Source organism: Pholcus phalangioides, unplaced genomic scaffold (genome assembly GCF_987345545.1).
Source record: "Pholcus phalangioides strain wild (caught in Gottingen) unplaced genomic scaffold, Ppha-v1.0 ptg000001l_1, whole genome shotgun sequence".
Taxonomy (NCBI): Eukaryota; Metazoa; Arthropoda; class Arachnida; order Araneae; family Pholcidae; genus Pholcus; species Pholcus phalangioides.
This window is the reverse complement of record NW_028301594.1, coordinates 24,859,780-24,920,727: the sequence shown is the minus strand read 5'-3', so window position 1 is coordinate 24,920,727 and position 60,948 is coordinate 24,859,780. Positions and strand designations below refer to the sequence as shown.

Sequence of the window (60,948 nt, the reverse complement as noted above, 5' to 3'; positions counted from 1 at the left end):
TCATTTTATGCCTTTGTGAATTCGAGGGCTAATCAGACCGAACGATAATTTAGAGTCGATATAATTTCTGATCAAACAATTCTGAAAAACCACTGGGGAATAAAAGTGTTCGATCAATGATTTCAGATTTAAACTCAACCTTCTCGGATCTGGTCTCGATAGATTGCCCTTTAAGTATATGGCTTTGAATTTTCAACGTTTTTCCGCAATAGATCGATTGCCGAGTCTCATTTTCGTCATTGCAGGTGATGATGGGGGAGGGGATATTGAAACATATTTGAGTAACCAGAATAATCATATATAAAAATTAAGTGGGATTTGGTAATGAATTTGAAAATCGAATAAAAATATGTTGTCGTGTGAATGACACAAAAAAATTGTTTTTCAAGCGTCATCTGCTGATGACTTGTAACATTAATTTCTGAATTGATACATGTTTGAACAATATGTGTGTGTGTTCATCTCTTTTTTCTGGAAAAATTCACATTGCAAATTATTATTTTCATAAAATTTATTACAACTGAGCTTAATTAAAGTGAATTTTGATACAGTCAAATATCGGTTAAAATAATTTTTATTTATTTTGTTTTCGTGGATCTGAAACATCCGTCTTAAGTTTCGGTTTCGATAGTTTACGCGTTCCAATCAAAATTAGTTTCGGTTTCACTAGAGGCATCTATTGTCATGTATATATGATGATTACTGATTTTACTGTGTGCGTGAACAATTTTTTTTCTTTTTACTTTCTTCTGAAAAACGATTTGTTTTTTTTAAATATGTGCTCCAGTTTATTATAGTAACAATATTTAAGGAAGTTGAGCCCACTTACAACAAAATCGGATATACTAAAATATCGGTTAATACGATTTTCTCTTCAAACTTCGTGCACTTTAATTTTAGTTTTATTTTCCGTGCCTTTGACTTTAAATGACGCTTTCTGATTTTACACGTAAGAATATTGATACGTAATATCTTTTTACTTTCTGTCGTTTCTTTTATCTGAAAAATTAGTTCCTCAAAAATTTACAAAGTACTTGATTATATTGATGAGTCACACCCACTTGTAAAATATCAGTTAATACGATATCTCTTCTGTCTTTATGTGCCTGAACCATTGAAATAACGATTAAAAACTTGATGTCCGTTGCAATGTATTTCGAACAGCTTATTTATGTTTTGGATGTAGAAACCGGAGCTGTCCGAATTTACTATTGTCCGACATGCTTGGGGCATGCAAAAATTTTGAACCGGACATAATTTTTTTGGTAAACCTCGCTCGCTTCGTTGGATACATAAATTTTACATATACATAAATTTCCTAAAATTTAACGCTGTTATTTTTGGGATGACGAGAAGAAATAATTTACTAACTTTTATTTGTAGGATTTTTCAAAAGACTCTTTCACTTCCCTTTTAGCGACATTTATCATTATTTGTCACCCGAGACTCATTTATGAGTCATAGTTAAGCGTAAATTCCAAATTAGAAATTTTTGTATCATATTCATCGGCACGGACTCTATATCTATTTTTACACATACAATTAATGCATTCGTTCATATTGCGATATTTACAAATTTATAGTTAACCACTTTACTTACAAGGTTTTTTTCGAGAAAGTTAAATTATCTTTACTCAACGAGTCGACGATAAATATGGTAAGCTTGTACTAACCTAACAGCACGTTAGGAAAAGAAAAAAGGGGGAAGAAAATAAAATACAAAAAGAGAAAGTATAACAGATAAAATAGACAAGAAAGTTTTTTCAGAGTCCTCCTTTCACCCTCATCCTACGTGTTCTCTTTCGCTCTTATATGCAGAAAGATACATTATAAAGAAAGGAGGGAATGAAAAGGCAACGTCCGTCCGTAGATAATAGGGTTGCTATAAAGCTTCGCGATGGTGAAGAGAGAGGAGAGAAAACACAGGGAACTTGTTTGAATTTTATCCACTGGTGTTTGGACGTAAAATTACTCCCGTGATCGGGAAGAGATTAAAATAAAGAATGAATAATTTTCCCCCATTCTTACTGGAAACGAACACACACATTTCCAGGAATGGAAATTAATAAAAAGGAAATAATTTCTGAGAAATAAGTAAAACATACCTCGGATGGAATCATTTTGCACCTTTACCAACTATAGCATGTTACGATAGGAAGAAGAGGGATGAACGCTTGCTTTCCGAATAAGGATAATTTGGATAATAATAATTTATATAAAAATTTCACCTGTCGTGTTACGAAATTGGGTTGAGGGCAATTTACTCATCTTTTCCCTCCCAAACGATTCATCGTGAGGGCAATCGACCTACACCCGTGAAATCAGAGGTTGGTCAGCAACCACCCGGCCACCTGGTGGCTATAACATCTCGAAGAATTCAGAGAAATCTTGTGAATAAATGCAAATATTTATGTGTTATCTTGCTATAATAATAATAATAATAATAATAATAATAATAATAATAATAATAATAATAATAATAATAATAATAATAATAATAATTAATAATAATAATAATAATAATAATAATAATAATAATAATAATTAATAATTAATAATAATAATAATAATAGATAAATCATTACAGTTTCAGTTCCAGAGTTTCTCGAGTCAGAAAAAAAATCGCTTGAAATCAAATCACACAAAATTCAAAACTAAAATCTTCACACATCTGAGAAACAACTTATAATTCGTTGTCTAGAGCCGATCACCAACAATAAAATTCATTGAACATCATCATCCAAAGCTCACGAAAAATCACGATGGAAATTCGAAATTTAGAAAACTCATACATACAAAATATGCCAACATCAATCTCCTGTAAGATAAAAAAAAACCAACAACAACTTAAATATGCCACAAATCATTTCAAAAAGGAAGCACATATATTGGATTCCATCCGATACATCATCATCTTCTTCAGCCATGTTTTGACATATTTTTATGAAAAGGGGGAAAAAAAACTTTTCAGGAGAGAAAAATACTAAAACTTATTTTATTGGAGAAAAAAAAGACATATTTTCGCATCTTTTATATATATTTCTTTATTTATTCTTCACTTAAGTTTTTTAGGGTTCTGTGAAAATTTTCGTTTACTTTCGGAAACTTTTTTTCTTGGAAACTTGGTTTGCGTGTCTCGAAATGAGTTCAGAACGTATTTATTTTTGCTGTTAAAGTTAGGGGAAAAACACGCAGACCGAGTGAAGGATCAGTTTTCACCATCGAGATCATCCCTACTATACACGTTGGGAGCTTCATGAAAATTCATTACTTCATGAATAAATTAAAATTCACAATGATAGCATACTCTCATCGTACTTCAGTTAGGATACTTATTTTGATAATTTTAGCTATATACAATACCCACCGCTAATAAAATCAACGGTTAATAAAATCAGCCATTTCATAAAATCAAGTTACAGAAACGAAATCAAATCAATATCAATCACGTGATAAAATTTCCGTTTTATTAAATCAACACCACCGCTTTTAAAAATCAAAAAACATTTTTTGAAATGAATTTCATATGCAAAGAAACGGTGAAACTCAAAAAAAAAAAAATTTAACTTATTAAATAACTAACCGAAAATTATACCTATTATTATTACAGTATTTGGTCTTATTTTAATAATCTGGAATTCTAGTTTTTACGTAATTAATTACATCTGTGTAATTTCTTTTTTCAAATTGAAGTTTGAAAAAAACTTTTCAAGCGAAGTCGTAAAATAACGATATAAATAAAATAAAATGAAGAATTTTTGAAATTTTTACGATAGAAATGTCGTGAAAATTTATTATCTGACAAATCCACGGACAATTCCAAAAAATTATTGTGATAACACAATGTGAATCATAGTCTACTTAAGCGGTGTCAGTTATGTTGTGGCGAGTTAAAGAGGTTTCTTTCCAATGAATTTAGTGTAATAAAACAACCATAAATGTCGAGCTATATCCCCATGCCGAGTCATCGAAGTTCTACTGTAAATTAATTTAAAATTACCTGTATGATATTCGAGACCAGTGTTATAAATAACAAAGTATAATATAAAAAAGTATAATTTAAACGGCAGAGTTTAAAATTAATATTAAATTTTAAATTTCACTCCTGTCCAAAATTCTATGGGGTATTTTTTTATAAAAAGAGAGGTACTTTTTTTTATCAGTGAGAAATAACTCCATTTAAAAATATACCTAAAATTTGAAGGACTATTTTCACTCTTCGACGAAATTTGGAGGAGTACAATTGAATTTTGATGAATGAATCCCACATCTAGATGTGTACTGACAAATACAGTTCGAGACTGATATTTTGAAATTGCCATGAATAATAAAACCAGATTTAAATTCCGAGTAAAACGTATCCCCTTGTGAATTCTCTGACGTTATGCTTTCGGATTCCTTTGCTGCGTATTTCTAGGAAACTGAATTGATGAATGTTCGCTATAAAATATTGTGTGACACTCATAAGTTAAGAACTAGCCGGAAAATGAAAAGAACGCCTAAACATTAATCACGATATCTTCACCATATATCATCTCCATATAAAACTATTACTGAAAAAAATAATCTCTTTGAAAAACACATGATAAATCAATAGTTGGATGAAAAAATAAAGAAAAAAAAAAAACTTGCAAAAACTTCAGTCATGATACGAAAAGCTTTAAGCAAACATTTCCCCCTCTTGAGGAATTTTTTTTAAATGTCTACATTATAAAAAATATTAAGTCAAAAGTAGTGAGAGAGAAATGTGTGGAAGCATATAATTAAAGAGAAAAATTAAGGATATACCAATGGAAGAGAGAGAGAGAGAGTATCGAATACGAATTAAAGTTGAGAGCGAAAAAGCAGTAAAAAATCCTCCACAAATCACTTTTTCTTTTCTGTTCAAAAGAAAAAATAACATCTCGAAAACTGAACTAAAAAAAAAAGTATATCGAAAGGAAAACATTAATAATTCGTTTTTGCTCTCCTTAATGATGGTGAGATAATTACATTTCGTATCCAGATGCTGTTGAAACAAACGCAATAACTTACGCTATCTTTGATTAATATTCCGATGATCCCATTGTTGCAGCCAAATGTAAGTTATCTGTTTTTTTTTTTCTCCTTATTTCGTTTTCTTCGCTTTAACTATCATCTAAAAACGTGCAATTTCTTCCAGATGCAAGTTCCCGAGCAGCCCGAAAAAAAAAAGTTTAATAATATAGTGCTTTAATAATTTTCAGTTTTTCCCTAACCTTATGCGTAATCGATAAGAATTACATTTTGCACCGAGAGTTTCTATAGGATAATCTTTTGAAGCAAACGAAACTCGATAATGAATTTCTTGTTGAGTGTATACATGCAATTCAATGGCTGTTTATTAGAGGAGCAGTTCCAAATATGGTCTACATATTACATTTTGAGGTCTAGCCAGCCATATATGTCTCTATTTCAATACTTTTGATACTTTGAATACTGTCAACAAGAAAATTTAGGAATTTACTTCAAAAAAAGGAAGTATTTTTCGCTAAAGTTAACGGTTTGCAGAGATCCGCTATATAAAGAATTAGGGACATCCTGTATATGACAAGGGTGCTCAACCTTTAGGAGGGTGCTGAAAGCCACTTCATTGATTTCAGAACATGTCGTGGGCCACTTAATTAAGTGATCTGGATCAGCGACGCAGATTACTTAAGTGATTTATAAATGAGTCGCGGGCCAATTGAGTAATCTGGAACCCTGGCGGGTGTCACTTAATTGACCTGTAAATATCCCGCGAGTCATTTAAGCAATCGCAAATGTGTCGCAGTTCACTTTAGTTATCTGTAAATATGCTGTGGTCCATTTAAGTGATCTGCAAATATGTCGCGGGTCACTTAAGTGATGTGGAATTGCACCACGGATCATTAGATTGATATTTAAATGTGCCGTTGGGTACTTCAGGGATCTAGAAATGTGCCGCACGTCAATCAAGTAATATTTAAATGTGCCACGAGTCACGTAAGTGACCCGCGGGGGATTTTATACGCCAAAAAGCATCTCAACTGATGTGGCACATCGGGCCACTTAAGTGATATGTTTATGGGCCACCTGATTGATTTTTACAAAATTAGTTTGGGGTCACGGCTCACATCAGATGACTCCGAGGGCCACACTTGGACTTCGGGCTGTAAGTTGAGCATGTATAATGTATAACAACTAAAAAACACACCAAAAAAGAAATTCTTTCTTTCAAGTGGAGAATATAAATGAAAAAGGCAACGCGAAATTCGTTCCATAATTACATAGAAATCTTTCTCCTCATCACGCAAACGACGGAATTCAACGAGTTTCTTCAAAAAAAAAAAAAGACACCCCATTTTTTTTCTTCTAAGAAGAATAATACTGAAAAATAGGAGAGAAAAGAAGGCAAACGAATAACACTATCATTTGGCCAACACAGAATAAGGGTTATTCTATTATATTATTGTTTTTTTCATTTTTTTTCCATACATTCTTTCAGGTGGCTTTTGGTGTTTTCATTAACGCTGAAATACCTTATAAGCTACACGAAAGTTGCATTGGAAGCTTCCTTGAATAATTCATACCTTTCTCTCATCGCATTTACCGTACGTGCTGGAATAATACGCGTATATTTTTACACGGAGAAGAAAGCCTTAAAGAGAGAGAAAAGAAAACCTTTCTATAGGGATTATGCAAATAAACAACCCAAAGAGCCAATTGGTGTGAAAAATAAAGCTAAGGTTTTAATAAAATATGCGTGCGGTAAAAATTCGAGGTTTATTTTTTGTCTCTTACCTTCGAAGATTGCCTTCGTATATAAAAAACAACGACGTCTCATTAGTATTCGTAGAACAGTAATGCTCTTTTTTTTCATTCTTTTCTTACAGTCTTTTTAATGGTGGAAGATAGTATTACTGTTCGTAAATCATTAATGCTTCAGGGGAAAAAAAAATCGCAGCAAGAAATGACAGAAATAAATTTTTTGAATAAAGTGACTGTAAAGTGACTTAACAAACGTCTAAAATTTACGTCTAACTTACCAATATCTTTCTAGTTTTTCACGCAGCGATAACAGCGTAAAAATTACTGAGAAATTTGTTGTAAAATACAGGGTGCCCAGGCTAAAGGAATCCAAAAGAAACACTTATGGTGAGAGAACCACACATAAATACTTATATAAGGTATACGGAAAACTACTATTACTGAACCACACATGCACCTCGTCTATATTCCTTTGCGTATTGCATTTGCTATCATATTGACGAAGTTCGCAGCAAATGTTTTACAGAACTAAGAATTTGGCTTGGGGGACGTTGTGACCAGATTGTGTTGTAAGCGGAGCTTTTTTGAGGGCTGTCAACACTGTGTGAGTCAACATTGGGATCATAGATGATGTCGGACATGGCAACTGGCATATTACAGTGGGAAAAATTATATTGGCTTACGAACAATTCGGCTTACGAACGGACTTCACCAGGCGTCTTTAACCCGTTGCTCGCGAGCACTCTGGGTGTTCCCTGAGGTACTCAGAGAGCTCGATGCTCTTGTCCGAATTCGAGCTCGCGAGTACTTGATCAACTTTCCAGTTGAATACCCTTTACAAATTGCATTCAAGGATTGAAATCATTCTGATTTCATGCATTCGTATGCCAAACTTGTCATAAGGGTGCTCTTGTTTTGAAGTTGGGTACAGTGCTCGCAACATGAAAAAGGTTGAAAACCTCTGAACTTCAGGAATGAATTAGGTAAACTGAGTGTATATGTAGAGATGCTGATTTTCTTGCTTTAGAAAGAAAAATTCATCTCTGCCCCCACGGCTACGTATATCTCGTATTAATAAGTAGAGAGAGGAGACCTTTCATATGACACCATCTGGTGTGCGAGCAATTAGCTGATTGTTGTCACTGTCCATCGCGTCGTTCTTTCAGCATATATACGCTCTAAGGAAGAAATACTCCGTTTTCTTAGTGGTGCAGCACTCGTTCGGCATACGAGAGTCCGAGAGAAATTTTTCTTTCCGAAAGCAACAACAACAAATATATATAGTGTATCGCTATATACGTAGCCGGTTTTCCGTATATCCTGTATTAGCAAGTGAAAGAACTCTCCTCTGCATAATTACTTGTAAATTGAAGTTCTATTGAAGATAGCAAAAAATATATTTTTTCTGGACAGCTTTTTAAAACAACTTTTTAAATTAGCCTAACATTCGAGTACAGTTCTGTTTGGTATAAGAATATTTACGAAATTCTCATTAATTAAGAGAACAAACACAGACATGTACAGAAAATCAATTTTATAGACATGGTGAATAGAAAAGTCCCTTCGTCCTGGGCTAACTCGTGAACGTTGATCCCCCAATGGGAGGAAAGTACCCAAATAACATGTAAGACCTCAGATAAGGTCATTCATATTGCATAGTTATAGAAAGAAACCTTTTTATAGGGACACCATGTGCCCAAAAACCTAATTAGAAAGTTATTGCCCTATCTCTCCGGAGTCGAACAAAAAATTTCAAGTGCAGTATTCGACGAGATATTTAAATTCTAAAAGCACTGAAAATAAAGGAAAGCATAGAACATGGAGCACAGAATGAGTTTTTCTAGAATCAACAGTTCGCGAGTTATTCCAGTATAAAGGGACTTTCTTATGCATCTTATATATAGACAATCATTGACCCTTTTTTCGATTTCATATTGATATACGGCATGAGTTGATTTTAGGGTAATTTATTTCATCACATGGAACAGAATTTTTTTTCTAAATCTTCGAATGAAAATATGAAACTGCAATAAAAATCATTCAGCTAATTTTTTTTTTTTGGTCCTTATTTCTTTTATCGGCTGTATTCAGAGGAATTATGGATATAGAGCCGTCGAATGGCTGATATCTCCTGCAAGAATTTTCGGTAATTCCTCAACTGAAGTATCCTAAACCGGCGAGGTTGATGTCGGGATTCTCGAAGTCTGATTCGCTGTCGCTGTCGGATTCCCCAACGACCTTCTTCTTCGTCTTTTTCTTTGATTTTTTCACCTCTGTATAAAATACAAAGGAATTAATCAATCAATTATCACATACGCTAGTTACTGAACAGGAAAGAAAACATAGAATAAGAAGGCATATAAAGTGCACTCTGCTTAGTGTGATCACATATGAACTCGACGTTTCTGATAGCAATAACCAATTGATAATTATATGCTAAAAATATCCCGGGTCTTAGTACGATGACCGTATGTCCCATTTGGTGGAACAAGACAACTCCGTTTTTCTTACCCACATTCATTTATCCAAACTGAGCACAACTCTGGTCTATCGCCATGTGCAATTTACTGCTGATTGAGTTGTGCCGGAATTATGTGTGTGTGTATAGGTACCCAACAATCTGAGTGTGTTTGCTGTGTCGTCTTCGAATTTTCACTGCTGCCATCTATAAGTGGAATGTAATGATTGGATATTTGAACCGTTATAGGCCTGTTGCTCTGTATAACGAGATCTTTTTAAATGAGAGATTGACTCGCACACACATTCGTGCCTTGAAGTTGGGAACCACATGAAACAAACTTCAGCCGACACCACTGTGGCTCAGGTGGGGTCCGAACTCGGGACCGCTCGATGCTACTCCGTCGCTATCTAAGCCACTTGACCACGACTGCGGCATTTCCCACATAACAGGCTTCGAAATCTTAAATCGTACATTAACGGGATTTTTTTTCATTTTTAAGCTGAAATCTTTTTTTTTTAGTTCAGAAATTCTGAGGAGCTCCTGATCGGAACTTTCTAATGAGTGTATCACAAATTACGACACTTCTTTTAATGTACGTTACGTTCCATGGATCCTGTGTGAAAGTCTTCCGGCCAAGGAACTGTGGATGTGGTCAATTGAAAGATACCGATCGTGAACTGATGAAAGGGACTGTTATCATGCCTTACGCTTGCCTTCAATACAGCAAGAAAATTGCAAAAAAAAGAGCTACACGTACAGGGTCATAGCGGTTATTACGGGCGATTAGGGCATTGTGAACCTAATCATCACAATGTGACGTTAGGTTCACAATGGGAACCTAAGATCACATTGGAACCTAAGTGTGGGAATTTTTGTTAATGATAGAACTTCTCACGTCCTACATCAAGGGGTTCTTAACCCTTTTCAGATACGACAAAAAAATCATCAACTAGATCAGCTTTGCGGCCCATGGGTCTGTTTGTTTCTCGAAATTAGAGAAACCAGTGACGCATTAAGCGCATTAATTCATTCATTTCCCCGACTCATCACGGAAGCTTCTGCGAATCAAGTTTGGGTCGTGACGTATAACCCAAAAGTCCATGACTTTAAATGGATTTGTACCACTAGGATGTATTTTGTTCTATCTAAACAAACTTCTGCAATGGCTCATTTTTTTAGAGTCGCGATTATGACTATTCCTTCTATTACCTCACATAAGAGCTATATGGAATGATTATTATTATCAACCTCATGATAATGTGTGTGAGCAGTTCTCTCATGTCTTTCTTTCCAAATATTATAACAATACTTGTTTTGTGGGTAGTTAAAATAACTAAATGGCAACAAAGTTATAATTTGAGACATATACGCTCACCCCATGGTCCATGGGCTATACGTGGCCCTTGGATTAATCTGATGTGGTCCGCGGCCTCAAACAATGTTTTGTAAAAGTGAACTAAGCGGCAAATTTCCGGATCACTAACAGCGGCTTATTCACAGATAGCTTGAGTGATCCCGGTGCACAGATCCAGATAACTTAAAGAACCCACTGCATATATTTACAGATCTCTTGAGTGATCCGCGACATAGTTACAGAGCACTTAAGAGTCCTGCGGTGCGCCGTCCACATCTATAAAGTTATCCAGTTATCCAGTTTAAAGTTATCCGGTACAGTTCTAGATCACTCAAGTAGCTGGTGATACATTTACATATCACATAAGTGACCCATGACACATTTATATGCCATTAAAATTACCTGCGGCACATTTACAGATCATTTAAGTGATCTGTGGCAGTTTCAGAAAATTTTGGTGGTTCTCGGTACCGTTCCACATTACTTTTGTTACCCGCTGCACATTTACAGATTACGTAAGAGACCTGCGGTGTTGTCCCAGATCAATCAAGTGACCCAAGACATGTTTTCAAATCAGTGAAGCGGGTTAAACTCCCCTAAAGGTTGTTCACCCTTGACTTAAAGCTTCAAGACCAAAGCAAAATGAAAACCAGCTGAATACGCTAACACAGTGTTTCCTAATCTCTTTTCGCGTTCTTGCTGAGCGAATTGATTTTTTGGGCAAATTGGTATCGAATAATTTCATGAAAGTCGACCCTTGATTCAGTGAGGGTTTTCGTGGGGGTTCTATGCAGTGCCGTCTCAACCCCATGGAACCCTGGGGCAAAGAAGAAGTTCTAAAGCAGGAAGGGGGGGGTCCTCAAACTTTCTCGAGTCGCGAGCACTGAATATACCCATCATCAAACGAAGAGCGACCCTTACGGCAACTTTGACATGAAAATCTACATACAGTTAATTGTAATCCTTGAATGGAATTTTTATAGGGTGTTTAATTTAAGCGTTCATCAAGTGTTCCCGAGCACGAAATCATACACCAGCATTGAGTACTTTCGGTGCTTCGAGGAGCACCATGGTGTTCATGAGCAACAGGTTGAAGATGACTGTTCTAAAGACTTTAGCTGGAAACAACAGCTTATACCTGTGTACTAACTCTCGTAAATCACGGTACCAGATCTTAGATCTCATCATATAGGAGATCCCATGTTGACGCCAGAGTCCTGCCTAGACGAGCCCATGCTTTAAGGTGGGCCCTGGTTCTATTCATGGCCTTCAGGCCTCCTTACATTGCTGGGAGTATCTGCATACAAATTTATATACCTACTCTAGAGAAAAATATCAGTAGTATCAAATCTCAGTATCGTGGGGCCCTTCTACGTACTCAAAGCCCCGGGCTGCGTAGGCGCATATGTTATGACAGCACTAACTCTATGGCCAGTGGCTTCATTCTGAAAGTAGCCTCAATTTCTCCCACCATATTTCACTTGAAGCCTCATTTCTTTATATCTGAATTTTTTTTTTCACAGCGCTTTGTGCCCCTCTCCCCGAGAAGCCTATTCATGGTTCCCTTCCAACTTGATTTTCATGATTTTGCCTTCCTTGGAATATCTAAAGATCACAAATGTGGGGGGAAGGGGATCATATGGCCACAGGTTGAGAATCATTGAACTAAGTATTATGACCACAAATAATTTTAAAACTTGAAAAAAGCGGGTCGCCCCTTTCCGACTTACTTTTCAAGGAAGATTTCATGGTCTGGAACTTCACGTCCTCGGCGTTTTTCTTCACCGCCAGAGGAGCGGGATTGCCGGCGCTTGCCACCACACGCTTGCGCTTAACTCCATCAAACTGATCTCCTCCTCCACCCTCGGGAACTTTCCTCTTGCCCCGCGAACTCGACGGTTCGGGAACGATCGGGTACAGCGGATGGTCATCGTCGTAGCTGTCAAGTACGGCCTCGGCGAACCGGCAGGCCTTCTCTGCCATACCGGGCCCGAACGTCACGAAGATGGCACTGTTCGCCTCATCCAGGCCGACGTCACCCATGCCGGCGTGGAACTGCGCCGTCTTCTGGACGAGCCGCACGTACACCCTCTTGACGAGTTCAGCCAACTGAGCTCTGACGGCTTTCGTGTGCACGGCGTCGTCGAGGTCATCGAGTATGGAGCCCACCACATCGAGGAACGGATTAAACGGAGTCACTACAATGCCCGGGGCCATCTTCAATCTGCAAGGAAGACGTGGAAGGGAATAGAGAAATATTCAGGAGGAGTGGGGGGGGGCGGCACAGTCTACACAGCAATCAACAACTTCATTCACAGTCAATTTCGATGGAGTCCGGATGATTTATGGCTCGACTATTGAATTCAGAACATGACTATTGTCATCGAAATGATTCTATCGATCGAGAAAAAACGGGAAACAAAACATTTTAAGAACTGCATGAGCTGCAGATACGATGTGAATACAGACTTTGCAATGAGTAGCTTGAATGTCTGTAAAAATTATACAGGCTGTTTCACCATAATTGACCGAATCGGTTACATATATTGTGCTTCATTCTAAAATTTAACAAAAATATGAAAAATTGTCAGCAAAGAGAACGGAATTTATCTGTGATAGTTGAACCCTCCCCAAAAATCATTATTAAGGGGGAATACAAAAATTAAAGTTTGTATACGCCCCCCCCCCAATCTAAAAATTGTCAATTAGTAAAATTTGCGCCTTTCTCTATGAAACTCAAAAAATTCTCTTACCCCTTAAACTTTAGAACAAAAGTCTCGTCGAGGTATCCAGTCAAAACCCATGATTTTCGGCACTTTTCAAGGAAAAAATTTCCCCAAATTAACCTTAGAGGAGTCAAATGGGGAACATCAAATTTAAATTTGTTGAAACTGCTGGAGTAGCATTCCATATAAAAAATTTAAAAAGTGAGTGATTTCCGTTTTTTCAGCCATAATGCAAGATGGAGTTTAAGATTAAAGGAATATTGTGAATATTTAAATATTATTCATTCATCTAAAAATCAGTTTCTCAAACCTTTTGTTCTATCACCCACTCACCAGAAATTTTTTTTTTCTCACCGCCCCGTAATTCAAGGGTGAACCCATAAAAAATACTATGTTAAATCCGTAGTTGAACCGTTGGACCGTTCCATCACTTACCAGGGGGCGATATTGCCCACTTTGAGAAACACTGATCTACATGAAAAGCGCAGAATAATTAAATCCAAATAATGCCGAATTTCGAATGACGAAAGACGTTTAAACTCGGTATTACACGCGTTATTATGACGTGTTGAAAATTTGCATTTTTAAATCATTGAAAATGTTGAATGTGAATAGTTTTACTTCTTGATTCGAATTTTCTTACATTTAATCTAGAATAATTCATGAGAAATGTGTGGTGTGCGTTTCTTTTCATACATGCGGAAACTAATTCTTCGTAAATACCTATCTTATAATTCTGTGCTTAGATGGCAAAATGTTATATAAATCACTTTTCAAAATTTCACGATCGCAAATTTGTAAACACTGTTTTGCCAAAATGTCATACCGTAGCTTTTTGACTTATCACAATTTGCCTCTTCTCTGTTGTTTCCCCATGAACTGCAAGAGAAAGACTAAATTATGCCACCGACAAAATTTTTTGGCCGGTAAAGAAATAATCACTTAAATAAATGCTCAGGATTTATCCTGTTCATTCGGAACAATTCTGTTTTTTTCCTTCAGTAGCTTAATGTTATACTTTATTGTTTCTTTTTGCTTCCCTTTTCCATGTACTGGTTAGTCCCACAAATACTGTTAAATGAGAAAAAACTGCAACATCTCTACGAATTTTGATCAAAATTTTACAGGGTGAATTTCCTTGAGTTTCATGTTTCATGGAGAAAAACACAAAATTTACTTGTTGACATTTTTTAGATTGGGTCACAAAGAAATTTTAATTTTTGCATTTCGCCCAATAATGACTTTTTTGGGATGGGGGGGGGGGGGGTTCAACTATTTTTAATATTTTTGCTGAATTTCAAAATGAAGCGCAGAATTTATATTCCTTTTGGCCAATTATTGTTATGAAATAGCCCGCATATATATTCAATAGCTAATTATTTATAGAGAGCAACTAATTCCTAGGGATTCCGTATAATTAATTTTTCATAAATTCCGTATTTATGAAAATCGATGCGATGAATGCGAAATTTCGGAATTTTTACGAATGAATGTGAAAATTTGATATCACCACTGATTTTCCAGCGAAATAATTTTCAGTTTTACAAGCGAGAATCGGCCAAAATATTGTTAAGTACTTGTGCCTTGCGTCAAAGGCGCCGACCGGAAGAAAATATTGAGGGGGGAAGGGGCTGCAAAATTCCTAATCGTCCCGTATAAGCATGACTTAGGCCCGTACACAGGAGGCGGAATGGTGCATTGCATCCTATATTCAGAAATATTTGTGGGCGGGGTGGCTCGGCCACACTCGCAACATTTGTTCGACGAAGCTCAAATAGTCACAGCCCCCAGGTTCCGGTTTTTATGTCTTGCGTCCTATTATCTACTTAAAAAAAGCCGATATCCTCTTGCATGAACTAGATCACTTTATTGCATGCGATTGTGTATGTGTTACGGAAAATATATGCCTAATTTTCCTTCAGTTTCTTAAAATGAAGTTCTACCTAATAAAATACGAGTTCCGTTGACTTTCGTTTGTGGGTTCTATAAGAAATTTCTGGAACTTATCGACAATTTGCAACGATAGAACTATCCATTCGTGCAAGTTTTGAGGGGTGGGTTGATGGTCTTTTGAAATCGGTAGACCTCCAAAGTCAAGGACATTAAAAAAAAAGACAAACATTTTATCGAATGACAATGGCGAGTTGAATAACAAAATGCTATGCTGAAGATAGCAACAATAAATTGACTCTACACACAATATCTCAACGAATGAAGGCTGCTGTCTGCTGAGAGACTTTTCAAATGGAAGACTGGCTCGCATTCACGACTCAAAATTTGAAAACCACAGAAAACCCACTTCGCCGACCACCACTGTGCCGTCAATGGAGTTCCAACCTGGATCCTCAGGAACAGAGTCGGGCACGATGTTCGCATGACAGCATAGGGGCGATTAGTTTAATTACTGGAAGCATTTTTCTGAAATTATTTTTATTAAGATGTGACATAGGATCAGGGCCACAACCAGGGATGGGGGTAAAGGGGACAACTGCCCCGTCCGTCAAACTTTAGGGGCGGAAAATTTTAGGAGAGAATGAAAATACCGTAATAAAATCAAATTTTACGGTTGGGGGAGGAGCGGCAAAATCATCAGCCTTGTTACGGCCTTGCACGGGATCGAAGGAAACGATCATGTTAAACAGACAGCTACGCCTAATGGCTAACTTACAGACTTTTGGTTATGCCATGCAGGCTTCAAATGTCCCCCTCAGTTAAAACGTCTCGGCACAGGGTGCAACAGGCCTACAACGATACAATTACTCAATCATCACACTTCACTCATAGTTAAAAAAACTGATGGCAGATGGCGACAAAACACATTACAACCATTATACAAAAACAAACTTCACGTCAGGTTCACAACACCTACCAATTCGTTAGAAGTTCCGCAGAGGAATGCGGACGAGGTGCATGTGTGGTTTAGTTGTGAATTTCAAATGTCACCAGTATAACCCGTAACATGAATAGATTTGGCTACATTAAACTAAGAATAATCAGTTTTAGTCCAAGATCGCATCTAATCTATCGGTCAGGGAGTTCCTGCCTTTATTTATGTCATTTTTAATGAGTTATAAAGAGTTTTTTCATGTGAGTGAAATTCAATTCTGAACAATTTTTACTATTTCTTATGAAATATATATATATATAAAAAACTCTACGTCATCATAAATAGTTTGGTGCACACTGCACGGTTTTTCTGCTAATTGGTTGTTTTTTTGAAATGAATTTCTAAAATGCGTCAATGATTTCTTTCCCCCCCCCCCGTAAATTATTTTAACTTTTAACAAGGAAGGGTACGTTTCTAACCCATAGATTTGAAAAGAATCATTAGAGATATTCTCGAGATTCTCTCCAGGAACAAATTTCCACCATTAAAACCCCTTCGGAACAAAATTAATGTCCTCGAAATTTTCCATTTGGCAGTTAATTCGAAGTTAAAGGGGGGGGGGGGGTGAGGAGAACAGGGAACAATCGGAGAGCGACGTTAAGGTGCCGAAAACGGTGAAATTCGAGGACGTTGTGATCGGAACGCATTTCGAGCCGTTGTAAATGTTGGTCGCGCCGTAAAACGACCGCCGTTGTTATCGACGACCATCGGCATTAGATGTTCGAAGCGGTCCTTCCGTCAAAGAGAGAATTAACGAGAATGTTTTGGATGTTTGATTCGCCGCTGGGAAGATGTTTTGGTGTTCTCGCATTAACGCATCTGATTAACACACAACGAACTGAATAAATAAATAAACACTCCCCCTCCTCCATATTCGTTATGTGAAATATTACACATACACGTGGTGTCCTGAAACATGTATATTGACGATTTTCAGAGCAGGAAAATGCTTAGTGTTGGAACAGAATGAAATTCTGAGAGTAGATTTGAGGAACAAAAACTTATTTATAGGGAACTTTCCTATCACAAGATACAAAGAAAAACTGGCTAATTTTGTAGAGATATTGATTTTTTTGGAAAAATTTCAACTCTACCGGGACTCGAACGCGAGTGCTCTACTAACTAAGCTATAGTGACAGCTATAGCAGTTGAACATTCTATCTGTCTATCGGCTCGAGTCCCGGTAAGGCAGATGAAATTTTTCCAAAAAATCAGTATCTCTACAAAATTGGTCAGTTTTTCTTTGTATCTTGTATTAACAAGTGGAGAGTACATCTTTGTCTAAATAGCTTTCGTAACGTTCGTAAAAATCATCTGGTGTGGCAGCGTCAGCAGTTGTGAGCTTGGCCCGAGTCTTGTCCGGCCGTCCATGTACGGTCCCGTTCAGTGCACACGAGCTCCAAGGAAAGATTGAGAGATTCGTTGCTTTTGTGGTCTCGGGCGTTCACCCGGAAAGTGAAAGGACGTCTGTTCGATTCCCCTACAAAAATGCAGTTGAATTTTCTCTCTTTCCAAAAAATTCATCTTCAACAGCCAGTTATTAAAAAAACCTTCGTGAAAATCTTGACGACAGATGGCACTACTATTAAACCAAACATATACACACATGCCTAAGATATTGCGCAAGGCCTTAGGTCAGTGAAGAACAAATCTTCGAGGTTATTATTATTCTTACAAATCTAAAGAAAACTCAAATCATAAATATGTCAAGAATTTATTTATATTATAAGTAATTTTAAGTAATACAGTAATATGTAAAGTTATGCGATTGGTGGGACTGATGTTGACTTCGATGCAAAATTTTGCAAAGAAATAAATACTAGTTAATTGGAACCAAAAATTTAGAAAAAACACCTAGCTTTTGGTAAAAATTGCAATCAAGGATGAAGTTATTCCTGTCTAACATACTGAATAGAAAACAAAACGAGTAATATAATTACAAAACTAAATAGCAAATTAACAAAAATAATGATATAAAATAATATAATATAATGATATTATAACTCTTTCAGATCCTAGTGCCACGAATGCGTGGGTTTTTTTTTCTCATTGTAGAATTCTTTCTTTTGACGTCAAGGAGTTAAGCTATGACTTGAAGGATTTTGTAAGTTGTGAACCAGAAATATGGTGAACATGAAATTCGGAGCTTTCATCAGAGGGCACCACTTAAAGTTGAACTTTCACAGGTTTTTTAAGATGGCTTCCGGAAGAAAGTGCCTCCGAGAAAAGTGTGATTTATCACATAAAATTTAGCAATAAAATTCTGCAAAAGTTCTGTATGTGAAGATGAATGTACTCTGTATTATCTTGGTTGAAAATTTTTTAATGAAATGAATTATTTCTTCACAAAAAAAATAATAAAAGTAAAAATAAGTAATTGAAAATGTAAAAATAAAGATTTGTTGACATTTATGTTTGTAATGCATTTTTCGAGTATCGAAAATGCAAAAACATTTTGAAAACTGCAAAAAATGAATGCTCGACTCCGAAAGAGGTATATATATATATATATATGTGTGTATATATATAATGATGGCTTTTAATGAAATCTAAGTTGACTCGTGGCTGCAATCAGATCCTTAAAAAAAAGAAGTCCACATTCCCGGAAATCTGTGCAAATGAACGTCACGTGTAGTACGTTTGAAATGTTTTCACATAAAACCTTGGTTTCTGAGGCAAGTGCACAACTTCACTTGTGGGTTGAAATTAGTTAAGATTTGCAAGCCAGGTGAAATATCATTGATGAGTATTGCATTAAAAATATTTTTTTTAATGCTGGCAATAAAGTTAAACCTTCGGTATGATATTGCGATCATGACAGATGCCACACCAAGCCTTGAAATAAATTTTCTAAAGAATCAAGGCAAAGTTTTCATCTTTAACAACTTTCCAAGCTTAGTATACCAAGTGTACGTTCCAAGCTCATTACTGTATCCTCTCAAAAATCATCAGCGTAGTTCAGTACCTACATTGTTATGATGGAAACAAGCAATGATAACTTGAATATATCTTAATAATCTCTATCGATTCAGAAATTATCCTGTGAATATGCCCGAATTTGAGAAATATGCATTTTTACAGAAAATCGCTAACTCGTGACAGCTTAAGTTTGAGTATTACTGCGCCTTAGAAAAAACAGAAATAAACTAATTATCACATGTACAGTTGTACAATGAAATTGAGTTTTGACGTATATTTATTAGTATGTGGTACAATATATTTTATTCATAGAACCGGATATGAAAAATATTCGTAACTTTTACCAAAGTCATATGTAAAAAAAAATACTTTTTTTAGCATTTATTCAGAGATACAGGGAAATTCTATTTATATGTGCGTTTTGAAGGGAAAAAATGCTGTTTTGTGTACTGAGCTGTATACATAAAAGAAAAAAAAAATCTGTAATACACATATATTTCTCTTGGTGAAATCACAGCTAAGAAAAGAAAGATCTTTCTATGCCTCTTTCTTTTCTAGAAAATAAAAAAGCAGAGAGAACTGTGCTTTCACAGAATTTCTTCCCAAAATCACAGGCACACACACATCCGATTTATTTATTTATTTATTTTTTTGCTCCGAAGTGAAATTGGATTCCTATATTTTCCAGGGATATGGTTACCACGGGGGCAATCTATGGGACATACAAGAAGGTAAATCCTGACAAATCCAGACAGGAAAGCGAGTTCATGCATTAACCCCACCCCTCCATTCCTATTTCTACCACGGGATATCCAAAAAAATTCTAAACGGCCAAAATATTCTTCGTATAAATGTAACGCTATAAGCTGAAATATAAAGGCTTTCCTTACGCATGCGATAAGAAATGCAAAAATATTGCTTTTTTCCTCTCCCCCCCCCTTATTATGTTTTTTTTGCTTTATAGGCAAAAATCAGTCGAGAAAATTGCATGCGTCTTCCCGTCTCAAGATTTAGATTCAATAATCATTTCTACAAAGATGCGATTAGACATGATGTTAGTGTAAAAAATGATCACAATCTCTCTAACATAGGCCTACAAGAAGAACTATGAATCCATCGATATTTAAATGATATAGCAATAGCCTTTGTTGACCCTCTACGTGATTTTAATTCAATTCCGTGATTCCCACTCGTTTACGTTTCAGAGAAATACGCTTACACCTAAATATGCGTGGGAATCCTGCTTACACCCGGACATGAGCGGAAGCAAGGCTGGACGAATCTCTGAAAATTTACGTGAATGAAAAAATATTTTACTTGCCCGAAAAGCATTATCACTGACATTACTTTCTTGAAAAATTTTAAAAACAAATTAATTTATTTGCATAAAAAATATCTAAAGTGATATAATTTTTTTTAAATCGAAATTTTGAAAAAAATACGGAGATTCAAAAGGATGTGGTCACAAATTAAAAATCTAAAATTAGTCGAAACGTTAACTATAATTTTCCGAGCTGTTGGTTGGCATCGGAAAAGAAGACATTAAGTTAGAATTCACCTCGCCTATGGAATCAACCGATTCACGGTACCAGACAGGACGGCAGACGCGGGCTTTGGATAAGGTAACCAGATAATGCAATAGAGAGACCGGGACACAACGTAAATCTACTGATAAAAACCGGGACAAAATTTCAGGAGACATTATAAAGTCGAATTGTAAGGAAAGGGGTAAAATTACCTATTGGCAAATAAAAGACTGGGTCGTGTACGGTTTGATTCAGTGTTATTCAAATTTTTTCTCATTGTACATGCTGAAATTAAGTTGAGATTTTCGCGAACCGGCATAAACGTGAGATATTATTTACGAACCGGTGAAAGAAGAAATCTTTTAGAGGAAAATTTGAAAACCTGGCCGACAAAATTTGATGTTTGGTGAATATGAAATTTGGGGTCTTTCATCAGAGGGCAGCACTTGAAGTTGAACTTTCAGGGGTTTTTTACGATGGCTTCCAGAAGAAAGTGCCTCCGAGAAAAGTGTGATTTATTACATAAAATTTAGCAATAAAATTCTGGAAAAAATTGTATGTGAAGAAAAATATAGCCTGCCTCACGTTGGCAGAAAAATTTTTAACCAAGTGAATTATAATTCACAAAAAAGAATAATTATTCCCAAAAAAAAATGAAAATTTGAAAATATGGAAAAAGATAAAGATTTTCTGGCATTTTTATGTTTTTGATGCATTTTTGAGTATAAAAAAAAAGAATTTTTTTTGAAAATTCCAAAAAATGAATTCTCGTGTCTGAAAGGGATAGACAAAAAGTACACTTTCCTCAAGAAAAATATCACTACAGGGAAATACATTCCTGGAAAAATAAAAATATGCAGTACGTTACAGTTTAGAATCGGATGAGTTTTCAGGCTATAATATTGCGAATAATATGTTGTAAAAAAGCATTTATTCTTGAAATATTTGAAAGAGAACGCGGGGCGTGTCTCAGAAAAGAACTATGCTGTCACTTCAGGCTCAGGTGCATGAAATATTTGACATAAAAGTGTCGAAATTGAGAGTTTTCGAAAATACGTCGAATCTAGTTACAGTGACTTGACCATTGGATAGAAATAAGAAACCCTAACAAACAAATATCACTTCCATATGGTGAACGAAGAACCAATCTCGAAAGGGTGTCGACGGTAATTTCGTACGTTACGTTAAGGAATATGATGTGTCGTGACAAAGGCAGCCACATCAGCTGAGAATCTTCCTTATCGTGATCGAGGACAAGACTCGAGAATTTCGAGCGAATTTGCCCTTCGTAAAAGCTGAAGAGCAAACGATTGTGTCGGAGAACACAGTAGTTATTATCCGATTTCTACTTACTGCAGGTAGGATCCACCCGAATCCTGTTATCCGAGAAATCGATTTCCGACTTCAGTTGTTGTTATCTTCCTCAGCTCATACTTGTTTTAGGGGATAGTCCATTAGAGAGACATTATAGAAACCAGCTTCTCCGGTATGGAAAACTTGCCCTTCACCTCCTCGCACGGGGTATAGCAGACAGTCTCGTTAGCTTTCACTTTTCCGCCTAATGGTGTTTTGACCCACCCACTAGCACTGATTGATGGCTGCTAAGTTACACGGAACAGCAAACTGACTTTTAATGCTTCCGATTCAGACAAGTTGCATATAACACGGCTAACAACTTATGTGCTACTAGAGGCACGAATATATACTTGAATTCAAAGATCTGAATTGGACATAACGTACACGGCTGAGTCTCTATCACCTATCGGATTTTTTTGTCATTCTCTCGTCAGGGAATTCGGCAGTGTCGGAGGCAGTTTAATTGAAATCACCTAGTTTTACAATATAATTTTAGATGTGTAGACATAAGGTAACCAGATCATGCAACAGAGAAACACAACGTAAATCTACTGTTCTGCTCGACCTGTGTTGCCAGGTCTATGAACATTTGAAAAACTACGAAATTATAGCTCGGCTCTTGAGACGAAGCGATGCTGCATGTCGGCACATTGTAAATACATTTAATCACATATTATCACTATTATCTAACCGCATATTATATCTTATTATATAATGGTGAAAGTTTCACCATGGCCCTGATAAGACTCCTTTTTGAGAAAAAGAAAATCCTTCTTTTTGACTTGACCCTCTTTTCGGCTTTGTAGATGATGATGGATCCTGGTTTTCTTGTTGACGCTGCTAAGTTGTAAATACATTTATACTCATACTCACTACTCGCATTTATTGTTTTGTATATCTCTTTCACTGAAGAATGCTTGAACCTATCAGCACTGTCACCAGTGCAATATTAATTGAAAAAAAAAAACCCTTGGGTCTCAGGTGAACCTACGTCTTCATCCACCTTATTAGAATCTAATTATCATTGCAACGCGCACTACTGAACAGGAATTGGCTGAGTCATGATGAAGGGGGGTTTGATGGATTGTAAGAATCCATTGGAACCCCGTTTCACCAATTACGGTTTTCTTGCTCCTCGTGATTGCAACCGAAAAATGTTTTAGCAATCTATCACGTTTTATGATTGTAATCATACGAAATCCACCATGATTATATTTGCGTGTATTATGAGTATTACTTTACTGTACACAAACATCAACTGTTAAAGTTTAGGAGCAAACCCAACAATTTAATTAACATTATTGCATATAAAATATTTATTAATATCATAATGAACTGATTTTTATCATATAACACATTAATTGGAAACCAATCACCAGTTCGAATCATAGCAATTCCATTTTTTATTTGATAGGTGGCAGAAGAAGTTCCAGTTCAATGATGTTTCCCTATATAATACATCTCCTGTACTATGTAATTATTTTCTAAAAGGCATATTTTGTGGTTGATGAAATTTTATTTTTACCCGTCTGTTGGTTATAAAAAAAAGGAAAGACATTAACTAATGCTTAATTAAGAACGACACCATTTTTTTTCATAGTTGATAAGTTTACAAAAAATGTACTTTTATAGTCTGAGAATTACTGAGAATATTTCTCCCTGTTCATAGAGTTTTTGCTGCGCAAGACAAAATATCATGTTGAGATTCTGCACAGATATCGAAATTCTAGGTAGGACTCTTCACGGGCTCCTTCTCTAGTATGACCTTATAGTGTGGAAATAAAAAAATGATAAGAATAACCTCGGGTCCCGGGCTGGAGCTCCGCTAGTCCCACACCCCCTTGTAGGGGACATGCGGGAACCTAAGTTGAATAGTGGTTCCACGATAAGATCTGACACAATTTTTTTGTGACAACAAATGTGTATATTGATAGCAGAAACCAATATGTATGGAGAATGGGGAACCGTGTCTCCCCCACCACAAGCCAATATTTCGGTTAAAAAATTCAAATATCGAAAGAAAATACCTTCTATGTGCTATTTCTGTTGATTTATATGCTTCTTGAAGGGCGATAGCTAAAAAGTTTTCGGGAAGACTATTTTTGTATCCCACACACCCTCAGGATTGTTGTGCCCCCTAAAAAGGGCGTTCCTGCGTGCTCCCCCCGTTTAAGAGATTGTGCCTAAGGGAATTTTGCCCAGGGGAAATGATGCTGTTGAGACGGCGGTAGGGACAAACTTTTTTTTTTGATAAATAATCAAAACTTTGTTCCGTAGAACAGCCTGTATATCAAGGGTTCCGCTGAACAGCCGTATAACCATCAAGTGTTCCGCGAGCAACTCTACGTTGGAAAACATTTGGATTACGGCATTATACATAATCACAGATAAAGGCGATAAATTTCAAATATCTATCAAATTTACCAACGACACTTAGTTACTATGTATAATCGCCGGTAAAAGTGATAATTCTTTCAGTATTGATCAAATTTTCCAACGACACTTGTGTGTTATGCATATTCCTCGGTAAAAGTGATAAATTTATCAATTTTACCAGGATGATTGGTAAGTAAGCATAATAATCAGCTATTATGTATAATAACCGATTTATCGCATTTACCGTACAGGGGTAAATCATATTACCCGCATTTAATACTCTTTTTTCCACTACTTCCCTCCGTTTTTGGAATTCGAATATCTTAGTGTATATTGTACTTAGAAACATGGGATTTTTTTTGTTGACATCAAGAAATGACAGGGCAATAACTTTGTAACTGGGTTCTTGACCACAGGGTGTCTCCGTAAAAATTAACATTTTTATTTTAATAACTGTACAACCCCTTGAAACCTATCTGATTACTACACGGGATTTGGATACATTTTCTAACTAGAAGTAAGCCTCTAGCCTACCTTTCGAACTCTGAGTGTAATTGTTTGAAGGTTTTACAGTTGTAGGCCTGTTACTCTTTGCGGCGAGACTTTTTAATGGGGAGATCGGCTTGCGTTGGCAACCATGGAAAATCAACTTCAGCCGACCACCACTGTGGGGTTCAAACCCGGGACGTCGCGATGCGAGTCCGTCACCACGACCACTCGGCCATCACAGCGTCACGCCCTATTACCTATGCACCCTGTATATACTGCGCGACCACACTTAAATTCCATATAAGGAAGAGGACAGACCGCGAATGAAACAAGTGGAATGGACCATAAAGGAACTTGCAAGATATGCTTACCTAATCAATAATAAGATATTTTGTTTTGTTTTCTGCACATGAGTTCACACTCTTTTCGATGAAAAAACTTTTCCGGGAAGAAAAACCATTTCTAGTCTTCAGAGAGAGGCAAAGGAAAACAAAAATGAGAAGTCAAAACTGGAGACACGAGTATTGAATACAAAACAAACTGGATTGGAGAAAAAAGAAAAAAAAATACATATATAAATGAAAAAAACATAGAAAAGAATGTTGATACTGCCAGAAAATTTCTGAAGTTTTGTCCTGTCAGCAAAAAATCAATCAATGACTTTTCAACTTATTTTTTTTCTCTTCTTTATATCAGATGTTTTGCTCCTTTTTATGGCGTTAGACGTGACAAAATACTTTTCTTCTGGTTTCAAATTTAAGCTGCTTTATATTTCACTCATCGCTTTTGTTACAACTGGCGAGGAGATTCAAATTATATGCCGTAATTTTCTACGTATAATGTGTATATTTCATTGCTTTTTGAAGAGAAGTCATCCTGTTATTTATGCTATTTCCATTTCCCAATAATGAAATCTCGAAGAATGGAAGGGATCGTTGTTCACGTAATTTCCCCATTGAAATGTCGATTATTTCACTCCCATTCACACTCTCTATCTGATATCTTTGAAAAAAAAATTTAATTTTTCCCCCCAAATAATTTGGAAAATATTTATTTCTACTCCAACCTACGACTCTATGTTTCTATAAAAGTCTGTGTTCTTTCTTGGAGTTAAGATATTTTCTCGAAATTCTAGAAAAATACTGAATGAATCGTTCTTTGCAATTTCGGTTATATACACCTGATAATAGTACTCACCATTTCCAGTGAAAATTCAGTCACGAGTACATTTAGAGGACCAACAAAAAATTAAATAAAAAAAAATGCTTTTGATCAACCCTGTATCAGAAAAAGCTGCAAATGATTTAAAAAAAAATATTGTACTAACAATAGTGTGCAATTCTTTTGTGAATTTTCGTGAAAATACACGTATATTCATGAAGATATAAATGTCAATAAACATTCCAACTTCCATTGCACGTTTTTCGCTTATAACATGCGGAGTTTCCACCTAATTTTTATGACATTTTCGGAAAAATTGGCCGAGCGCATGAGACACCCAATGTAGGAATCGAGAATGCTACAATTTGTTATTCAATGACTATTTACTATCAACGGCCACACTACTTTTCTGTAGGATAAAATACGTGACATGACCACAGAAAAAGATCGCTACCACAGGGAATCCCACACCGAGGGGTTAGCGCGCCAATCTCTCAGTGGGTATAAAAAAAGGGCTGCCATTCGGAATAGGCCATAAATTGTAGGTCCAGGTCTAATTAGCCTTCGTGTGCAGAAAATGACAATGGTGAGACAAAAATGATCCAATGATCAAAGTAGGATGTAATACTTTGCCAATGAAAAAAAACATTTATTTGTATTCATCGATCATGTATCACTTATTCAAAGGACGTTCCAGAAAATGGGGGGGGGGGCGGCGGGGGAAACAAGCGATAGCTAATGCATAACATTAATAGATTTACGAGTCCCCTAAAACCTAAAGAAAAAAAATTGTGCTTACCTCTGCGTCTATCGAGGGATCTTCTAGAAGTCCCGTACACAGCTATCGTCAGAAAGAGATGAATATTTGTGAGCAATGTTAAAACAGAAAACAAAACGGCCATCAAGGACTACTGACGCCCCGTTGAAAAAGCAAAAGAATGATGAATGATATTACCGAAACAGACAAAATGCGCGTCTGGTGTACTTCTTGGTACGATGTTGAGTATGATAAATGGGCCCTTTCTAATGACCGTAAGTGATGTCGCTCTGTAAGGGAGACAGAAATTGTGAAATATATCGTCCTTTATCCGTCATTTGTTTTAGCACCATCAATATACAGTCGGACCCCGATTTAACGCCATCATCCGTCCCAAAGAATTTTGGTGCTATAAAGAGTTTGGTGGTACATCGGATCATGATCGGAATAGCGTTTCAGAGAAGCAACATTACATAAATTCACACGTTTATTACAAACTACTCCCAATGTCTTATAAGTGTTACTCCATGAATACTTAGGCTCCTATACCATAGTATATAAGCAATACACACATTGTATAATTTATGATGGGGAATCAAGGACACCCCCTGTGTGTGAGAGATATTTTTGAAAGTAAAGAATTAGTATCCTCACAAACCCTATTATAAAAGCGACACACTCTCTTGTCGTAAACAACTGGAAGAATAATTACAAATGTTTTAGTATACACACTTACGTAGTATAATAGTTATTTTGTAACCATGTATGAGCTCTCACAATGATATTTGTTCCTAATATGTATTGCCTTCATAACAATGTTTATGTTCCTTCCCAATTACATAAAAAAGGAAATTTTTATATAATGTAAGTAATGTATGGTGAGTAATTCAAATGTGAATGCCCAGCACTGTGAACGGAGGCTCTATTTGATTATTGCCGTCGCAGTGGAGACAGTGTGTTGTTCATAACTATGTATATTGCATATTCCGAAAAAATAAAAGGAAGCAAAACAGCTAAGCACTATGGACGGATGCTTTGTTTCCTTGTTTCCCGTCACAATGGAGGCGCTGTATATATTTTGTATATATTGTGTATTTATACGATTCTCGAATCTCTCCCACCTCAACATGCCAACTTCTTTTTACTTGCCCCACGAGTCTTTTCTTCACTTCTTTTGAAATCCCAGGCAGCGGTCTCCGGCCCTTATGTGCCACTCGGTGCTCGTGCAATTTTTCTCCCTGGGCATTGGATTCCCGACATCATTATTCTTTGAGGCATTTGCTCTAAACTGTTATTAGGTTGACTATAATTACAGTGGAATTGAAGGGATAAATCTCCAACTCTCTTTTCGAAAAAAAAAACAAGGAAAAAAAGCAAAGTGATGGGAGATGAAATATTATGGAAATTCTCGGAAAATGACACATAGACTTTATACATACCCAAACAATAGTTGGCGTTATAACGAATTGGCGCTAAAACGGGGTTTTCACATTACAATTACTATATGAAGGATTTTTTCACTGAAAATATGCGGCACTAAGCGGGGTTGGCACTATAGCGGGGGGGGGGGGGTGCGATACAACGGGATCCAACTGTACATACATGATTGGTATACCGGTCTCATAAATTTACAACAAGCTCTGATGCGTTATCGAAAACTCATTAAGTATAAGCTTCAAGGTGCTGGAATTTTTTTCCTCAATGGTAAAAACTTGTTTGATCATCAAAAGGGATAGTAATAAATGGAATCTCTCTCTCTCTCTCGGATCAGAATGGTTGTTTGGAGGCAAAAAAAGGCCAATATAGTGAATTTGAAAATGTTTTTTGTAAAGTTTCAAATTATATGCTCTTTTAAAGCTATTTTCACCACTTTATGTGATTGAATTAATTACAGTCGAGTTCTGTCATAACATCCCGCCCCCAGGTGACAGATGATGTGAAAAGTGTATGTTATAAGCGAGGTCTTGAAATTACCTTACGTACCAGTAGCATATATGCATAAAATACTTTGTGGGATTGTCACGGACAAAATAAGCTCATGCAGCGCATAAATGAAATGTATAATGGCATGAATATAGTTTTCGATTGATAACTGAAAAGTTTTGAAAACTTATCAGTAAACAAGATACAACAACATGCAGACATTTTTGGAAATGTCAAATTGGATGACTGATGAGTTTTTTGAGTTTGTTTTTTGGAGTTTTTGCTTACGAATGTCTTTTGAAGTTGACAGTATGACAGTATTGTACAACTTATCCCGAACCCCCCCCCCCCCCCCCGATGTTTATAAATTTTATATACACGTCACCAATCAATAATACACTTGAATTAGCTGAAGAAATTTTGGTCTTTTTGTGAGCAAACGTCAAGATATCCCTGCATGCAATGAATGATGTACAAAAAGTGTTTTTGACTACATTTTTCTAGGTTTTTTTGTGGTATGTTATATCTGAATTATTCTCTTTGGTATATTATATCCACAGTGTATGTTTTAAGCATAGTATGTCAAATGTCAGGGTATAAATATATATAGACGTGAATGGGTCAAATTTCAAGGTTTACTCAATCGTATGTTATATCTGGGGTATGTCATGAGTGTACTCGACTATATTTTGAAACTTAATTATTTCACTGACTAATTTCGCTAACCCTGAGGTTCTTAACCAGCAGTGCAGTGGAGAGGTTTCTGAGGATCCAGGTTCGAACCCCGTTGACGGCACAGTGATGGTCGGCTGAAGTTGGTTTTCTGCGGTTTTATAGCTTCGAGGCGCGAATGCGAGCGGGTCTCCCATTTAAAAAGTCTCTCCGCAGAGCGCAGGCAGACCTACAACACGATACTGACATAACATGAAAATTCAAGCATTTCCATCTTTACTTCAGAAAATGAAAAACAGATGGCAGCGTGAACACGAAACAAGCGCAACTCTGCAACAAAAATACGTTATATAGGGAGCCACACATTCACTCAGAACACACATTCCGGCATGTGCTGATTCGTTAGAAATTCCGAGGAAGAATGTGTATGAGGTGATGTACGGTTAAGTACTAGTAGTAGTACTGGAAAGGTTTCAGAGAGTCAGGGAACTTGGGTAACAATTAACTTATTCCATTTATATTATTATGTGCTGAACATACTTGTGTCAAGGAGTACATTTTGCTTTTATCTCTTTGTAACAAAGGGGAAATGCGGGGCAGAAACTCTGCTCTAAAAATGAGTAAAAAGTCTTATCCTTATAAACCCTTTATCTTTTGAGTCATATATTGCGGATTAATGTATCTGTGTCTCTCAAGGGAACCGTATTTCTTCCAGACGAAAACGGACCATTACGTAACATTGCCAACTGCCAGAAGATAATGACCAAACATTTCTAGTTGAGTCAAAATGCCGTCCAGAAATTGCCACACTCGTTTCCAAATAATCACTAATCACCGCAAAATAGAAGTCGTTTCACAATTTACCGTGATTTCCTGTGTATAAATCCACGGTCCTCGTTAGGAAAACATTTGAATTTCTTAGTGTGGATTATGGGTATATATTACGAATACTTATCAATATTCTCGGTAAGTATAATAAATTTATCACTTTCACCGACAATATGCATAATACCCAAAACTTCGTTGGTAAATTTGATAAATACTAAAATATTTATCACTTTTACCGGAGGATATGCATGATAACCAAGTGTCGAAAAACGGAGCAAAGTTGGGCGAAAAAAAAAAACCATCGAAGGATACGGGTAAACCGTTTCACCCGCATTTAATGCTGATTTTTAATGCTGCATTTTTGCTGCTGAATATTGCTCAGTGAATATTGCATTTTGAAGCGTGGAATTATTTTTGTTAGCATCAGGCCAGACAGGGCAACAACTTTCCAACTGGGTTTTAGGGCACATGAGGATTGTATAAAAATTAGTTTTTTTTGCATTGATAATTGTACAACCCATTGCAGTATAAATGACATATCTACACGATATTTGGATACCTTTTCTAATTGAAAGTATGCCTTTAGGAACAATGGTTCGCCAGCAAAATGCCATAGGTCCTGTTACCTATGCTTCCTGTATGTGCATGCAGATTCTGAGAAGGATATGTAAATTCTTGTTCAAAAAAATATTTTTGTGCGGGAATTGACTATGAGCTTGAATTAGAATTACATAAAGGAATTTATAATTATTGATTATTTGACTGTTACGTTTTATTCTAGAACAGACTGGTAAGCTCACAGATATATTTCAAACTGGTGGTGTTTTTATTTTTCGCTGTGTGTCCACAGTACCTACGGTGATCTTACCTTATACTGATCTAATTATCAAAACCTTTCCACAAGTAACTTAACATCTCTAACACCTCAACATTTCTAGAAGAAAATTTTCGATTCGATTTTCCGGATAAAATCAATTATTATCCGAAAACCGAGCACAATTAGGATTTGCCAGTATCCTTACAAACTATTCCCCAAAACAGTACCACTATTCGGAAGGTGTCATTTCTCTTTAATGCGATTGTTTCGAGTATAATGTAGACGATGGTGTAAATATTGTCACGCTTCCTAGCTTTATGAAATGACACTCGCGTGTACAACAGACGCAATTGGTTGGAAATGGGACTCCCTCCTCTCACCCCTCTCTCTCTATCTATCTCTATCTAATGTTTCATCTAATTAGGATGATGGACCATGCGATGGAGAGTCCCGCCATTGCACACAAGTCTTCGAGGTCCGTAACGTCATTCTACGGAGCGAGAGGTTCGGAAAGGACATCGTCTCTCGGATGACGTTAATAGTTAATACTCTTCGCGTAATCGAGTGAGAAATTGACGCACTGGGGAGGGAGGAAGGTAGGTACCTATACAGGTAAGTATTCACGATTCGCGAATACGATGCGTATCAAGGAAAGGATGATTCGATTGCTTAGAAACCCCCTATCGCGTCATTCAATATGTATGAACATAAAATTCAAGTCGGATCTATAACTTTAATCAACGTAATCTATACATTGCACGAAACGAGTTTAGTAATTCCGTATGTAAGATTTAGTGTTCTGGTATTCATTTGAAATTTAGAAGAAGTTCCAAGCGATGTTTGAGAATTTGTGTTGGAATTGCTGACATACTCGTTTATATTTCATTTACGAATCTACAGCAGCGCTTAAAAGTCTTTTGGCAACCATGAATGTGTCTGCAGAATTTGTATTCGAATTGTTTAATGAAATCTATCCTATGCAACATAAACACTAGATTTCATTGCAAACTATTGTCAACAAAACATTGCTTATCTACACTTTGTAAAATCAGAAAAAATTAACTTACGTTTATTAAGAATTCACCAACAAATAAGGCAAATACATGAAAAATACAAAAATGCATTACCTCCTAATGCATTTCGACACACAATGGGTGTTGTCTTCCTAGGAAAAAAAAAAAAATAAGACGCAAGCGTCCAATCAGGACGCGGCATTAAGACTAATGTCTTACATGCAGGCTCTCAGCTTCATTCTGTCCATGACGTTTGAAGTGAACAGACGTACTATTATCCGCTGAGTAATCGGAATTCTTTCTGATAGCACACACTCTCACTACAAAAATGATCCATATCCGGGAACCTAATAGTCTGTGTCTGAGGCTTGTGTTATGTCTACGCTGCCCTCTATTTTTCTCATTTGAAGATGAAAACGAAAAACTGAATGAACGCGTATCTTATAATTTCGTGCGTCTTCAACTAAGCATAGAGGAAACTTTTTATAGGAGAAAACCACGATTTGGAAGGTATATAGATGGCAGCACTTCCTGAAACGTAACATACTCATCCACACATTACAGAAAACTAGTAAGTTCGTAGGATTGTGGAGTGTCTCTGCGTCTATGTCAGTGTTCTTCAACCGTTGAGCGGATGTCCAACAACTACAAAATGGAAACGTGTTTCTTAATTCGTACACCGCGGTAGTGTAGAAGAGCCTATTATACAGATGTCATAATCCAACTTTAAAAGCAGCCTATCAAAGCCCGACGTAGTATATCCAGTCAAAAATTCGACAATACCAGTCAATATAAGATACCGTGGAAACTGGCAGTTTTGTATGACGAATATTTGGAAAAAATTCATCTCCACCGAGACTCGAATCCAAGTCCCCTCATATACTGGACGAGTGTTCTACCGACTAAGCTATACAAACAGACGGGGTATTTCGTCCTTGGAGTGTGATTTTACTGAATGGTACCGCGCACTGGACGGTGGCAGAAATCAGCTAATGGCTCGCAAATGACATCAAGACCACCAGATGGGAACATATATGTAGAGAAAGATGTTATTTTTTTCGAACTATGCGTTTGAAGGTTAATGCAAGATGTAGTGAAAACTGACTGTGTGTTTGCAGAGATATTGATTACTTGGAAAAATTTCCATCTCTGGCTCTACAGGGAATCGAACCTGTGTCTCTCATATGCCAGACGAGTGCTCTACCAACTAAGCTATAGAAACAACAAGGTCGGCCGTCCACTGAAAGCAACAAAAAGTGAAAACAAGTCGCGGAACAAGTATGCATGCTCAAGACTACTATAGCGGACTCGCGAATACACGAGTTTTATTCCGCGATTTGTTTTCGCTCGTTGTAGTTTCCAGTGGACGGCCGGCCTTAGGCTGCGCTCATAGTGGAGGTTACGAGTTACAAGAATTGCTACTAGAAAGGAAAAATCCATAGGGGTGGAGGAAGAGATGTCCACACATGATAAAAGAGTAAGAGGATAGAGAAAATGGCTGTTGGGTTATAAAATGCAAGGGTGTGATGCTGATGATGATGATTCTTCCTTAGAAGAGATAAAGAAAAAAAGGGAGAAACGTACTATTCATCAGATAGCGAAAATCAATAGATCAAGGTGAAAACAAACAGGTTTGTTCAAATTGCGCACCTCGTTGAGTGATCTCTTTCTCTCTTTTGTCTTGCTTCTCGAAAATGTGTGATGTAGAGCGAAACAATATAATTGTTTTCGTCGCTAGTCTGTGTTATGCGCTCCATTACCTCTTGGTCACCGCACTATGTACATAGCCCTGGAATATTTCTCCCTTTGAGCGTAAATACACTGAAGGAAAAAGTATTCTATCGCACCAAGGAAGAAAATACTCTATCTGTTTTTATAACTTGGTTGGTAGAGCACTCGTCCGGCATAAGAGGGATACAGGTTCAAGTTCCGTTAGAGCCAGAGATGAAATTCTTCCAAATAACCAGTATCTCTACGAAACACACAGCCAGTTTTGTCACTGTATCCTTAACAAGTGGAGAGTACATCTTTTTCTACAGCTAATACAACTATTAGCTGAACCGGACTAGGATGAACCGGATTAGGGGTCACATACCTGTTAACATGGGGAAAAGTTGAAATATTATTAAAAATACTATTTAACCATTGATTTATTAGAAAGTTTTTCACATATTCTTGATTAAATAGACTACCCTATGCTGGTATAAAATTTTGCATATCTCTGATACTTAATTTCTTGAAAAATTTCAAAAACATGCATTAAAAACAGCTTGTGTGCATGATAAAATGACATGACATCAATATATCCATATAATATTGAAACTAAAATGAAGAAAACGGTTAATTTTCCATAAAATGAACTAAAAGATATCAGATCCATTCATAAATATTGGATTCATAAAGAAAATACATTTTTTTTTTGAATTTTTTAAAATTTAAATTTTAAATAAGAATTAATCAATGCAATTTCAATTTTTTAGTTCATTTTATGAAATGAACCGTTTTTTCGTCAGTTTAATTTTAATATTGTATGGTTATATTGATGTCATGTCATTTTATCATGCGCGCAAGATGTTTTTAATGTATTATTTTGAAATTTCTAAAAAAATTAAGTATCAGAGACATGTAAAATTTTATACCAGCATAGGATAGCATATTTAATCAGAAATATGTGACAAAATGCCTAATAAACCAATGGTCAAATAGTATTTATTAATGATAACTTTTTAAAATTTAACTTTTTCTTATGTTGAGAAGTATGTGACCCCTACAAAAAGATCTCGAATGATGCAGCAGACGCCCACTCGTAACTACACATCTGAAAATGACCGCCGTGGATTCGATCAAAATGTCTATAAGTGAAAATGGATGTTATATTTCTATAGATAAAATAAAGTATATAAGAGATTTCCTGAAACAAGATAAAATGAATTAACTTCTTCACAGAAGTAGAAAAGTTTCAGGCAAACAATAGGAAAACTCAAAGACATGAATATATATCGTCATCATCTGAAAGAAGAAGGAAGAAGTGGATTCTCGAAAAATAAAGGAAAAATTCAATAATGGGGGGAAAAAATAAGAAGATTGATCGGATCTTATTTATCTGGAGAAATGCTTAATGGCCTCCATCCAATCTGGAGGAAGTTCGCAAGAACTTCATTTGATCTGAAATTGTCTGGAGAATAGCACATGCTGGGAAATAGTCAGTGATAATAATAGAAGAAAAAAAAAAGTAAGAAACGTTGAAGTCGTCAAGCGTGTATAAGAGCTCAGATCAACGATAAATTTCAATTAGCGCCGACTTCGAAGTGTCTTTTATTTGTTTACTTTTTTTTTTCGAAAGAAATAGATTTTTCCGAAGTTTATTCCTTTTTCGCAGAAAAGGAAGAAGAAGAAGTATTTAGGAGCTTTACTCATCTATTTATTGCGTTGTTTGCGAGAGAAGAAGCTCAATCAGATAAGCGCAATAATGCGAATACTAATGCACATTTGAATAAATCGGATTTTAGGTCTGGTTTTTGACTAGTTTCTCTTTGGATCTAAATTTATTTATAATTAGATCATTAAAATAAATTTATTTCTTAAACTAAGTAATGTTTTTTTGTTTGTCTGAAAAAAAATTTCGGTATTCTCTCATTTTATTTCAAAATTTTTGCTTAAAAACTTGAATATGAATACAATGAAAGCCCGTTATGACGAGTGCGGTTTATAGAGGTAATCTTGCTATTACGAGTTTTTTGCAGGTGATTGTTGAAGAGGTAATGTTAAAGACAAAAATATCGTTTATAGCGAGTTGCAAATTGGGAAGTTCCCGTTATAAAGTAGACTAAATTCTCAAAAACGCCAGTTGTCCCTTCTATCTTGTCAAGAACTGAACTTAGGTTAACTGGTTAATTATCAAATATATGTATTGTTACTAAAAAAGTTTTTTATGAAAAGTCACTTCTCTGGTTATATATAATTGTATATGCAATCGAATTCCGTAATAACGAACTCAGGAGACTGAAGAAATCACTTATAAGTGATATAATAAATAACGCTATTCATAGGTAATCTATATATATAAAATTGATTTTCTGTCTGTCTGTGTTTGCGTGTGCGTATGTTCTCTATACAAATCTACAATATTAGATTGACCGTTGCCAAATTTTGCATATATACCAAATGGGACCCGACTTGAACGAAGCTACTTTAAAATTTCGTCAGAGCAGGGCAAATGCCCCAAACGGGCAAAAAACTGTCGAGCAACAATGGTATTTTGGACCTCAACAATCACTTTCGAAACGTTTACTTTGGTTACCGTGGTTTCCTAGCAATGAGTTTCAGATGTGCATATGCCTTTACAATGGTTTGTCACTTCTTCAACGGTGCCAGAATATGAATAATAGTTTGCGCCTTTATAATGGTTCGCCACATTTTCAATACTCTCAGTAATAAGGCTTTGCTTTTTGAATAGACGTCATAATCATCATCGCTTTGAGGGTCAGGTAAAGGGTGATCCTCATAGAAATCAGTGTTAAAATTGCCGATTTTAGCGTAGAAATGCGGAAATTTGGTGGGGTTTTCTGTCATATCAATAATTTTAAAAATTGTATTGAATTCTCGATTTTTCAAATATTGAGTTTGCTTAGAGATATACGAAGCCCAAAAAATTAAATATGAAGTAATTAGCCGGACCTACTTTCGAGTTGGATATTCATACAAAATAACATTGATTTCAACTTTTTATTTATATCTTCTCAAGCTCGAAAATGTGTCTGTATTGTCTTTTAATATTCAACTGCATAAATTCATATAGTTTAGGATGTGTTTTAAAATTAATTATGGGCCCGTAAAACACATCGAAGAAATTCCACAGCTTTAATTAAGCATTTTTGGAAGCTGAAATAGGCAGAGATGGATAATTTGAAGTTCATGGGAGGGAAGGGAATCGAAATACTTAGCGCGCTTAAAAATGGAGGAAAAATATTCTACGTTTTTCTAAATTTCTACGTTTCTTTAAATCTAAATTTGTTTCTTTCACGAATCGCGCTGGAAGTCGCCATATTGGTTAACTTTGACACGGTTTGCATGTCCGTCAAAGAAAGAGGGAGATATCGCATGATCCAAAAAGCCTCACTAAAGAAAACCCGGACAACGCCGGGTATTATAGCTAGTTTATAAATAATTTTAATGAATGCATAATATAGATAATGGAAGAACCACAAAAAAATCTTCAATAAATCACTATAATAAATCGACTAAATAGGTCTAGATTTCTCCGTTTTGTTCGATTCAGACCGACCCTCGGGTTTGGAGTCATTTGGTTCATCAGAATAAATGGCACTAAGGTTAACTACAGCATTTCTTTGGACGTAAAATGATAAGTTTACATATTCTTGATAACCAAAGCTATTCTTATACATGGTGTTTCACGAACAGCTTTCGAAAGAATGGTAATTGTGCAACTGATTCGGTAATTTGAGTTAAATAGGAACTCAAAACAGGAAACCTGAGCTGTGATAATGCTCCCGCCGAATAAAATGATGGTTGAAGCAAACATAAAAATTATAATTTCGTTATAAAGTAATTTACGAATTTTAACTGAGTTTTGCTTTCAATCTTCTAGGGAATTTCCCCGTGTTTCACGAATGCAGTGCCACTTATCGGTAAGTTTTCTCTCTCTCTCTCTCTCTCAAGTATTCTTTTTTTTCTTTCGCCAAACGAAATTTCATTGCCTCAGGAATATTTATGCACATTTTCGAGTCATTTTGACTGATGGGCCTTATTTTACAACATTTGGAAATCGAGCCTTGAATAATTATAATCATCCTTGTTTGAATTTTGTTGATTTTTTAAAAAAACTTGTTTTCGCATTCGTTATAACGGATTTTTCATTTCGTAGTATTGGAATTTGCAATACAGTGTTCCTATGTAAACTTATTTGGGAGATTAGAAAAGGTTTTGTTACAACGCCATTTTCTCTGTAATGGTATTCATTAAAACGGAAACCGACTGCACTTATATTTTTACTGCAAACATTGTACATGCCCTCGTTCGTTCTAAAAACATTCACGATGTTTTAATCGTAATAAACAAATGTTAAAATTTAAAAAATTACCCCATACGGTTCGAAAATTCATAAAAATGTGTGTGAAGCAAAATATTCTTTCTAGTTGAACTTATTCTCTCATTAACAAGATTCATTACGACGCTAAACAGTTGGCAAACGGCCAAAGAATTCTCTCGCCATTCGAATTCTCGATAGAAAAATTGAAATATCGATCGAGACGACAGTAATATACTGTTTTTGTTAAGTCGCCCGATATTTTGAATGTAGATGTTAGACATCAGATTCGGATGATCATTTTATACAATAGCCATTACTTGGCAAACAAACCTTGGTTGCTGGCTTCAGCGATGTTGTTGAGACACCGAGGGTCCAATATCCTATGCCATAGCTGGGGCGAGCTTAGTAAATTTATGGTTTATGAGATTAATCAATGGGTTCTCGTATTCTTTAGATTGGTCTCTTCACGTATCTAGAGCGAAGACTAAAAGGTCTAGATTTCTGCAAATACGGTTTTGTTCGATTAAAACCCTCGGATTTAGAATCGTTCGGTTCGTCAGAATCAAGGGTATTAATTTGAACTATAGTATTTCTGTGGTCGTAAAATGATAATTTTACATATATTCCTGATAATCGAAGCTATTCTTATACATGGTGTTTCACGAAAGAATGATAATTATGCAATTGATTCTGTAATTTGAGTCGAATAGGCACTAAAACAAGAAATCTGAGCTGTGATAATGCCCCCTGCCGATTAGAATGGTAGTTGAAGGAAACAAAAAAAATTTCAATTTTCATGCTGCTATCAATCACATACATCAGAAATTAGTGGAATCGGCGTCTCTTTCTTCAGTATATTTATCAGGTACCATTTGAAGAAAAATTCATTGAACTATTGATGATTGAAATTTTTGATGCTTTGCCACTTCTTTCAGATTGTCTCCATATTATTAGTAATTCTAGTGCACAAATATGATAAAAAAATTGGTTATCGGTATTTCGCAGAATGTTTCTTGAAATGTCTTTCAAACGGAATAAATTTCTTTCCGTCCCATGAAGAGATAAGTAAATTTTGTGATATTTCTCTGATATTTCTTGATTGAGATTCATTATAAAAATTTAAATTTCTATATTTTCTTTAACTGTCATTAATAATGGAGGTAAAATTATTTACCAGCTGTTATCATAATTTAATTCAATTTTATAATCAACCGCAGTTTTTTTTTTTTCTTGGATAGTTGTTTTCGCTGCAATATCCGGAAAATTGACATATCAGTGTGAACTGAAATTTTCACCGCTGAATCTAATGCACTGTAATGAAGGTGAGTGCTCTAAAGACGATGAGTTAGGACAAAATGGAGTTCAATAAAAATTATCATCAATTCAAATACTGTATAAATGAATAAATGCTATTTATTTCAATATCGTACATCGCATTTTCTTGCGTATCATCCACCTTATGATGTGTTAAATCTCATGTGAGTGAATATGGATTATACAGGGTGGTCTACGATTCCTGACCTGTTTTCAAAAAAATAATAAAAACAAGCTGTTAAAGACTGAGAAAAATTTAAAGTGAAGAAACCTCAAAGCTTTTTTTTAACTTGCTACAAAATTTATACATGAGCACACCTTCAGTGACGCGGAGGATGTCAAGCCTATATACCATTTCTTGTCATGTAATTTGCAACATGGTGTGTTACAAAAAATGGAAGTAAAAAAAACTTTCGTTCTGTTTTAAATTACTATTAGTTTCTATCCTTTTATGGCAGCTTTTTTTATATTTTTTAAACAGATGATCACTTCTGGACCACCAAGAATTTAATTCACGTACAGATATGAAAAAATACAAAAAACTGCATAAATTCAATTAAAAAGTTTAGTGGCAATAGAATTAAAATCAATAAATTATTTTTTAAAAGAAGTTTTTTTTGCTTCCATTATTTATAACATCAGTGTTACAAATAACATGGCAAGAAGTGCTATAGAGACTTGACATCCTCCTAAAGGTGTGAGCATGTAGAAATGCTGTAGTAAGTTAAAAAAAAAGCTTTGAACCATTCCCTATAATAAATTCTTCTTTTCTTATTTTTCAATTTTTTGAATCTTTAACAGCTTCTTTCAAAACAGGCCAAGACTTCTGAACCATCCTGCATATTGCTGCGTATTCCGAGAGGTTGGAATAGAAACAATTCTTTTTTTCAAACTAATTCATAAAAAAAAAATATTCAAAAATGACGCATAGAAAAATTTGTCTTTCTTTCACAAATACGTGACCAACAATTTAACCTTTAATTTCTAAAAATTTAATTATTGGTGAATGAAACTTACATTTGTGGATTATATGCTACTTCAGACTATACGATAATTTTTTTTTTCTGAGTATAACTAAAATCGCATCTTTAGATTCATAGGCGGAGATAGACTAGAAAAACTGGGGGGGGGGGGAGGCACGATGATGATTGCTGAGGGGGCATGATGATGCAGATGCCAATTCATACATATACGCATATTTATCAGTCTGCGGGGCCTTTGACGATGGAGTGGCAAGTCCTCCCCCCCCCTCCCCGTATCGCCCCCCCCCCCATATTCAGATTGTACGCAAGAAAATACAGTAAAGAAATAATGTATCCTAACAATGTCCATTAGAGTTTTCTAACGATCACAAAAAACATGATTGAAAAATATCATCAATCACCATACCAATGCAAATGTTATCAATCCGCAAGCGTTTTGAGTTTCAGTTGCTGTAATTATCGAAATACAATTGAAATATTCGTAGAATAATTAAAACTGAATACGCTCACCAATAAAAACATTCTAATGTAATCAGTTATTTGCTTGAAGTTGTTTTATTCTTCGCCACTGTCTGATTTGAAAAAAAAAACCCCATCGACTTACATAAGTGGAGTGCCTTTAATTAACCCTAATGTAATTTATGCATTCCAGTCCCGTATTCATATACAACGGAAATCTCTTCAACAATAACATTTTTTTTCCATCTTCAAGGGAATTAACTTTCCCCCTGAAGTATTGGCTCTTGATTTTGATTGATGATGGTACGAAATTGCAAAAAGCGTCTGTCCAGATTCTCACCAGACTGTGCCTTTTTTTTACCTTTATTTTTTTCAAGACTGATTTGGCCTTAGAATAACGAGGCGTTATTTGTTTGGTGAGTAAAGTTGGAGAAAGAAAAATCAAGTTTGTATACTCACAGCTGACAATAGTTTAATTCTTCGTAGAATAATCCACAAAATGAGCACAAAACGTCGGTGTAAGATCGGTTTTTCGCGTCTGTAAAACTTTTGCTGGTATGATGTATGACTAAGTTAAAAAAAAAATGTTTTTCCAAGAAAAGTTTCCTTCAAAAAGCAATATTGATCATTTTCGCGAAATACTTGTATATACGTCAAAAACTACTTTCGACTAGAAATTCTCCCGAAAAATTCCACTAGAAATTAAATTTGCATGATATTGATCGATTTCCCCTTTGGTAAGTATATGGATAATTAATTACGTTTCACTCGGTGGTTTCCATAAAACATGGGAAGTATGATAAATTTAGTATGGAACATGAAATAACACATCACAAATAAAAGTGAATATTATACTCTTAGTTTTATACTTTCACATACAGCCGTATAGCGGATTTTTCATTTGTAATGAGAGGTAATAGTATGGAATCATACAATTAACAGTTTCATCCCAAAAGAAATAGTTTTCAAAATTTGCCATATCATGATTTCCTGCCTATAACTATTATTGTATTATTTACGTAGAATTAATGTAGAATTAATTACGTATTAATTCTACAATTCTTTTGCTATATGTGACCCCACCCCCCTTGTCAGCAAAATTTCGTCATCAGCTCTGCCCTCTGAAACCTAACGCATATTGGTGTGATCAGAGAAGTACACGGGGGGAAGGGGCCATCGGGGGATTCTCTCATGTTCCCTTTCCACGATCAAAAAATTATTTTTTTTCAATTGAAATTTCGGAAGAAAATACCTTTATATGTTATTATAATCAATTTCTGTTAATTTAAATGTTATTTGAAGGCTATGAACTCAAAATTTATCTTTAATAAATTCATCGCGACCCACCCTCTAAGCCATATAATGATAAATCACATAAAGTTCCTTGGCCGCGGACCAAATATGACCCTGGGGGGTTACTGGATGCGGCCTGCCCACTTCAAACCGAATTTTGTTAAAATGAACTAAACGGCACATTTACAGATCACTTGTGTCCCGTGGTACAATTATGGAACATTTAAGCGGCCTGTGGCACATTTTCAGATCACTTAAATGGCCCGGGACACAGTTTCAGAACACTTAAGCGATCCGTGACACATTTAGAGATCCCTTGAGTGACATGTGACGTAGTTTAAGAGCATTAGGGACCCCCAGTGCGGTTCTACATCACTCAAATTACCCGCGGCACATTCTCAGATTATTTAAGTGATGCGTGGCACAGTTCCAGAGTACTTAAGCGGCCCGGACACATTTCCAGATTACCTGGATCCGCGAAACATTTAGAGATCACTAAAGTGGCTCTGTAGGGAGGGCACTTATCAATAGGAGGGATGTTACTTCAAGTGACCACAAACTATCGAAAGGTTTTTCTCGTTTTTGGCGCACCGAGTAAGATGCCATTAAAAATATTTCATATTTTCATAAAAGGTGGTTGATGACGTAAGCATTATCCAACCCCCCCCCCCTCCCCCATCGATGATGACGTAATACTTGAACGGTCCCTTATTTAAGAATTTGATAAGCATAAATGGACTATATAGGATACCTGTATACCAGCAGCTGACAATTGTTTGGTTATTCGTACAATGATCAACAAAATGAAAACAAAACGTCAGTATACGATCGGTTTTCGAAAGTCTGTAAAAATTTTGCTGATATGATGTATGACTAAGTACGAAAACTGTTTTTAGAAGAAAACTTTCCTCAAAAAAGCAATATTGATCTCATTTTCGTGCCACACTTGCATATACGTCAAAATCTGCTTTCAACCAGAATTTTTCTCGGAAAATTCCACTAGAAATTAAATTTATTTGATTAAATATTGATAAATTTTTCAAGTTGGTAACTATGGATAATTAATTACGTTTCCACTGGTGAATGACTAAGGGGTTTCCAGAAGACATGGGAAATATGGTGAATTTAGTATAGAACATATGAAATAATACATCACAAATAAACGTGAGTATTACTCTTAGTTTCATTCTTTCAAATACAGCAGCATATTGAATTTTTCATTTATGATGAGAGAACAATAGGAAATTATAAAATAACCAGTTTCACCCCCAAAAAAAAGTTAGTTGCCTATATAATCTTTGGCCCTACAATTCTTTAGATTCGTTACAATAAATATCTGAATCTCTGAAGTTCGGATTATATGCGTATTATCTGCGGCCTTCTTTGAGAAGATACGCTGGACTAGAAATGAATATTTTCAAAAAATTGACTTGAAAAAAGGAAATTTTCTTCAAGATTTCGGATAGAGTATGGATGCGGGTGAAGTAATTGGTATTGTAATAAGAGGGGAAAGTGGAATGTGACCACAGCAACCTCTTCTATTTCTTAAGATATCATTATTTATGAGTTTGATAAGCATAAACGGACTCTAGGATGCTAAGATGCCTGTATACCAGCAACTGACAATTCTTTGATTCTTCGTACAATGATCCACATATTAAGCATAAAACGTCGGTGCATGATCAATTTTCGGAGTATGTAAAACATTTGCTCATATGATGTATCACTAAGTAAAAAAAAAAAACCGATGTTTTGTCAAGGAAACGTTCCTCAGAAAGCGATATTGATAATTTTCATGCTACATTTGTATATATGTCAAAAACTACTTTTGACTGGAAATTTTTTCGCAAAATTCCACTTGAAATTGAATTTGATTGATATTAATCGATTCTTTTGAGTGGGTAACTACGAGTAATTAATTACCTTTCACTGGAAAATGACAGTGGTTTTCAGAAAACATAGGAAATATGATAAATTTAGTAAAGGGACATGAAATAAAATGCATTACAAATAAACTCAAGAGTATAACTGTAACTCTTAGTTTTATAATTTCAAATATAGCAGTATTTCGAATTTTTCATCATACAGACACATTTTTTTCCTCAGAAAATTCCATTTTATTTCAGTGTACTTATTATATTTTTAATAAAATGTAAACTTGAGATCACATGTTTTGCAGATTTTCAACTGATATCTCTAGAAGTGACAACATGTTTTCAACTTGAATAACGCTTGTTCTTTTTCTATTCGACGTCAAAAGTTATTAATCTTAAATTATATATATAAATTTTAAATCATTTATTCCATTTATATTTGAGAAATGAATAATTTTTAAAATAAATGTTTTTCTTCAATATATATTCTTTTAACCGCTCAAAAAAAATTCTACTTTTACCGAGAATTTTTTACTATTGATGAATGAATGCAATACTTAGAAAACAATCGTCAAGCCAAGAGTTTACAGAACAATTTTAAACAAAAAGAAAAATTCAAAATTCATGTTTTTGGTTCCCACTTCCTTTTTTTTTATTTATTTACATGGGAAATATTCGAAGACGAGAATTTGGAGAAATACGACTTTATTTATTATTTTTATTGTTTTCTGTTTTTCTTCTACCGACGAATCTCGTAATGTTTCTTCTGAGGTCGTCGATTCTAATAAATGTCCAAGGAGTTAATAGAATCCCATTTGTTGTATTCGCCGAAGAATTTTTTTGGTTTCTTTTGGAAAAAAATCAAATAAGCGCTAAGCTTCTTAACGGCGGTTTTTGTTGTTCATTTATTTTTTTGCCATCTTATCGATATGTTTCAGCTGAATGTTTAACCATTTCGCGGTATGATAAACGAACAATGTCAACTTTTACATTATGTTTTTATACGTTTTGGTATTTTGCAGTTGTTTTGGAGCGTAAAGCAGTCAAAATCTTCAGCATTCGTGAATGATAAGATATCCATTTCTTGGTTTTTCTTTTCTTCTGTTATCTGCAATGTAACGACAACAATGTTTTGAATACTAGAAACAATGTGAATTATTCTAACTTGAGACGATTTGCCAGAAGTTCATCTGGATGACATGAGGCTATTTATCTTATATGATGCAGCTGAACTTCCGTCGAGGCACTTTTTCCTCAAATTAGTTTGGATTTTACAAAACAAACGTTCTTTGTAATCATAATGAGGTAGAAATTAACAAAAGACTGAAATTTCTGAAATATTTTTAAAAGCATGTATTAAAAATGTGTAGGTAGTATATGCAGTTTAAAAAAGCGGCCCGCAGAGAACAGGTAGACGTACAACACTATACTTACACAGCATGAAAATTCAACCACTTACCATTTCCACTTCAAATTATGAAAGTCAGATGGCAACACCAGCAAGAACACGAAACAAGCGCAACTCTAAAGCAAAACAAACACGTTAGTGGCCACACACAACTCACAACACATAATCTGGCATGTACCGATTCGTTAGAAATTCCCCAGAGGAATTTGCTCGAGGTGCATATATACGGTTGAGTTTTTGTTCAGTAGAACATCGATAAATCGACATGGTTGGCATAATACTAAATTAAATGGGGAGAAGAAACTTCTTTAACTCGACAGAAGATAGCTAAATCCCGTTTAATTCGACTATGATTCGTAATGTGCTTATCACAACTAATTTTTCGAAATTGCCAAAGGATGATTGACTAGTGAATCAATTTTCACATTTCTCTCGTATATTTATATTTCAACTATTCTTCGTTTCATTGTTGTTTGTCGTTTGTTGGCCGAATATACTTCCTCATACCTTGGGACTAGTGTCACTTTCCAATTTTTGTAGCCTAGAAACTCGACCTGTGGAAAGTCACAGATACAGTCGGGTCTCTTGAAGTGATGAAGTGTTTGTTTTTTACGGTTGTATGTGTTTGTATCTATGTATATATTTATGAAAAAAAGATAAGCGTGGATGATACCTGAAAATTTTGAGAGAGAGATGGTTGAATAAGCTAAAAAGGCTTTCCAGATTGAAATTTTCAAGTTAAAAAAAATGAAAGTTTTTCTGATTTTACGCAATTGCGTTACTCATTCGCAAATAACAGATATTTCAATACACACACTTATGCTTTTTTGCCATAATTTTAGATTATTTGGAAACTTTTCGTAGAAAATTACTAATAATTTTTTAAAATTAATTTACAGATGATAGAATTGGAATTTTTCAACTATTTATAAGTATACGTACATGTACACCGTACATAAATGGCATAAATGGCATTCAAAAATTCGCAGGGAGAGATCAAATGAACCCGGCATAATTTCAAATTCGTTTAAGTCGACATGGCCATCGATACTTTTGGGGTGCTATCGAGGTTCTACTGCAGTAGGTAAAAAAAAAGCACAATTAAATTTTTTATTCAAAACAATAATATCTATATATATCACCATTCATGAGTATCGTGAAATGTTGCATGCTGTGGGTATACTGTAACAAATCAAGCAAGGGTGCATGTTGGTGTACAAAGTGTTGCAATCTACACTCAAAATTGGAAATGAAGACTGTTGATACATCAAAATTTTCAATGTAATTGTTTCTGTGTTTAGGGACTAACCTGTTCATTCTATAGAGATATTTTGTCAATACCGGGCATGAAACTTTTCTCCCCATCAACCTTCGTACAAAAATTTCATACCATAATCATGACAAAAAAAATCACAAAAACAATACAAACCTCCAATAAAAGTGAAAATAATATTTAATCCCAGAGAGTATTATAAATACAGTCCACAGAAACCAAGGAGAAAATAAAAGAAGTGTAGGTTATAAATTTCATTTCTATGAACTTTCAAGTAATAATAGTAGCAATTCAAATTAAATTTATAATGACTCTTTTTATGAGAAAGCTTCCGCTTAATGCACGAATATGACTTATTTATGCAGAATGAAATATCTCATGCATCAAAAATAAATGGTGATTCCATTCAATAATTCATAGAAGAAAGCACAAAAAATTCCCTAAAGGGAATTAAATTCAACATAAATAACTTTTCCGAAAAGCAGCCTCTCTCCATTATTCATTAATCGAATAATAATGGAGAATCCCTTCCAGATTCCCTTAAATCGAGTACATAATGGATTTAAAATATACAACCTATATTTCATAGACTTTTCATATTTTTCCATTGACAGAAATTTCTATGTTATTTTAATTTATCAAGTTGATTAGAATGCATTTCAGCAGAATTTACATTGCTAAATAAATTAGGGGAAAAAAATTAAGTTTTTGCGTATCTGTCCCTGACAGAACAAAACGAAAAGATCTCACGAAACTTATCTTAAAACTAAAACGGATCTCACGCAGATCTATTTGCATGTGATATTTTCTATACCGGAGGGAACGTATATGATCTTCTAGACAAAGAAAAATATTATTATGTGGAATATTTTATACGCCTTTTTAGTTTTTTTTTCTGTGTCTGGATCTTGTACTATGCTGTCATAATTCAACGAAACTTTCTAGTATGCGTGTCAATATGAGGAGGAGAAACTGACATAAGAAATTGTTTTCTCTTAACCGCGGAAATATCCTTGTACATAGGAAAATAGGATATCCTAAAGAGAGAGAAAAAAAGATATATAAGCATCTTTTTACTTATGCATTTAATGATGTTTGGACCGAGACCCGTAGAAATAATAGAAAATAGGCTATACTTCGATATCATTTTTCTTTCCTATCAAGAGATAGGGAAAAATCTAAACATTTCAGACATTTATACTTTTTCTAATATTCTGAAAGAATCTATAACGAAATATTTCTTTTTTTTTTGTGAAAATCCATATCCATAGGAAATTTTAGTCTTATTTCTTTTGCTGAAGAAAATAAAGAAAAATAAATTTTAATGGAATTAATTTCTGTGTTTGGATTTTTGTAAGAGAAAATACGAAAAATATATTCTTTGAAGTTTTATATTTCATGGACATATAATTGATATTCATACCTTGGAATATCAGGAGAATTCCACATAAAATGAAATTTATATTGTTTATTCACATTTTGGTACTTTTGTAAAAAACATTATGAAATTCATTTTATATTTTTTATATTAAGAATCAGAAAACTATTGAAATTTCAAGTAATTTTTTTTTGGTTTTTTTGAGAGAAGTATATTTGCATATTCTTCTCAACATAATGCATCTGAAATATATGACGTATGTTTCATAGATTTAATGTTTTATCTATTCATAAAAATGCTTTCTTTTCATGCTAATTTATTAAAATGATTATATTCCATTTCAGCAGAATACACTTCGCTAAATAAATCAGAAGAAATGAAAGTTTTCACATTCCGGTTCCTGATGGAACAAAATGAAGGTATGTCGCGAAAATTCAGATTTATTTGCATGTGATATATTCTTTACCGAAGGGAAAGTATTTGATTTTCCAGACAAAGAGAAAGATTTTTATATGGAATATTTTTCTAGTTTATACGTTTTTTTTCCTGTGCATGTCTGAATATTGTACTATGCAGTCATAATTCAAAGAAATTTTCTAGTACACGTGTCAGAATGAGGGGGGGGGGAGAAACTAAGAAACTACATATAAGAAATTGTTTTCTCTTAAACACGAAAATAGGAAAATAGGATATCCTAGAGAGAAAAAAAGATATATAAGCATCTCTTTACTTATCCGTTTAATGATGTTGGGACCGAGAGACCCGTAAAAATAATAGAAAGTAGGCTGTATTTTCCGTGTCCTTTTTTCCCCCTCAAAAGAGAGGGAAATATAAATATTTTAGATATTTCTACTTTTTTTTTGTATATTATGGAAAAATTTATAACAAAAAAATTTTTTTTGGGGGAATCCATATTACAGGAAAATTTAGTCCAATTTTCTTTGCTGAAAAAAATAAAGAAAAATAAATTTTAATGAAATTAACATTTGTATTTGGAGTTTTGCAAGAGAAAATATGAAAAATAATAGAATTTTTAAGTTTTCTTTTATGGATCATATATTTGAAATTCATATCTTGGAATATCAGTAGAATTCCGTATGAATGAAATTTATATTGTTCAGTCACATTTCCATATTTCTGGAAAAACATTATGGAATTTGTTTTATGTTCTTTATCTTGATTAAGAATCAGAAAACTGTTGAAATTTCAAGTAATTTTTTTTGTGTTTTTTTTTAGAATTCCTAATTATGAATTATATAATCTATATATTTCATAGACTTAATCCTTTACCTATTGACAAAAATGTTATCATTACTTTAATTTATTAAGTTGATTAGAATGCATTTCAGCAGAACATACATTGCTAAACAAATCACAGAAAATAAAGTTTTCGCATTTTTTTATGTCCCTGATACAACAAAATGAAGTGATCCCGCAAGCTTGAAAGCTATTTGCATGTGATATTTTCTATACCAGAGGGAATGTATTTGATTTTCCAGACAACGAAAAAGATTCTCATATGGAATATTTTTCTAGTGTATATACGCTTTTTTGTTTCTGTTTTGCTGTATGTCTGGATCTTGTACTATGCAGTCATAATTCAACGAAACTTTCTAGTACGCTTGTCAGAATGAGGGGAGAAACTAGACATAAGAAATTGTTTTCTCTTAACCATGGAAATATCTTAATACATAAGAAAATAGGATATCCTAAACAGAAAAAAAGATATATAAGCATCTCTTTACCTATCCATTTAATGATGTTGGGACCGGGAGACCCGAAAAAATAATAGAAAATAGGCTGTATTTCCATATATCCGTTTTTTTTTCTCTCTGGAGAGATGGAAATCTAAATCTTTCAGATATTCCTGCTTTTTCTAGTATGATTTGAAAAAAATCTATAACGAAATCATTTTTTTTCGTGAAAAAAATCCATATTTTATGAAATTTTAATCTTATTTCCTTTGCTGAAAAAAGTAGAGAAAAATAAATTTTAATGAAATTATAATTTTTGTGTTTGGAGTTTTATAAGAGAAAACCCGAAAAAAATATTTTTTTTGAAGTTATATCACATTTATCATATAATTGAAATTTATGTCTTGAAAATATCAGAATTCCACCTGCAAAGAAATTTATATTGTTCGGTCAGATTTCGATATTTTTGGAAAACGTCAGAGTTTGTTTTATGTTTTTTTTCTTGATTGGGAATCAGAAAATCAATGAAATGTCATGGAATTTTTTTGAGGAATTTTGCTATAGGGGAAATGTGAAGATTTTTTCATTTTTGCCTTAATATGAAAATTTGAGCATATGGGGGGGGGGAGGCTAATTAAACCGGGAGCTGCAATTTATAGCGAAATGCTGTTTTTTTTACCATGTATCTCTTACCAAAATGTCAAATTGGAAACCGCTAAGTGGTGGAAATCATTGCGGGCATCTGGATTTTTTTGGTTCCACCTCTCTATTACAACAAGAAACAGTAGCTCGCTATAAAGAAAAGACTAAAACTAAGCAATTTTGAAATTTAAGAAAACTGTGAACGTCTTTCATAAGAATTTTCAAGACATTCAATGAATACTTCTAGAACTGGACTGTTAACGACCAAAGGCTTGAGTTATTATTTCGAATACGGTGCATAATTTATAGACACATTTATTATATGATCTACATCAATGTTCTTCAATCTTTTTACAATAATTGCTCACGGTGTTGAAAAATCTCGTGGACAGGAGGAAATAAGAAAAATAATTTGCGGATCGGAATTAAATAAACAAATTGTCGAAAAATATACAAATAGAAAAAATAAACAAATAAACAATAGGGAAAATAAATTTATCTGGGGGAAAAAAATAGGTGAAATAATTTGTGTGTGTGTGTGAACCGGAAAAAGGAAAAACAGTTTCAAGGTAGGAAATAGGAGAAATAGTTTTCGAACTGACAAAAAAAGTGAACAAATAAATGGGAGAGTATTCCAAACAAGCAAAAAATTGATAAAAATAGGAGAAATAATTTGCCGGTTGGCAAAAAAAGATTCATAAATAGAAATAATTTTTATACCGGAGAGAAAAAAACGACGCAAATGGGGGAAATAATTGATGGACCGGAAAACAAAAAATACATAAACAGGAGAAATAAGGGACAATTATATAAAAATATATAAACAATATATATGCAGACTGTATTTTATTTATCAAATCTGAAATTATTCAGGGATTACATGAATTAGGAGAAATGTTCCACAGATCAGCCGGAAAACCAGTGGTTGACGAATACAGATTTACGTCGTAAAATGATTCCTATATTCTGTTCATTTCAGGGTCATTTTATAATTTTATACACTGTGATCGCCTTATCAGCTCCACAATCGAAATTAATATTCCGAAAGAATCGACACATGAACACAATAGACGTCTATGCAAGCAATTCGATGCTTTTTTCATAGCCGAAGAAGGTTAATTGCACTAAACTTCAATCAGAGAGTAAATCTACTACCCCTTTTATGTCTAAAAGTTCTTTAAAATAGACCATCTCAAAATATATTCTTTAAATAAATTTATTGGATTTTCACGTATTTTAAATTCCCTAAAGAATATGGAGTATTTCTCCAAGAATTTAAGGAATCGGTTCCCGACACTAGAGATCTAAATATTCAAATTTCGCCAATATCTTTGGAAATAATTCGAAACTCTCCATAAATTGAAAATGAACTCAGTAATTAAGTTTAAACATTATCCGAGCGAAGACCTCATATGATTCACCGTATTTTTACTTTTAGGAAAGAAATTTTTCGTAAACATTTTTATTATTTAGTTCCAAAATTATATAATTCATTACCACTAGGAATACAAAATATACCTACACACGTGGAATTTAAAAAATCATTATTCAAATTATTAATTTCAATAGACGATGTAGACTCATTTTGAACTTTAGGAGCAATAACATTTTTTCACTTTAACTTTGCCACATGAATTATGTATATTCAAAATTGCTCTTGTTGTCTATGTATGTGCGGGTTTAATTTTTTCCATAGATTTTTTATTTAATATTTGTTTATTTCACACATTTCTCCTCATTCATTAATGTTTTTTTTTTGTGTTATGTGTGTATATTTTTTCATTGTCAATTTTTACCATTACCTTTTTTATTTGACATTGATAATTTTGTCTTGTTTTTGTTGTATATGTATGTGCCATTTTTTTTTAATGTTTCTGTTCATTTCGTATTTTTTATTTTTATTCATTAATTACCATGTAAATTTTCAATCATCAGTACAGGCATTATAGCATCTGGATGATAAATACGTTTTACAGAATTATTGTTAAATCTCTGCGTGTTGAAAATGAATAAATTCGATTTGATGATTATCTGTGTAAAAATAATTTCTTTAATAATGTTCACATTTTCAGTAGCACTGTGTGAAATTTCACCCTTCCTTAATGTTGGCTTAGTGTTGTGGTAGTGATATTGCCGTGAAGAAAACTTATAAGCAACAAACAGGTGTGTTGGATTTTTCATTCAATAATTTTTATAAGCTTTTGAAATATTATTTTATTATATTGCTTTTTCTTATTTTTTTTTCAAGTTAAGCAATTTGTTAAGCAATTGGGCTGTTGTATGACTTCTGTTCTTGTACTTGTATAAATATGTGGAGAGAAACTTTTTGACAGGTGTGTTTGGAAAAGACGACGACATCGGTGACGAATATGTAAAAAGCAGATATCGTGTGAAAACATACATGATTCAAGCTATTACCTTTGTTTCGTGAATTTTTCTGCTTTAAATATGTCTGTAAATACCCGCTCTCTATATTTTTTTCATTTTTGGCATGTATGAAGAAGAATCGCATTTTTTTTTTGAATAGGATGATTCGATCGATGATTTTGGATTCATGGCATCACTTTGTCGAAGTGCTTTCCTTTCGTTCACGAGTTTGAAAAATTTAAAACATTTATAACCTGGGGCCAAAAATGTTTTCAGACATATTTTACATAAAAAAAAAGGAAGAAGTCAATCTGAAGAAGGTGTCACCGACGATAAAAAAGAAAAAAGAGCAAAAAACGTCGAAGATTATCTCCCGCTGACTGCACCCATTTCCTTTTGCAAGAACTTTTTCCATGCTTCTTTCTCATACTTGAAGCGGCAGCTGTCATACACTCCGTAAAAAAGTTCTCCATCTTTGAAAGCTTTCACATACATTCATTTCTTTTCTTTCTTACGGAACAATTCGTATCTTGGTTCCAGCCGAGAAATCGACGTGGATTGTTCAGTTTCTAAAAGAAAGAGGACAAAAAAAAAGAAAGAAAAGAAAATGTAGAGCATACCGTCCTCTATATTTTTCCTTGTGCTAAAATATCTGTCTCTGTGTGTCCTTAAGGGAGCAGCTTTTTTGAGTGGTCCTGGCAATACGCGAACGTACTTTTATCTTCCGACACGCTTTGTGAAAAGTAGCAACAGCTGTCAACGAGAAAAGTCTATGCGCAGATTTATTTGGGAGACCAAAGAAATATGGAATATGCAAAGTACAGGGTGCGCGAGCTGTGAAGGCATCAAAAAGTAAATGTTGTTACGCAGTCATTTAAATTCTTCGACTCGGGGACACTAGTTTCAATCAGTCAGGGATAATTTTAGGTTGTTGTGTCACAGGAAGTTTTTCTCTAACAGCGCTGCAAATGCATGGAATAGCTTACCTTCTGATGTCGTGAATTCCTTCACAATAGAATCCTTCAAGAGGAAATATGGTAAGTGGGAGTAGCTATCGAGAAGCTATCCATATTTAAAGAATGACAACCCCATGGTTCTATAGGCAGATAGTGTAGTTGTCTACTTTTCCTGGCTTATTATTTTTGGGTAGCTGTATTTAAACGACGACAACGATAATTTTAGGGGCTTTTTCTTAATACTATTTATTTTTTACACATTTTACTTTTCTTCTTTTTCTTTTTTTTCCAGTCACTTTGTTGGCAATTTGCCCGTTGTGGTTTCTAATTTTGTATTTGTGTTTGTAATTGCTTATATTCAGAAAACCATCCATAAGATTACTTATGAGTTTAAATCATTTATTTGTCCATATTTTTTTAGAGCAGTGGTTCTTGACCTTTTTTACATCCCGCACTCCCAGTGCAATACGACTCATCTTCTCGCGTTCTCCACTGGATAATGCGTTTCCCAACTTTTAGGAAATTTAGAGTTTTTTGTATAATTACATTTTTATAATTATAACCACTAGTCTTCCGGCTAATGTGCGGGGCATTTCTCTTAATAAATGTAATCCCTCAATAATTTCAGATTTAATAAATAAAATACAGTCTATGTATATATATATAAACATATATATTGTTTGTATATTTTTATAACTGTCCCTTATTTCTCCTGTTTATGTATTTTTTGTTTGCCGGTCAATCAATTATTTCCCCTATTTAAATTTTTTTCTCTCCGATATAAAAATTATTCCTATTTATGAATCTTTTTTTGCCAGTCCGAAAATTATTTCTCCTATTTACCCTCAAACTATTTTTCTTTTTTCCGGTTAGCAAATTATTTCGCCTATTTTTTCGCCCAGATAAATTTATTTCCCCTATATATTGTTTATTTGCTTATTTATATATTAATTTTTTTATAATTTTTTTAGTTATTTAATTCCCTTTTCGGCTACGTTAATATTTAATTTTGGATTCTTATTTTTCATTTATTTTTTTGAAAATTAATTCAAAAACGGAACTAATAAAAAAGATTACTGTTTTTCGAAATTCACAAAAAAAGATTCAGTGAATTTTTAATTTATTGTGCCCACCTGGTACAACAATGTATAAATGTTTGGTATTTGATTCATTAAATTTCTGACGGTTTACTTGAGCTCACGGCAGCAACAAATCTAAGCCCACCATGCGGATAGCACAAAGTACAATGTAAACCAACCACAAAATATTTTATGTACTAATTGTATTTTGTCTCAACCGAAATGGAAAATAAAAATATGATTGCCAATTGAAAAAGAAACTTTTCATGTCGCTCATTTCTGCAAGCGAAAGTTAAAAGATGAGGTGTCAAAAGATCAACGTGATTCATATTTTTTGAGAATCGAAAAATATAACTTTTATCATAATTTCAATTTTCCTGAATAATAATAAGTTAGCATATTGTATTTTTTCTCATCTCGCAGCCCCGGCTGAGAGCCACTACTTTAGAGCACAACAGGGTTGTCTTATATTTTTAACGTAAAGGCATTGTGTATATTTTGAGCTCGTTTCGGCATTGATGCTTCTACGTATAACTCCTAAACATGATTTTTATTTTTGAGCTGTTGATGATTTTTCTAAAATTTCCAGCAGAATGTCTCAAAGCTACAAGTCTCCTATTTCTTGATAACATGTGATTTCCGTCCCTTGCATTTAACCCTTTTCGATTCATTGTTCCCAGTCTCAGCACACCTAAAAATTCCCTTTTCAAACCCTGAAAATAAACGATAAATAAAATGAAAAGTAGTTTAGGGATTACTTTGAACACTAAAACAACACCACAAAAGCCTATACATCCACTTTTTGGCTTGTGTTTATTTAGAAAAATCTTATTTTTCAAAGAAATGGATTTAAATTTTAAAGATTTATTTATTTATTTTTTTGGGTATGAAAAGGATTTCTGGGGGAAAAATTGTATATTATTTTGCTGGCTGCACACTAATCTCTTTTTATTCTGTATAATTTTTAACTTTTTACATTCAAAGCTCGGCTCAGCAACACCCACAAATCACCACAAAATTAAAACGATGAATGCAATCTTTACAAAATTATATCTACGTACTCCTCTTTTCCTGAATAGACTGCCTACGCATTTTCTTCCTGAAATTCCGAATTTAAAGGGCAGCGTGCAGGAAAGGGTTAAGAGGAGAATACCATGTGAGGAGGGGAGGGGGGAAAGACATATTGCTGTGTATTCTTCAATAATGATAGGAAAGTAAGTTGGAAAACAATGAATGACATTTTTGAACTAGTAGGCCTACATTTAAATCTATGTAAATCATATAAATACAGTGTATTCCCTGAAATGCATTATCGCATATTTTTTTAAATATTGGCAATAATATTTTTTGCCATGTAATAGTTTTCAGGGTACCTCATTTGCTTAATATAACCCCGTCGAAGTTTTTCCTCCTCTGGATATTTCAAAGCTTGCCAATTAAAGGGCTACGTTGCAATGTAGAGGGCAACTCTTTAGGCTTCTCAAGTTAGTTCATTTACCATTCAAAATAAGTTCGAAGTTTGACCTCTTACCAGGTATTCAGTAGAATATGAGTTGTTATTGAATAAATTGTTGCAGAAATATTCTACTTCAAATTATGTAAGAGGCTTCGCATTTAACTCAGTTCATGCACGATGTTACTGATTTGAACTTGGCTAGCCTTACTTATACAGGGTGCACACCAAACAGGGGGGTATGGCACTTTACTGGTGAACCGTTGATCCTAGAGATATACTTCCAATTAGAAAAATTATCCAAATAGCGTGTATATAGACTTCAGATACGTCATTCATATTGCAAGTGGGGAGGGGTAATAGAGAACTATTATAAAAATACCGAAACTAACTTTTTATACGGACGGGTGTAGGTCGATTGCGCCGAATATAAACCGTTTATGATAAGAAATAGGTCGATTGCGCTCACCCCGATTTCCAAACAACCCGATTTCCAGACTCGGCGCAATCGACCTGTAGGGGAATACGTTGGAAGTCGAAACACTCCCATTTTCGGCACAATCGACCGAGCCCCTATACGGACACCCTGTCTTCAAAAACCCAATTATTAATTACCCTGTCTCCTCTAAGGTAAAAAAAGCCATGTTTAAGTGTAATATTCACTGAGATATTTGAACGGGAAAGTCAGAGAAAAGTTGGAAAAGAGCAGCATGAACAAGGAAAAGGAGCATTGTCTGTTAGTTTTTCTGTTCTTTCACAATTTTTCTCCAATTTTTAATTCAAATATCTCAGTTAATGTTACACTTACGAACGTGGAATTCTATTGTTGGACTCAGAAGAGACAGGACAACAAGACAACTTTCTAATTGGGTTCTTGAGGAGAGGGTGTCCGTATAAAAAGTTAATTTTTGTATTCTAATAACTATAAACACTTGAACTTTGAATGAAGTGTCTGAGGTCTACACGTTATTTGGATACTTTTTCTAACTGGAAGTATGTCTCTAGTATCAATGGATCGCCAGCAAAATGTGGCTTAGCGAGATTTCTTACTACTCTGTATATATCGCCCTGTATAAGGCCCCTGTGAGGGCCTTATACAGGTTGGTGGAGTTGCCGCTGTGGTGGTCGAGTGGTCATAGTGACGGACCCTCATCGCGGCCACCCGGGTTCGAGCCTCACCGTCACCACAGTGGTGGTCGGCTGGAGTTGGTTTTCTGTGGTTTCCACGTTCGAGCCGATCTCCCCATTAAAAAATCTCGCCACAGAGAGCAACAGACCTACAAACAGTACAAGTATTCCGTCATTACACTTCACTTCTGAAATATAGATGGCAGCACTGAAAAATCAAACACAACACTAAATACGCACTCAGACTGTTAGGTACACATACTTACACTTCCGGCACAACTCACTAGGTAGCAAATTGCTCATGACGGTAGACAACCTGAGTTGCGCTCCGACGAAAAAAAAGTAGTGGAGTTGTGGTGTGCCGTGCTCACATGCTACTACTAGTACTAAGCATGCACTTACAAGCATCTCGTAAACATTGCTCTGAAAAAACTTTTAACGAATTGATGCATGCCGGAATGTGCCATCGTCAACCTTGTTTCTGAGGAAAGCCCGTGAAATGTTCCAGAGGTGCTGCCATCTGGTTTCCGAATTTGGAAGCAAAGAATGCGGCAGTTTATTTTGCCTTTACGTTGTACTATCCATGAAGTCTTAACATTGAAGGCCTGATTGCTCTCATGAAGATACCTTTTTTGAATGGAGATCGGCTCCTATTTGCAACTTGAAGTTGGTTGGGCGCCACAGATAAAACAAATTTCAGCACACAACGGCGTTTCCATTCTGGCAGTAAGTGCTGCTGCCGCTGCGAAAATCGTCTCAAAGCAACAGTCGACAGTGCGCTTGCGCAACGTTAGTAGATAACTTGTCAATTACACGTGGGTTCTCTCAGTATGAGCCATTGGTTTCGTATATTTTCAGCCCGGATATTATAAATATTGTTTCGTACATCTGTAAGTAATTTCATAAGCTACCGAACATTTCCTTTGACATCATAAAATGTGATGAAATATATTTACTATTAAACTAAAATATAATATGAAAAAATATAATAACTAATATAACTTGAAAAATTACTCATGAATAATTCATCATATGTACAGAGTGTTCGTCCAAGAAAAATTTTGTGTTGAAAAAAAAAGTGTTCCAAAAGCTGAAAAATACGTCATAGTACGCCAAGAAATCGAAGATTTAAAATCTTGATATTTTCACTGTTTTGTTAGGTTTCATCACCTTATTAATTTTGTAACTTTGTCATTTTAGCAGAAAATGAAGGAAATCAAGAAAATTAACTCTCGATATTTTGAAAATTTTCCACTCGCATAATCTGGTGTATTTTTTCCGGTATAACATGAATTTCAATAATTGACATTCCTTTCATGAAAATCGTAAAAAAATTCAAATTTTATTTCCCCTAATTGCTATTGCTATTTTTAGGATTGAAAACTATTACAACTTAATTTCTTAATACCATTTTCTTGATATTTTTTTCAAATTTTAGAATTGACCTTAAAATTTTATACCATCCGTACACATTCGAGAAACACCCTATAAATTAAAATGGACGTTTTAAGAATAAAAAAAAGTTCAATGCTTTATTTCTTCAAATATACTTCATAAACATGATTATAGCCGTAGCAAAGAAGATGAAATTGTATGTAATCTTTGAAAATTTAATTGATATGCCCCACTCTTTATACCGAAGATTATTCATCAACATAATATAATTAAAAGACGTGTATTTCAACCTGATTGGAAATTATACTTATAATCTAAAAATAAATTTCGATTAAAAGAAATGTAAATACATCAACTTAAATTAAAAAGTTCTTCAGCTTTCGGTACGCGTGTGTGTAAAAAACATATCCAATTTTTATATATATTTAATTGAATTTCCAAAAAATGCTTAGAAAACAACTGGTAAAAAAAACGCATTATCTAATTAAAAAAATAGCTAATTATATTATTATTTTAATACAAGGATTCATTTTATCTCCTGACAATGAAAAAAAAAAGATTTTTATATCTTAATAGGCCATTAATCAGCTTTAAAATAAACTAATTTGCATGAAGAATATGGCATGGGAGTTGTTTTAAAAAGTAGAAGAAATAATTAGAAAGGTATAAAATATCAAAATTTGAATTTATCAACAGAAATTTATTGATAAATAATAATAATAACCTTTAAATAGTAATTTTGTTTTAAATAAGAAAATAGAAAATTTAAATATCACTTCTTTAATTTACCTCCTTATGGCGTTAAATTGATTTTAAATGAATTTCTTGTTCATATATTTAGGCTATGTAGAAGATGAAACTATTAGAAATAAATTTGTCTTTTAATGAAAATTTAATTTGTTTATTAATTAAAGATTCGTAAATGATGAAAAATAACTGTTTCTAATAGTTTTATGAATATTTTTTAATTAAAAAATACGCTGAGTTATTTACGTATCTTCATATCGTTTTCGCTGGTCAAATTTTTTGATGTAAATTAAATAGGGAGAGAGAGAGAAATTCATTAAAATACTTCTCAACAAATTCTAATTTTGCATGCATAGGCTCCTTTAAGGATATAATTAAATAGTTTGATAGAAATAACTAGAAAACATCAAGAAAAATTCATTAAAGAAAGTAATTTTGAGAATTTTCACATTCTCTGTTTTGAGGAAATATGAGAATATGTTCATACATTTGAATGAAAAGAAATTTTTTATTTAAAACTTTTTTTCGTATACATTAAAAAAAGAGCCACTCATTTATAGCATTTTCAAGTATAATGCATACTTTAAATTTAAATGTAAATTCAACCCGTATTCCATTTAAAATGTTAATTTCTGTATGCAAATGTGACATGTTTTTTTATAATTAATTTAAATTTTTAACGAACATGAAAATCGCATAAATTTACAAAAAGTCTTATTCGTATTTTTTGTGTTCTTAGAAATTTGTTGTTTGTTTATGAACAGAAAGGAATGTTATCACAAAGAAAAGAATGTGAAAAAGCGATCGAGAATGTCTTCTCTTTTAACATATTTCTGTAATATGTATTATTCGTTTATTGAAATAAGATGAAATAAAAGTTAATATGATTTTTTCTCCGTAAGTTAATGATTATATTCAAACTTGATTTCTCATCTAATATAAGAAATAATTTAGGCAGAAAAAAAAGCCAAAGAAAACCCAATTCTTCGAATTTAAAGTAATTATAGAGAAAGATTTTTTATAAGAAAAATTTCATTAACGTTATTGAATGTAGTTTTAAGTACTTTGTTACGTTAATAGAATTCAATATTCAAACAAAGAAATAACAACATCTTAAATGCGGAGAAAAAATATCCATCTATATTTTGAAAAAAAAACTATTCTCTTTAATCATACCTAATAATTGCACCGTTTTTCAAATAGAATTATGTGAATATATCTGTGATGACAGATGGAAAAAATGTTCCTGTGCACTTAATTAAAACTTAATGATACACTCTATGTGATTAATTATCAGTTTGATGAACAAAAGAGAGAGAAATGTTTTATGGAAAAAGCATAAAAAATGAAATTATGTTCAGGTAATTCAATTCCTCTTTATTTGAGAAAAAATGTCGGAATTAATGGTAGAAATCGTAACAAGTGACACGTTAATTTACTTACT

General features: G+C 34.3%; 1 protein-coding gene across 1 annotated transcript; it reads right to left on the bottom strand.

Annotated features, from left to right (window-relative positions):
* Positions 1–8,771: 8,771 nt before the first annotated feature.
* LOC149090169 (uncharacterized) lies at positions 8,772–12,947 on the bottom strand. The gene is made up of 2 exons (XM_089235758.1): positions 12,293–12,947; positions 8,772–9,020 (listed from the first exon to the last, which is right to left on the bottom strand). The coding sequence occupies exons 1-2, from the start codon at positions 12,777–12,779 to the stop codon at positions 8,902–8,904; spliced, it is 606 nt and encodes a 201-aa protein (XP_089091884.1). The 5' UTR covers positions 12,780–12,947; the 3' UTR covers positions 8,772–8,901.
* Between the last annotated feature and the right edge of the window lie 48,001 nt (positions 12,948–60,948).

Excerpts from the sequence above, each read along its gene's own strand:
- LOC149090169 (XM_089235758.1), bottom strand. The coding sequence starts at position 12,779 with ATGGCCCCGGGCATTGTAGTGACTCCGTTTAATCCGTTCCTCGATGTG. Across the intron at positions 9,021-12,292 it reads CATGAAATCTTCCTTGAAAA|AGGTGAAAAAATCAAAGAAA; the intron begins GTAAGTCGGAAA and ends TATTTTATACAG.